Below are 72,089 nucleotides of genomic sequence, written 5' to 3' on the forward strand. Positions count from 1 at the left end.
CCTGTTGCTAATTATTTTGAAAAGTTTTCCCTAAGTATGTAAGACTTATGACAATTTTCATAAGAAAAGTTTGTTAAAGTATATTTCAGTATTTTATTAACAGTATCCAAATATTTTGGCTTTCATATTTTAGGAAAAACAGATAAAAAACTATGAACAAAGTAAGATTGGGGGAAATTACATATCCAACATGGATTTGTTCTCATTTCTCCTGTAGCCAAATTAGAGATGTGTAATGATGCCTTGTAAAGTGATTCACTGGGAGTTATTTATTCTCACTGCTCATTGAGCTACACAATTGCCCTGATTTCTTTGGGAGTTGTCTCTACAAAGGTAGTTGGGTAAGCATAAAGAAACAATGTGTAGGCTAAAAAACTGTAATTTATTTAATGAGGTCTAGGGAAAAAAAAGTTCTGCAAATAGGCACTCGAGCAATTTAGAATATTTCAAAGTGTCTACCTTCTTCACAGTTTTCAAGAGATTGAACTAAATGTTCTTAACACATGTTAATTCTTTTAGCTTGTAGCATTGCTAAACATTATAAGTAAGAGTGAATGAACAAACACAGAGTCCCACACATCCATGTACGCTTTTCTCCCCTCTGAGTAATTGCTTTGGGAGCTCTAAGTATGTTAAGTTGCTCAATGTATTTTTGAAGTGGGTCTTTGGAAATCTTGTTGTTGGCTGTTGTTCCTGCCAGAACATACCAGAATGCCCTTTTTGTTACCAACACCTCTGCATATTTAAAAGATAACTTTTACTTTCTGACACACCTGAGAACTCTTAAAATCTACAACCGTATTCCAAATTAAAAGTGTTTCTAATGTTATGAGACTGATTTAGTTGTGTGGGTCAGAATTTCTCAGTATTGTCAATGATCTCAGAAAATCTCTAGAGGTGTGACATTAGCATTGCAATAAAGGTGATCCAAGACCCAAAAGGCAAAGTTTTATTTAGTGGTATAGATTTTTCAATTTGTATAGAAGACCCATGCAGATTATTTTTAGGAGAGTCTCATTAAATTTATATAGGTAAACTCACATATAATCACATATGATAAAATACTCAAGGATAGTAGAATGATGGATCTGGAAATAAACTCAGAAATTCTATCAAATTATAACTTTGAAACAGCATGTACAAGTTTTCCTATTTAGAAAAGAAGAAATGAGAATTTATAGTTATCATAGCTCTATTAATAATATTGAAAAGTGAAAATAATCTAAATGTCTAGAAACAGGGTGAATAATTATGCAGCATTAAAATGATTATGAAACATATACATGATGTAAGAAATTGTTATAGTAATTGAAAAAATCATATATGAACTGAATGTACAATATAAGTGCACCAATTATTCATGCTAGAATGGAGAGACAACAGCTCTCTCTGTGACGGCCAAGGGAGGAGATTGTCTGTGACTTTAGTTTTATTATTTACACACTTGTTATGATATATCAGTAACAATGAGTGAGTCTTCCTTGTTTAGCTAGGGGAAAGGGACTACAGCTGTGATTTTCTAAATGTTTAGGAGATAAATAATAGGGTCAGGACACAGATAATGATTCCATGAATTCAAAACCTTGTTCTGGTAAACAAGTTGTGTATAGTGCTGTGGACTATTTGAGAAATGTAACTCAGTAGCTAAATTCTTACTGTCAAAGAACCTTGAAAAATTGCGTGGTTTAAAATAGACTTTAACTCTTTTATTGTATTTCTATCCAGCTTCTCTAATTCTTACCTCTATGTTCAGTTGCTTCCAAAGACAGCCCGCCCTTCACTGCTTCTCTCCTTGACAAAACTTACTTCATTTAGTACTTCATTAAATTAGTTTGTGGAAAAGTCAATATTTTTGTGAAGTAAATAATGTCCTCTCATTGGCAATGCATGATAGGTTTGAATATCTGAGATGTGTTTGCTTACTCAATGAAAAACTTACTATTTCTAGCCCAAATAATCTTTTATTGAATCTTGTAATTTCTGTGTGTCTCTGAGGTTGTTCCCTATCTAATTTTTTTGTGATATTAAAATTTATTTGTAAAATTAAAGACAACTGAGTCAAAACATAAAGACCATGTGGGTATTTTCGCATAGGTCTCTCCTTAATAAAACATATATATTTTCTTATTCCAAAGAGGTTTCACACAGATGTTTAAGAAATTCTTCTTTATGGCAACAGCAAAAGCAACTCGTCTCTTGTCTTTTCCTTCTTGCCTCCTCTTTAAAAGCTGATTCACTAATTTACTTTTCAACATTAGGTCTACTAGGTATGATTTACCTACAGTAAAATTCACCATTTTTTTACTTCTTCTTGCCAAGAGAGTGTAACAGGGACCAAATTCACTTTGCCTGAAACAACTTAGAATCTGGAAAAAAAAAATTATAGGAAACAATAGTATTTAGACGTTGGTTATCAGGCAGTGCAGGACTTTAATCTATAAGAGAGGATAAACAATTAACTGAGTGTTCTTATTGGCCCAGGATACTGAGTGGAGAGAATTCCCAGGTTGCAGTGCTTGGGGAGAAAGCCAGGAGGAATCTGTCAGTATTTATATATATGTTGAGAGGATGGAACTGAAAATTCCAGGGAGGACACATAGATAGTTTTCAAGGCAGAGAGCTAAAGAGAGGAGAGCTCTAGAAAGAGTTCTGTAGATCAGCAAAGATTCTCTTTGAGTGTTCAGCTAAATAGTATTATTAATCACATGCAGGTCAGGACACACCTAAAAGAAACAGGTGGAACAATTACCTGACTCACATAGGACCATGAATATTTCATGCACTCTCCATTCTTATAATTCACAGGACACTGGATAGAGTACTTAGAGGTACTGCCTGAGTTGTGGAGCAAAATGAACTCTAGACTAATCTGATCCAGTCTATCCTAATATAAAAGGGAGTTTCAAAAATACCAGACCTAATTGTATTCTAGAACAAAGCTTGAAGGGATTTATGGGAATAAAAAAATACTTATTTTTGTATTTATATCTATGCATATGTATATCTGTATGTCATGTATTTATAGGACTATAATAATTGATCTGAGAGTCGATTGACAATTATTCTGTCTAAAAAGGAGCAGTGGGATACAACCCATAATGAGGACAAAAGCATTCAATGAAAATAAAGCCAGAAGGATACATATGATAGAATCAGTAGACAAAAAGATTAAAGGAGTTAATGCAGTTATATTCCATATAAGAAGATGAGAAAAGTTTGAGCTGATTAAGTAGAGACACAGAAGACATTATATATATTTTATATCATCTCTATATATAACATAATATGTGTAATAAAATAGACATATAAAGTACATTCAATTTAATAAAGATTAAAAATATAATCATCAAATATACTATACACTGAATATAATTTACAGCAGATTAGACAATGATGAAAACAGGTCAGTAAAGTCAAAGACTCAAGTACAAGCTATTCTAAATAAAATACAGAAAAAAAGACAGAAAAAATAGAGCATCAATGTGTTATGAAATAAAGCTGCTGATTATAATGTGTAAAGTAAATGTGATTATGAAAGGATAAGGCAGAAATGATTGCAGAAAATTATCCAAATTTGATTAAAACTATACACCCTCAGTGTCAACTAGCTCAATGAACTCCAGACACACAAAACATAAAGAAACACACATATCACAATGAAATTGCTTAAAACTGCAATTAATAGAAAATATTAAAAACAGTCATAGGGAAAATATAAATTATACACAGAACTGTTACTAGTGGGTGGATGGTGGAATTCCTGTTTTTGTCCTCTCAAAGGAAAAAGTTCAGCTGAGAGACTTGATAGAAAGTTAAAGTTGCAAAAAAAAAAATGAAAGAAAGTTAAAGCTGCAAAGGGATTTTTATTTAGCAAAGTGGAAGTACATTCCAGAGACAGAGGAGAGGGCTGACCCTGAGGGTTGGTAGCAGCCCACAAAGTTTGCGATGTTTTCCTTTAAGGGGGTTTATTTGGTCTCCTGCCCCCCATTTGGTCCTTATCACACCACCCTCTGGATCTGACTTGGTTCCTCCCCTCCAACCTCTTTGCACATGTTTCTTTCTGTCATCTTCCCTTTAGCACCTAAGCAAGCCCATGATGGGGGAAGGGCAGAACTTCAGTGTAAATGATATTATAATGGCCTTGGGGTTAACTAGCAGACAAGGTTTTCCTTAAGTGTGCATGCTCCAAAACTTGGAAAGGCCATACAACCCGTATCTTTGCTTATCAGTCTGTGCTGAACTGCATAAAGGGGTTGGCCTAAGGGAGACAGGGCAGTCTCTGGGTGGAGATTGGCTGGTCTTCTGTCCTCCTTTCTCCCTTCCTGCTCATGTCTATTTAACTGCTTACCCTAACAAAACAAAGATAAGAATGACAGTAACTTTTATCATTGAAAACAATGTAATCCAAAAGACACTGGAATAATATCTTTAAAGAACTGGAAGATAAAATAATAACAGAATTCTATGTATACAGTGTGTGTGTGTATATACATATCCTATCAAAAACACAGATGGAATAAATAAATTCCAGACTTATAAAAGCTGTAAGATTTGATCACTAGTTGACCTGCCATGCAAAAAATATAAAAGGTAAATCATTAGGCAGAAGGAGCATTAGGCAGAAGGACAGATACAATAGAAATCTGTATCTACACAAAGAATGAATAGCAAAAGAAATGCTAATTGAGTGGTTGATACAAAATATATCCTTAAAAAGGATAATTGATCATTTAAATAAAAATGGTAGCAAAGTAGTTTTGATTACTTAGCATATATAGCAGTGAAATATGTAACAATTACAGAAAGGCCAGAATAAGAAAAACATAAAACAGCTTTTTAAAAACTGTATCTATAATGGCATAAAATTAGATAAGGATGGATGTGATATGTTAAAGATGTACATCTTAAGATCTAAAGCAACATTAAAATTTATAACAGAAATGTGTAGTTAATAAACCAATAAGGGCTATCAAATAGAATAATAAAAATAAAAATAATAACCCAAGTAATATAAAAAGGTAGGAAAAGTAGAAAAATGGAACAACATATACATGGCACAAACAGAAAACAATTAGCAAATGATACTTTAGTTCAACTACATCAGTAATCACACTAATTATAAATGATCTAAACAACCCAATTTTAAAGCTCTATCAGAAAGAATAAAAAAGTAATACTTAACTATATACTAGTAATAAGAAACATGCTCTAAGTACAAAGCACAAATAAAAGCAAAAGGATATAAAACAATATACAATGCTAATACTAATCAGAACTGCCATATTGAAGTCAGACAAAATAGATTTCAGAGAAATCATATTAATAATAAAAAGGCTAAGTTCATAATGATAAGTAATATATCAGGAGGACATAGCAATTCTTAAAAAGTTTGTTACCTAATAACAGATATTCAAAATATAATCAAGAAGAAATAGACATATCTATAATTATAGTTAGAGAGTTCGATATTCTTCTCTGAATAACTGATAGAAAAAAAGAGAAAATCAGTAAGAATATAGAAGACTTAACACCAACCAATTTATTCTAATTGAAATTTTTTTAATATCAACTCAACAAAAGGAGAATATAGTTTAAATTGCACATAGGACATTTACAAAATTAGACCATATTCTGGAACATAAAATTGTCTAAATGGATTTAATATTATTCATATACAAGGTATGCTCTCTAACCTTATTGAAATTAAACTAGAATTTCAAAATATAATTATGTGTGGAAAATTTTAAAATATTTGGAAACAAATAGTATACTCCTAAATAAGTAAGATGAAATTAAAATGTAAATTAGAAAGTATTTTGTACTGAATAGAAACAACTCATCATATCAAAATACAAGGAAAGTTGCTAAGGCAGTACTTTAAAGGAATTAAAGAACTAAAGGTGTCTATATTATAGAAGGACTCAGTTCAAGACTGCAGGGATTAACAGGTATGATGTTGTGATTTAAATTAGAAATATATATTTGGTCTTCTTTCTGATTCCTGGCACAGATTTCTTAAAACACTTGGAATTTCCTTAGTGATAAAAGCCATAAAGGTGTATTTGGAACAAACCTCTTTCAACATACCTGATTTTTATATTAGTGAGGTGACTTTTAGACCCTAAGGATGGGGGCTGGTTGCCAGGGGAACTAACAATGTAATTGGAGGGTTGGGACTTTCAGTTCCACCCCCTTGATGCCCAGGGGCTAGAGTTTGAATCAATTACCAATGGCCAATGATTTAATTAGCCATGCCTATGAATGAGGCCTCCACAAAAACCCAAAGAGACTGGGTTCAAAGAACTTCCGGGCTGGTGAACACGTGGAGTGCTGAGGAGTGTTGCATGCAGAGAAAAGGCATGGAAGCTCCTCTCCCTTTTCCCATACCATGCTCTATGCATCTCTTCATTCTGGCTGTTCTTGAGTTATATCCTTTTATAGTAACCTGGCAGTCTATTAAGTAAAATGTTTTTCTGAGTTTTTGAGCCACTTTAGAAAATTAATCAAACCTACAGAAGGAGTCCTTGGATCTTCCAATATATAGATGTACAGGTGACAACCTAGACTTTGAACTAGGCTGTGTGGTAGTGGGAAAGGGGACAGTCTTGTGACATAGTCCTTAATCTGTGAAATTTGATTTTATCTCCAGGTAGTGTCAGAATTGAATTGAATTGTAGGGCATCCAGCTCATGTTAGATAATTGCTTAGTGTAGGGAAAGAACCACATACTAGAATTGGTACCAGGATATAAACCATTTTTTTTGTTTCCTTTCTGTACTTTATAAATGTCATTCCATTATTTTTGACTTCATGAGATATTTACTAGAATTTATATCTCTATTATCTCTGCAAGAATTATCTTTTTTTCTCTAGGAGCCATCATTTTGTGTTTGTTTTCCATTTGAATATAATGCCTTTGAATGTGTATTTATTTGTTTTAACACATACTTATCATGGTTCTCTGATGTCTCATTAATGTTAGCAATTTTTGGATGTTATCTCTTCAAGTATTTCTTCTAGGGTTCCATTTACATGTATGTTACATTATTTGATGTTTTCCCACTGCTATTTTTTTTTTAACTTTGATGATTTCTATTGAACTAACTTTAAGTTCACTGATTGACTCCTCACTTGTGTTGGTAGTACCACTCAACACTTTAAAATAATTCTTCATCTCCTTACTGTTTGTTTCCGGCAACTCCTTGGCTCTTAGTTGCCATCTCTATGCTGAAATTACTCATTTGATCATGCACATTGCTACCATTTCCACTAGAACTTTTGACCTATTAATCATAATTATGATGATGATATTGAAATATTCTCTCTGATAATTCTGTTATTTGAATAATCTGGGTCAGGATCTGTTTTTTGCTTTACATATTGGCAGTGGGTTGTATTTTGCTGCTTTTTGTGTATTTCAGAGGCTTGATTTCTTACTGAATGCCTGACAACATGTGTTGAAAAGTAGAGTCTGAGATAAAGAGTACTTATACCTAGAAATGGACATATGTCTTCTGCTAGGACTTGATTGTGGGGAATTGTGTCAATCTATTCAGGAGTTAAACTTGGTTTGAGTTTTTGTGTTGCTATGTTTAATTTCAGTGCCCAACAGCTTCAAATGTCTTTTGCTTTGGATCATCTAGGATAACTGTTATTTTGCCTGAGAATTTTAGCCAGGGTTCCTTTTCAGCCCTCAACTTTCAGTCTTTCTCATGCACCTGGGCCACACACTCGATCCTTTCTCACTGGCACATTTTTGTTGCTGCTCACCCCATGCTTACTAGCTTACTAGTAGTCAGGCAGGGTGGTTATCTGATGCCATGGTTCTCTCAGCCTTAGGGAAGTCGTGTTTGCTTGCACTGCAGGGTAGGGTTTTCTCAGTGATTCTGTTCCTCCTCCCTATTGCAGTCAAAATATGACTTGTAAATTTGGGGGATTTGCAGTATGTTCAAGCCTTAATCCCCTAAGTAACTGTATTTGGAGATAGGATATTTGAGAGGTAATTAAGCTTAAGTGAGGTCCTATGGGCAGACCCTAATCTGGTAATACTGTGCCCTTATTTGAAGAGGAAAAGAGAGAGAGAGAGAGAATCTTTTTTTACTACTTGAAGATACAGCAAAAACATGTCCCTCTGTTAGTCAGGAAGAGACTCTCACCAGAACTTGACCATGCTGGCAACCTGACATCAAGCCTCAAGAACTGTGAGAACATAAATTTCTGCTGTTCAGGCCACCCAGTCTATGGCATTTTGTTGTGGCAGCCTGAGCTGATAAAACAATGCTCATGTCTTAATCCCTAGAACTATGAATATGCTGCCTTAAATATTAAGGGCTTCATAGATATGATGGGAAGACTATCCTGGATTATCCAGATCAGCCCAACATACTCACCTGAGTCTTTACTTAAAGTGAAGAGCTTTTGCTCTGTGATCAGAGAACTGACAATAGAAAAAGTATCAAGAGAGATTTGACTTGCTGTCTCTACAAATGGAGGAAAAGGGCAAGAGCTAAAGAATGCAGGAGGCTTCTAGAAGCTGGAAAAAACAACGAAATAGGTTTTCTCCTGTGTCCTCCAAAAGAAACACAGCCCTGCTGACCCAGTGACCTCTGTTCAGTGAGACACATGTAAAACTTCTGAACTATAGACCTGGAAGAAAATAAACTTATATTGCTTAAGACACAAAGTTTATGGTCATCTCCTACAGCAGCAATAGGAAAGTATTCCAGTATAGAATTTTGGACCCATGAATATTTCCTGACCTGCTCTTCTCACAAATATAAACCCTTTTTGTTTTGTTTTTACTCTTCCCCCTGCAGCAATAAAACTTCAACTGTGCCCTGACGGTGAAGAGGTTTGCTGTCCCTCATCCTTAAGGGTCTAGGTTGGGTATTGAAACTTTCCTCCATCAGCAGTTGATGTCCCTTCATGGGCCAGAACCAAAAAGAGTGGCTGTCCAATTTCCTTCCCTTCCTTGATTCTTTTCATGAGTTTTTAGTGGAGGAGAAAAGCCTGCAAATGAGTGCAAACTCCCTTTCTATCTGTGGCTTCAGGTCTTCTATGCACTCTTGCTTAGCACATTCTTGACATTTAACTATGTGTCAAAATTTTTAGCCAAATTAGTCTGACTTAACTATATGGCAGCTACAGTCTGTTCCTCCCATACTTCTCCACAGGTAGGCCAGTGTTTATACCGTTTGTTCAAGGAAGGGCTGGTCTTCCTTGAGTTAATGCCACTTGATTGAAAAAAGATTATGATTTTGCAACTTGTCTGACTTTTCCTTGTAATAAGGATGGAAACAATGCTTTTTCCAGCTTTCTATATCCCAAGCAGAAGCAAACCCCAATTCTACTTCTAATTCAAGCCTTCTGCCTGTTTTGTTCCTTCATGAATGTAAAGGGATATGAATAAATGCATATTAAATATTCCAACATGCTTATAAAATCTATTAATAGAAATTAACCACCTGTGTTACTCTTTTCTGGACTTTCTCATTTTCTATATCTATTTGAAATATGGTCAATATTAAAAATAATGTTCTAGTAAGAATATGCTGCCAAAATAGGATAAATTAAGTGCTATTATATAATCTTTATTTTCTGAAAATTCATTTATATATAAATTATATATATGTTATAATTACGTATATATTATATATATATGTTAAAATGAATATAGAGAAAAGGAATCTCTCAAATGCCTATGCATTTAATACAGATAATAATTTTGTAGAGACCCAGAGAATTTTTTGTAGGCATATTTTCTAGAGGAATCATGCACATATGCATATGAAAATAAGAGTGCTTCTTGCAATATTTTTGTAATAAAGAAAATAGAAAAAATCTTCAGCAATAGAAAGCATTAAGAAAAATGTGGCTTATTCATAAATACTGCTTTTATAATGAATTGTATTTATGAATAGTATGGGTGAATCTCAAAATCATAATATGAGTGAAAAGCAATTTTCAGAAAGATATGTAAAGTATGATAAAATGTATGGAAAATTTATACAAAACAAATAGTGTTATAAATTCTTTTAAGACTTATGCATACGTGTGGGTATTATACAAAGCATAGACTTCACAAACCAAAATCATAGAAGTAGGCTATAGTGATGAAAGTGGAGAGGAAAAGGAATTCTGGGAGTTAAAAACTGGATTTCAACCTAACCACTAATGCCTTGTTTTCCATTATTAAAATGATGTAAAGAAATCTGGCAAAGTTTTATTGTTTATTAATCTTTAGTCAAACTACACTACTTATTTTACTCTCCATGTTTTTCTGAATCTTCCTTTTATTTCCAAGTTATAAAAATACTACATTGGTTACAATTTGTAATCAGTTTGGAAACTTTCCTGCTTTATTCTGTACTTGTGCTCTTCTAGTTCTTTTCTGGAAAATATTATATGTTGTTTTAAATGTGTGTCCTTGAATTTCTCTTCTTTGGATTTTATTTTTTTCTTTTGGGCAGTGAACTAAATCTTAAAGGCAATACAGTCTTTATTTTTACCTTCAGCAATTTAGCTACATATTATTATTACCTGTGAATTGAACGAGCATACTGGAGATTCCTTTCTTCAAATTATCTAGATGTTTTTAATGAATGAACAGAAATAAAGAATATCTCTTATTGGTTACTACACAATATCCGAACCTGGGGTAAAATCTATTGAAAAGCAACCACCCTTGCAGTTCAGCACTAAGGCTCATGACTAATTTAACCACTCAGAACCGGTAAGAAGAAAAAATCTGGACGAAGGACCTTGCCCAGGTTCCAAATCAGCAGTCATTAACAATGTCACTGTGATAGGACAAGGCTTTACATATTGATCTCTGTTTTGCAGTATAGAAGTTCTAGTCGCCTTCCCAGTAAGGAACTAAAATGATATGGGAGCAGGGATAATTCAAACAGCTTGAAATTTTAACTACTGGATTAGATGTGGTAGATGTGCCATCCTCTGTTTATGAAGGAAGCTTAAGACTATATTTCAGACAAAGGAAAAATGCATCATAATTCATCATCAAATGTCCCTTATTGTTGGTGAACAGTTTAGGAGCTAGAACAAAGCCTGTTAACAAAATAAACACACTTGGAAACAAAAATCAACATGAAAGTTTCTAAGAACTATCAAAGTAAGCCCCTATTCAAACATTTAGCTTTGCATTAAACTGATTACTTTGCCATTGTCCATTTACCTGACGGTTATAACGGAAAATGAACAATAATGAAAATCACAGTTTGAGTAGGTATTATGTACAATAAAATCTTTATGGCTTTTACATATATTTTTCATTTAATGATGAAAATCATGATTAAAATAGTAATTATTTTTAACTTTGAAAGTTAAGCTATCTTTGTAGTTCCTTTAACTGGATCCATCAGTATCATCTGAATTTAACTTTGTCCTCCAGATTCTTTTTGATTTTTATGTCTACTTTAAAGAGAGGTTAATTTTATATGATACGCATTTCCCAAGGTCATTTATTTTTGCCACAGTTTCTAATACACCTGAAGATATTACACATTTATATCACTGTCTTCTGTATGTATATCTACACTCATGTACTTAGATAATGTAGGGATTAAGAAATAATATTTCACTTTAATTGCTCTTATATAATGCATTTAGTTATATCTAGCAGCTTATAAATTTAATTTTCACAGAAATCAGGTTCAGACATGCTGCTCAGTTTATTTGTATTTTCCTATTATTTATAATTGGTTTTTAGTTAATATAATTTATGACTAAAGTGTCTAATACTTGTGTTTTTAAGATGTTTTCCATGATGTAACAATTGTCTGCTTATTAACCTATAAAACCTTTTGATGCATTTTATATATGTTATATTATAGTTCATATTATTTGGAAGTCAGGATTGTGGAAAAGGAAAATTTTTCCCTTCTTCCTTTCAAGACTCATTGGCTAGCCTAATAATTAAATTGACATAAGACAGATTAACAGGAGAAAAACTAACTTTATTTTGTATGTACGGGCACCCAAAGAAATATGAGAATCAAAGAAGTGACCAAAGCAGGCAGCTCTTATACCTTTTAGTTAAATAAACAATAAATTGTAAAGAATTGACAAGACAAAGGGGTTTGGAGTTGGGAAGTAAATTACTGAAGATGTAACAAAGTTTGTTTATATGGCCTTCTCAATCCTAAATTCCCTATGTCTAATGATAAGAATGTATCTTTCTCACCTTGTCCAGGAAAGGTAGCTTTCACATGAGAGATTTATTTCCTGCTTTCAGGAGACAAAGGAGGAAAGTATCCTTCCTGCACGGGCTGTTTCTTAAGAAGCTTTAATTCAAAATAACCAATATGCCAAAGTGACATATTTTGGGGTAGCATATTTTGTTCCCCTTCAGAATACTTACTGCGGATATAAGTGTCTCTCAATAAATTTTCAAACATTACTTTACAAAACATATGTTTTGCAAACCGTGCTCTTACACAGAATATCAAATAATACAATTTTTTTTTTGTTTAGAAATTATTGTAAGTCAGATATATTATATGTAGTTTTCCAGGAAGATTTAACTGTGACTCTTCAGGATTAATGATTTATTCTAAAACAGATTTTCAACTGACCAATATATAACAAGGTCTTTAACAAAAAATAAGGATGGCTACGTTTTCCTTTCTCCCATCCTGAGGGTCTCCTGTCCTGCATGATTTCCTCAAGATAATGGCAAATGGTCCATTGATGACATCTGACATTTCCTTAATTACCCTCAGGACACATGACAGGAGGATGTTCTGATTTGAATTCTTCCAATTTTTCCAGAATGCATTTTCTCATTTCTGCCTGATTCTCATTCCATGCTCCAGGTAACAAGTTTCTTCCAACATTAAAAACTTTATTGCTGGTTATTATCAGTGTTTCTCCTTAGCTGTCAAAGTAAGATAATTTCCTTTGATTCTCCTTTTTTTGCCTAACATGCTCATTTATTTTTTGGAAGGGTGGGTAGTTATGGATTGTGTTAGGGGTATTTTCTTTCAATTGCTGGTCTTCCTACATTAAACCTATGTAAGTCTACTAATTAGACATTTCAGCCTTTTCACCTGACCTTGAATTTTCTATGTTTTATACATAGTTTTTTAAATCAATGATCAATTGTTGAGTTTCTGGGCATATTTTCACATTCAATTTAGTGATACAATGAGATTTCTCATCAAGATTTCTCATCATTCCTAGAAGTGAAATTTAAAATACTTTTTATTATATTCAAGCTAGAATTTTGCCTGGGCAAGAGTTGGGACAGAGTTTCTACAGAAACATTCTCTTCATGGGAATGAAAGTACTGGATTTGGAAACCAGAGGACTCGGGTTAAATTATGACTCTTTGTGACCCTGGGACAAACATAATCACCCCCTTATTCTATGTCTATATATAAAAAACATGACTAAGAATCCCTGCCCTACCTTCCCCACAGAGGAGAGTGCAAATGAAGCACTTTATAGACCATGAAGCTATAGGCAGTTGCATTACACTGTCACCAAAAATGCATTCTGTTAACATTCAAATAAGCAGCTGAGAAAAATCACTGAGTTCTTGTCTTCCAAACTTAAGCATTCCCAAAGCACTAACAGTTATCCTCCAGAAACTTTATCATATACTTCATTTAGATGTTACAGGGCATAGGAAATCTCCCAGCTTCACAGCTTTATGCGGTAAAAATGGGTAAGCCCTATGTCACTCCCTAAGGGAGTAGGAGGCTATCAAAACTCTTCCCACACAACTTTCTCCAGCTAAGTTGACTCACGTACCTTTTGAGTTCAATGTCAAGCTCCCATTGAACTCTGTGTCAGCGGCGCAGCTCCTCAAATTTCCTTACACTTTCATAGCTAGTTTGCTCGCTGGTACTGAGATGTTGATTGTCTCTTGGTGTATTCTCACTTCCTATGCCCAAGGCTAAAATTCTGCCACAAATATCAGACAACTGGAAAACATGAAATGTTCGAGTCTTACTGGGAGGTTTTATTCCTTTAATATTTCACATTTGTCATTTCATTTTATTAGCCATTGTAGAAAAGAAGGAGAAAATGGGTTTCAGAGATTGTATTAGGGTAAGGGATAAAAAGGAAAAGGGATAATATACTTTTGATTTGATACATTTGAATTTTTAAGAAATTAATATGAATAAATAAGTGACTAAAATGATATCTTTAGTAAAATAGCCATGGTTATTTTTTTGTTGTTCCAACGGCACAATTGCCCTACATGTTCCAAGATAATTACTTGGGACTTTTTGGCTAAATACTAACCCTAAATACTAACCTTTACTAAAAGTAAAAGTATAATGAATTTAATGGGATTTAGACAACTCATCCAACTTCTTTTAGACTCCATATTCTTAGTTGTAAAATAGGACCAGTAATACTTACTTATCTAAATTATATGAACAGTAATTGAGATACAGGAAAGCATTTTTTAAAGGACAAGGATATATCATAATTGATACATGTTTCACCTTCAGCAAGACTTACAGAATATATACAGACAAATCTACAGACAAATAGACATTGAAATATCATGTGAAAGAACATAAAACATAAATGTGGATCCAAGAAGCACTTACAGCATACAAGAATAGAATGCTTAGAAATAAATTTGCTAAATTTTTGGCTCAAGTATTATAACTAGGTATTCAGGAAGGTTAAGATCAATAAAAACTGAAATAGCATGAAGGGTTACATGGAGATGTCCTGGGAGACTTTGGAGTATATAGAATTTGAGTAGGCAGAGAGATAGAAAAATTCACAAGTAATGGAGTAGCATTCATGAATTCATAAATGCAAAGTGAGGAAGTTTATGTCTATAGCATTTAAACTGATATGAACAAAAAAATAAATGTTCAAAATAATTTTTAGATACTTAAAGTGACATCAGTTTAGAAAATACTTTAAAAGTAAAGGCATACTGAATTTATTGTGGAGGGAAATACAAATTAAATTAAAGCTTTTGAGCAATTAAATTATGTAAGAATTTTTCTAAGTTGTTCTGCTTTTTTTTTTGAAAGAGTCTTTCAAGAAAAAGAAGAGAAAGTAGAGTTGGGAAAACTGGTTGTGAGTTTGTGGTACTTATTTATGTTAAAGGTGATTTACACTCAAATTCTAACAGTGGGAATAGAGAAAATGAAAATACTTAACTCTTAGGAAAATAATCTAGGCCAGACTAAGTGTCAGCTCTAAGATTGACAGAAACTGAAGCAAATAACACTGTGATTCTTCCTGAGAATTCCTCTCACTCTCCCACTTTCATATGAGTAAAAACTAGCTAAAATTAACATTAGTAACAGCTATAAAAAAGAAAATAATTCATCAAAGAAGGAAATCTAATCTGAACTTATTAAAAAGGAATAACTCCTTTGTTCTGGGAATAAGGGCAGAGTTTCTGGACTAATTTTTAAAAGGTTCACATGTCTTATACCTGTTATTTGGCTTCATTTTACAAAGCTCTTATTGTTTTGACTCCTTCAATGACTAAATAGGATACAGCAACATGAAGCCCTGAAGACTATGAAGTCTGGGCTGATTTTGCAAAATTGCTCTGTACTAGATATACTTCTGAAAGCAGTTGTCAAATCAAACAAGGCTGCATTGGCTGCAAGCTATTGAAAGCAAAAAGATAAACATAAAACAAATGGTTGACCTGGCTCAGTATTGCCAGTGAAGAAAAGCTAAGTGTGTCAATCAGATCACTTTACAATTCTTCCTGGAACAGATAAAACATGTAGGAGGAGAAGGAGAAAATAAAAACTGAAGCCTGGAAAGGATGTGAAGACCAAGGAAAGAAATAAAACCCAGTGGAAAACAAAAGACAGGCACTGCAGAGTAGAAACGCCAGATTCATTTTTATTTAGAAGAAATTCAGGCATTCATTTCCCTTTCCTTTCAAGTTGATCACCTTAAGGCCATAATGGTTCACAGAAACAACCTAAAAAGCACAGGAGAGCAGCAAAAGCATCTGACGGGGGAAAGAATCAATGAAGACAAGCTGGTTTAACTTTGAAGAATTATTAACCACCAGAAAAGTCAAAATGCTTAAGAAATAAGGAGATGTAAGTCAAAGAGGAGAATGTGAAAGATTTATTTTTAAATCCAGTTGACATGCCAGTTTACCCAGTCAAGAACTAAGGTAATAGCTTAAAACATCTTGGGAACTTTTTATGAAGTATGGTAAAACAAGAATAGAAAGGGCTTGCCAGCTCTGTAGGTATTCACATACTTATTGAATTTCTAATTACCCAGAGGCATCTTTTTTATTTTTTTAATCTGATGACTTTTATTCACTGCTGCTAAAAAATTTAATATCACTTTAAAAGTCACATTGAATCTATTATAGGTATGATTGGAAAAGCAATCCTTTCTGATAAAGGGTCTCTGAGTTTTCTTTAAATGTTATCCTTTATGCAACATGGACAATTGGCCCTTCTTACAAACAAAGTTTATGGATATTTGAAACTTTTATTTAAAGAGAGTTTAAAAAATCATTTAAGCACAATATAAATCCACCAACATTATAACTTTATGCTAACTTATGTAAGCATGGCAGAGCAGCTTATATATGTATATATATTTGGCTCCAAAAAGGAAAGCCATGTGCTAAATAAATAGATAATATAATCTTTCCCCGGGTTTTCTATTACCTTTCAGGAACATTAAATACCAAGAATATTGAAAGTACATTACATTACAATGTTTAAAGTATATTACCTGCAATAAAATTTAATGTCTTTGGTAAACATAAATAAGTAAAAAGGTAGATAGATAGCCCCCTCCCTCCCCCATACAAACCCAAACACACAGACAACACATTGTAGCTCCTCTATAACTACAAAGTATTTTTTCCATCTTCTTGGTTTCCCCTGGGATCTGTCACCTCCTCAAGTGACTGGGTGTGTATGTTTTCCTAAATGAATGTATTTTATGTTGGTCGAACATTTGAGTATTCCTCCAGTTTTCTTTTGCCCTTCCATTGCTCCACCGTCTTATATAAAGTCTGATTCCGAGTCCATGTCCACATCTACTGCCCAGGACCCTCCTTCCACTGGGTGTGATCTACTAACCTCCCAGCCACTCCCTTTCAGTTTTAGAGATGCATTGTCTGCCTTCCTATTAATCTCAACACCTGTATCATCCTGGTGACATTATTTTTCACATGAACAATTCACACACCATGGTCATCCACTTGAGCAGAAAGTGTCCCCTCCACTTATTTCAGCCACATTCTTCTATGCCCATCAACTAGAATTTTGTCATCTTCAAACAATTAAACCTCTGAAATGATGAACATATCTGTGGTAGTGTGGCTTACAGTAAGTCACATTATATTTGGTCTTCCTCCTGTTTCTGGCACAGAGCTCCTAAAATCTTTCCTGTGTTAGTGTTAATGATGTAACCCTGGGCCCCACCCTCAGTGTGGGGTCTGGTTGCCAGTGGAGCCAATCATGAGGGTAAATGACTAGGACTTTCAGTCTCACTCCTTCTCCCACCTCAGCAGACAGGGGCTGAAGGTTGAGTTTAATTACCAATGGCCAATTAAATCAATTTAATCAATCAAGCCTATGCCATGAAGTCTCCATAAAACCCCAAAGTACTAGGCTCAGAGAGCTTCTGGGCTGGTGAACACATGGAGATTTAGGGAGAGTGGGGTTCTCAGAGTAAGCATTCATGCTCTGAGCTCTTTCCCAGGCCTTGCCTTGTGCTTCTTTTCTATCTGGCTGTTCCTGAGTTACTTACTTGTGTAATGAACTAATAATCTAATAAGTAAAAATGTTTCTCTGGTTCTGTGAGCCACTCTAGCAAGTTAATTGGACTCAAAAAGGGAGGGGGCTTTGAAACCTCTAATCTAAGGCCAGTTGGTGAAAGCATGTGACAACCTGGACTTGCCACTGGCATCTAAGGAAGGAGTGAAGAATTCTGTCTTGCAGAGACCTTAACCTGTGGGATCTGCCACTCTCTCCAGGTAGGTAGTGTCAGAAATAAGCTGACTTATAGGACACACGGCTGGTGTTAGAAAATTGCTTGATACGGGGGAAAAATCCTCACATGCAAGATTTAGTGTCTGAATCATATTATCCATCCCACTCTAACTAAAATTCCACATTATTTTGGCTTCCTTAACTCAGTAACTTTCTTTGCCTTTCCTTCTACCGAATAATAAATATTCTCCAGTCCCTTGATAGCACTACTATCTTATTAAATCATTTTTCAGTTTTAAACTTATGACACTGTGATATCCTTATTGATCCTCAGCTGGTGATTTGTATTCTTAATCCAAAGACAGTTAGGAAATAATCAAACAAAAAGCCTTGAACATATTCTATCCAACTAAAACTCTTATATTTTCCCCATCTTCTTATGTTTCTATCTTTCTGTCCTGTTTCCATGTTCTTCTGTCTCATGAACTTCTACTCAGATTATGGTCAGGTCTTAACTTGGACATCCTGACCACTGAACTCCCATCCTGTGGGAGTCAAGTGTCCCTTCCATTTCTTCCCAAAGAATCTTATGATTCCTCTTTCTTTCAATATATCTACTGAAATATTACAATAGCATATTAAGTTAGATGAACCCTTCACCATAACAAGCAGATCCTAGAATATTCATTCACACACACACATATATACATGGATACATATGTATATAAATATGCACACATATGAATTTATAAGTATACAATTTTTCCCTTAGATAGCACTCAATTAACCATATTCAGTTCATTCTCCATGTGAATTCAGTCTTTCTACTACTCTATGAATTCCTTAGCCAAAAGAACATTTTCAGATTTTCAGTAGATTTTTTTTAGTACAATTTTAGTTTATAGGAAAACAGAGAAAATTAGTAGAGTTTGCACAAATAGAGCAGCAATTTTGCCTTATTATTGACATCTTATTTTAATATGGTACATTTTTTTGTTATAATTAATTAACCAATTTTAGTTTATTATTATTCACATTCATACTTTCCATTTCCTTAGTTTTTGTCTAATGCTCTTTTTCTGTTTTAGAATCCCATCTAGCTTACCACATTACCTTTAGTTTAGTTTAGTCATGTCTTCTTAGGCAGCTCATGACTGGAACAGTTTCTCAAACTTTCCTTGTGTTTTGACCTTCACACACAGTTTTGAGAAATACCAGTCAGTATTTTCTAGGATGCTCTAGCATTTGAATTTGTCAGACTTTTTTATTGGGAGGGAGAGCAGAGTGGTAAAGTGTGATTTCCTCAAATGGTATCAAGGAAAGTAATATCAACATGCTTTATGATTATTGATGTTGACCTTGATCACCTAACTGAAGCAGTGCTTGCCAGGTTGCCGGACTGTAAACTTACTCCACCCCTTTCTACACCGTGCTCTTAGCAAAAACAAATTGTGTCAGCCTTCACCTAAGAAATGGAGAGTTATGCTCCTTCCTTTCAGACAGATTATCTATATTAATTATTTGGAATTCTTCTATATGAGAGATTTGTCTCCCCCCTATTTATTAATTTGTTTAATCACATATTTATATCAAAATGGGCTCATAAGTATTTATGTTATTCTATCGGTTATAATCCATTACTTCTTTATTTTGTTGTTTTAATTGTTTCAGCTTTGGCCACTGGGAAATCTTTCAGTTGGATCCTGTCCTCCTTTAACAAACACCCATTATGTGTGTGCTGCGTGGTTGCTGTTATTGCTGGTTTTGAGTGCTTCCTTATTTTCTGGCACTACAGGATACTCCAGGCTCATTTGTATATTTCTTGCATCAGCCCTAAAATGAGCCATTTCTCCAAGAAGCTTGCTTCCTTTTATTGAAAAAAATGGTATTTAAACATAAGATTTGAGTATTAGGTATGATCGTTGCTATCGCATACCTTTTTTTTTTTCTTTTAGGCCCTCTACATTGACACAGTAAAGAAATATATGTATGTATACTAACCTGTATATGTTTCCATATCTACACATATTTCTATACATAAACATCTATCTGTATGTAATCATCTATATTAAGCTAAACATAAATTCTTACTGATGCCTTCAACACTAAATCATTACCGCATGAATCATTCTAGCCTACTTCTTTACTTATCTGTAAATTCCCATTCCAACATGAAGAAACCTGGCTCCTGTAACCTATCATCTGCCATTTTGAGTCTATACTTCTAGTATACATATATTTCAGTATCAGAATTGTCAACTATTACCTCTGTGGAAAACAACTTTATCTACTAGAGCACAATTTTATGTACTGTTCCTCGTGCCTTTATTTTAGTAAGTCTGCTCATTTCCAGATGAATGACTCTGATAAAATCTTTTCCTCTGCAAAGTAAGGTTTTATTATAGAGTGTACGTAACTGTTAGAAACATGAGGGTATTTTTCTTTATTATGTACCATAAGAATCTGGTTGGACTCACAAATACATGGAGATCCCCCTAAGACTGAGCCCCCATGATTTCCTCGTTCTCATATTGTTCCACACTCAGTCTCTAGGAAATGGTCAAAACTAGCATTTAAGTATCCCTACCATTTATGCTGTTTAAACAGCTTGCCCTACAAGTGAGTAGATATCAGCTGTGATGGTCTGTATTCACCTGCTACTCCAGGTTTTGGGGTAGCAGTTTGGCAGTCTGATGAAACCAAGAAAAGCAGTTAAATTGTAACTTGTCAGCTTTTTTCTTGTTGTAAGGGCAGGAGTGATGACTTCTAAGCTCTGACTCTACATGTTGCAGCTGAAACCAGATGTTCTTCTTATAATTTTAAGGAAGCATCTATACTAAGTAGACTTTACCAGTTAACCCAGATAAATTTTTTTCCATACCTAAAAAAAAGCCATCTGATATTTCTATTATTTCAACTATTTACATAGTTACTTGCCAGCCATATCCTCAGGCCAAAAATTAGGTTCATAGTTTACTCACTTAAACTAAATGTTTTACTCACATTAGTAAAACAAAAAATGTGATGGTAATAATTTCAAAGGTAGACATACTAACAAAATGGGTAAAAGCTGAAAGAAATAGAGAAGACTTAGAGAAGACTGGGGAAAAATAAAAAGCTGTTGCAAATAGCAAAAAGTTATACCTGCCTTTTAGTGAAGGGACTCACAGTTTTACACATCTGTTATGTAAACCCTGCAGTGATTTTTGTATTTCCATAGGATAAAAAAAAAACTGAGGTGTATAATTATAAGCTCGAGTCATGAAAATACAAAAACATAGAACTGTGTCTAGTATAGTGAATGTAATTAAACAGAAAGTGTTTTATGTATTTTAGAACAATCCCCACACTTAACATACCTAACACTTAAAAACAAATTGGCGTTTAAGTCAGTCACCTTCTATTACCTGGAAAACCACTTATATAGAACACCTCAGTCCTTCAGAACTTCAGAATTCCTAGTAGGTGAACTGTTTCTGCATATTTTATCGATGAACTATCTGGTACAATATGTAATCATAGCAAGCAGCAGCCATAATAAAAGAAATGCTTTTCTTACCCAGGCAATGCTATTATGGATAAATTTCCATTAAATATTTTGACTATATATCAAATCGAAATTGGTTAATAGTTGCCTAGTTCTTCTCAGTGAGAATGAAAATAGAGTGTTGGAATATTTCCTGATGGTAGATTTTCTTTTAGGTACATGACAAACTGTTTTATTGTTAGTGACAGAATCATCTTTTACCCTTCTTGAGCATGGCAGAACAACAAATGCTTACATTGTCACCATATCACATATGTATTTGTTTAATACCTATTTGGAAGGCATAACTCATTCTTTCCTTGTAAAGATGCTCCTGGTAGGTACACAGAGTACCTGATGAAGCTGATTATGGATTCTCACTGGAAGATCTTACGACTGACTAATGGCTCTCAGTGACCAGTAATTGATCAAAAGATCCTTCCAATTGCACATGAACAAGGCATTTTAGTACAGCAGCCACAATTTATAGAGCTTATCATAGTTCAGAGTTATACACCTTTGACTCAAAGTGTGGTCTGATGTACTTCAGATCTGAAAAAGAGAGTGACATTATCAAAATGACACTTTCTGGGGAAGATTCTTGGTGCTGTTGGGTGTGATAGATTTAAGGAGCAGAAGCTGGTGCTGGAGAGGTTAGAAAGGAAGTACTTTACAGACATTTAGATTCAGGCTGAGTTCTCACCAGCTCTCTGGCTTATGGCTAAAACAATGAAGACAAATGGTAGTTATGTGAAAAATTTAGGAGGAAGTTTTTTGCAAGACTTAAAGATCTGTGAAAACCAAAGGAAAGAGAATAGTATTTCTTGCCTTCTTATGCAGGAGAAATAACACTGATTATAAGTTTGGTAAAAGTTTTACACAGCAAATGAATGAACTGTTCTCTGTCTGAATTAGGGACTACGAATATTTTCTAAAATAGTGAATGATTCAGTGTGGGGAGATACTGTATGTAGAACAGGAAATCTATGAATGTGTGTGCGTGTGTGTGTTATCCAGTAATTACAATTAAAGCAGAAGGCTGAGGCAAAATGTCTTGAATTTTCACTTTTCTAAAAATCTACCAGCAGTTGAGTCAGCCACCCTCTTAAAGGCCTTATTGAGAGTTGACAGAATGGCTGTATTGTTACCCAGATCTGTAAGTTTTTCCCCAGGAATAGGGAGTGGAGATAAAGAGTGGGGTTGTTTTTTAGAGAATGCTGATTTCGCACAAAGTATATTATTCCCTTCTCTTATGTGGATTTTTCTAAACAAGTTAAGGAGGATCCAGTAACATAATTTGCAGAAATTAGAAAGGCCTGGAGAAAAGATGATATAGGTTTGTCAGATAAAATACAGAAAGACTAAATATGGATTTCCCAAAAACAACAAAATTTTCTTATTACAAAGATGCCCTATGTAATATTTGAGACATGCTTATAATAAACATATTATTCACCTAAAATTCAAGTTTGTGCACCCTACATTTTTTATTAGCTAAATATTATAACCTGAATATAGCAACTGGGTGATAGGCATCTTCTCTTCTGGCTAGATACTTGCTGAGTGATAGTGCATTCAGTTTTATTCTAATACAACTGCCTGGCTCAAGCATGATGAAAGAATTTTTTTAATGCATATGAGAGATTGAGTGTTGAGATATCTTAATGAACCAATTCCATGCTTTTGAGATTCTTGTGATAAGCTAGATTGTCTTTGCACAAGAAGCCAGATGCCTGCCAAGAGATTTCAGAGTAGCAGTATCTCAGAACAGGGCTGCTACAATGTAATGTACAAAAGAAGTCCCCAGGGATCTTGATAAAAAGAAGAATTTGATTCAGAAGGTATGGAGTGGCACCTGAAATTCTACATTTCTAATAAGCTCCAAGTTATTGCCAAGGCTGAATTTGCACTTACCACACTTTAAGTGGCAATGCAGTTAGCACTGTCTGGAGTCTAGAATCTGACTCAAAATTTCAAGTCCAAAATCTCAGTGTTGTCAGAGATCCCTGAGATTATGGTGATCCAGATACAGTAACCTAAATTTAATCAAACGTACAAAATTGGTATGAAACTCCAGAATGTTATGCTGTAGGCCACCCTCTTTCTCAATAATAAATTAAAATATAGCACAGAATATATCTTCCTCTACATAAAGCCCCCCATAGCTTTCCATTCCTCTCAAAGTAAAAGCCAGTGAACCTCCTGATGGCGTCTGAGGCTCTTCAGGACCTGCTTCTCATTTGCTATCCTGACCTCTTCTGCTACAAGACTCTCCTGCTTACCCTCACCCACTCCTCCCCTTCTGCTTGTTTCCCTATTGTTCATAGAACACACAAGACACTATCCTGATCCCCAACTTTGTTTTGCCCAAACTCCCTTCCAACATCCCCATAGTTTCTCTCCCCACCTTTTTTAGGACTTTACTTAAAATGTACTTTCTGAACAAGACTATCCCACCCAGCCCATTTAGAATTGCAGCACCTTACCCCACACTCCAGATGTTTCCTTACTCTGATCTAATTTTCTACAATACTTATTTTCTAGCATAGGATATACTTAAATAATATGTTTTATTAATTGTTTATTACCTGTTACCTATATTCTCATGCTAATATGTAAACTGCCTGAGGGTAAGGATGGAGCACCACCACCTTGAACATCATCTGGCTTAGAGTAAGTTCTTAGTACATTTTTTTGCTTTTGTTTTGTTTTTAATTTGAATTCAACTAATTTATTTGAGATGAAGTTGAATGCCAAGTTACTTTGAATTGAATGCAAACTTTGAAAGGAGAAGGGAGGTATAAAGTCATAAAACACATTTATCCATAGGACAGTGTCTGATAAAGTAATCCTGTACCTTATCATGTCTCTATGAATTTGATTGTTTATTCTGTTGGGAGTCAATGTGCTTTTTTTAATTAATGAGTTCTAGAAGCCCCTTCCAAATACTTGTTTTCTTGCTTATCCTCTTTTGTCCTTGATATTTGTATCCATTTCACTGAATCAATATTTTTAATGTTAGCACCACAGATTTGGCTATTTTGTGGAGGAATTCCATCCTTTTCAGATGGGTTGGCAATTTTTGATATGAGCCAGTGTAAGAAGATTTTATTATCCAAATTCTCAGATACTTGTAGACCTCAAATAAAATACTTTGTTTTGTTCTAAGTGTCTGAAGATATGCAATGTTTAAAGTAATTAATAGCAAAAACTGAAGACATAGAACTGTTATTTGGGTAATACTCTCAATTATGACAAAGAAGGGAAAAAATCCATACTGAAAGAGTCCCTGGTACACAGGGAGAATCCATGTAGCAAATTCAGTATCAATTTCGGTTGGCCCATATTTACTATTATATTAATTTATTCATTTGAATTTTTTGAAATATCTGACATGTACAGCAAAAGAAAGGGAACTAGTTGAAACGAATAAAAATGATTAAGAAAATTAGGAAATAGGATAGGGATATAGATTTTCATAAGATAGGGAGGGTGAAGATTAGATAAAGGATCACATTCATTGTTTCATCATGAATTTATTAAGCACATGGTATGGCCAGAAACATGACTTAGAGTGTACTAACATAAAATAAAGTAGAAATTTAAAATTATATCAAAAGTATAAAAATACCACAATATGGGAAAAACCTATAAACCTAAGTTTACAGCAAGTAAATCATACATAACATTTCATATTTTCCTCAAATTAATTTCTACATTTTTGGAATTAAATCTCCTTTACAGTATCTTTTCTTGAATCTCCATCAGCATACTATATTGCAACAATCAAAATTGCATTGTAAACAAAGTTTTAGTGATAATACTAACTAAAATGTTTAAAATACTTCATTTTACAGTTTCAATGCTTAAGATACATTTTAACATTACTTTTGTACCCATAAAAGTAAGCTCAAACTCTTAAAAATGTTTGTTGAATAGTTTCCTAATGGTCTATAATACTGGCATTTTATCTTACATTTAAAGACTTGAAACTTAAATAGTATCATGTGCTAGAAATTCCATTTTTTTCTTTCCTCTATCAAATTTTGCAAAGGGAAAAGTTACTATCATGTTGGAAAATATATTTTCTATCATGCCAAAATGAATTAATATGTACATATAATTACAAAGAAATTTAAGGATCCATGAAATGTCCAAAGAACTAACTACCCTTTTTACTACAGATGTCAAAGCATGTTACCTTCCCTGGAAATATTATAATTCCTAATCTACAGTTTTGCTACTGCAATAGAACATTTTTGTACCATAAAATCATCTACTTCCACTTCTTCACTCCGAGTCACAACTAACTGGAGCAAAGGAGAAAACCTGCCCTACAGGCCAGCCACCTTCTCATCACATGACAAGTAAAGCTGAGCCAATCAGATTCTGTAATTCAGGAGTTTACACTCAAAATCTAGGAAACAATTATCTAATTTGAAGAGGAAAAATAATGTTGAAAGACACATGATTGGGGAGACTCTATGTCATGTAGAAAAGCTGAACTGAAGGGAAAGCAGAGCCTGGGAACAAGCAGAATAAGACAGTTCACAGTGTGATAAATGAAGCAGACATGCAGTGTCAGTGAAATCAAGTTACCAATAGAGGACTAGAACAAAGGTTGGTGAACTTCTCCCTCTAGGATACCTTGAGCCAGTGTGAATCTCGCATGCCCCTCTTGTTATAGAATCTCTTTGGCTTGTCCTGTTATGTCTATAGTATCCTTCTACTTGATTTAGTTTAACTGTGCCTCTGATCTTTGTCATAAAAAAGGGCTTTGTCTATCCTAAACCTTTAAATATGTAGTGGCTTGAATGGTGGTCCCCCAAAAATTGTTCACAGAAACCATGCATGTGACTTTATTTGGAAAACAGCTTTGCAGATGAATGAAGTTAACAGTCTCAAGATGGATTAATCTGCATTTCCTGGTGGGCCCCAAATCCAATGACAAGTGTTTTTGTAAGGGACAGAAGAGAAGAGACAGACACAGCAGAAAGGCCATGTGAAGGCAGAGACTGTAGTGACACAGCCTCAAGGAATGCTTGGAGTCACCAGAAGCTGGAAGAGGCAATAAAGGATTGTCCCCTAGAGCCTTGGGAGGGAGTACAGCCCTCTGGACAACTTGATTTTGAACGCTGTACTCTAGAACTGTGAGACAATACATTTCTCTTATTTTAAGCTACCAAAATTGTGACATTTGGTTATAGCAGCCCTAGGACACTAACGCAGATACTAAGGTTTTTCCCCCATAGGAAGTGAGGGGCAGGGGTTTTCATTAAATATGTTTTGAATACAAAAACCTTGCCTCTCTTTTCTCAGATAGAATATAGTAGATATAATTTAGACTATATTCATAACCCTGGGTAACCTTTATAACATTAATTTTATATTTTGCAAAGATACCCTTGGTAACCTTTATAACACTAATTTTATATTTTGCAAATATAATGATCTTGTCAGTGACTATAGATGTTTATAGAGCTGTTAGTCCCTATGACAACTGGTCGTAGGTTGCTAGATCTTTTTGAATGATTATTTCTTCCCTATGGCAATAGTTTTTTTAAATCTATTTGTCTACTCTCTGATTGAAATCATTTTATTTTCACTTGTTAAGCAATATTCTAACATAAAGTAACCTGAATTTTGGAATTAATTTATTATGCCTATTAATACTTATATTTTATAGGAATGCAGTAGTTTCAAAAGCTTTTTAGGTAGCATAGCAATTTTTTTTATTTCAGTTATTTTTGGGTTTGTTTTGTGTTTAAAAAGAAGCATTAAACATTTTGTCTTACTATAAGATTTTGACCATGATTTAGCATATCTACCTCAGTTTCCCTATTTTTAAAGTAGAAAGATGGTGAACTTCTTCATAGAATTATGAGGATTAAATGAATTCATATATGCAAGCACTTAGAGGTATAGTTTTCTAGCAAACAGAAAATGTTTATTATTAACCAAACTCACTGTTATTTATAACTTAATAACTTACTCATTTTGGTTGTTATGTATTTAGTCATATCCATCTCCTAACAGAAGTACTTGCTTCTGATCTATGCACTGGAAACAAAATAATTGTGTTTATTATAAACACATTTTTGGTATGAGAATATATTCTCACATTAATGACCAAATGAGAGCAGAATTTCTTCTAGTTGCCTAAATAATTTTATTTCTGAGTCTTTTTTTTTTTTAGGGAGCTGTAAATATCAACTCTTTTGCAATCCCTCTCCAGGGTGCATTCTTGCACTGAGAGGTCATGGCTATTACAACATTAATTATGTATTATATATTATATATTACAATAATATAATGTTACAACATGGTATTAGTTTCTAGTGTATATTTTGCAAAGATAATGATCTTTGCAATCTGCATGATGATTCAATATTTATGTATATTACAAATAGTCACAATAAGTCTAATTAATATCCATTATCATATGTAATGATAGATTTTATTTTCTTGTGATAAGAACTTTCAAGATCTACTCTTTTAGCAACTTTCAAATATTCAATGCAGTATTATTGACTATAGTCACCATGTTGTACATTATATCCCCATGACTTATTCATTTATTTTTTTAGTCTTTTTTTTATACTCAAAACTAAGCTCATTAATTATCTCAACATACTGTTGATATACAATACTGGATAAAGGCATTACTAGATTGCTTCTTCCCCAAATTCAAAACACAGAATTCATCTTCAATTATTATTTTCCCCTCAAAATGATGTCTTATCTGTTAACAACCTTTTCAATTCCAACTCTAAACCTCATACTTCTAGCATTTCTACCTCAGTCAGGCCTTACTTTCTGTAGTTTGAGATATGGAAATAGCCACCTAATTTCCCTTCTCCAAAGTGTGTGTGTGAGACTTAAGAGAAATAAATATATATATTCCCAACCTTATGCATGATACATTTATAAAGACAGAAGCTCTTGCTGCCTCTCACCTCTAATGTTCCATGAGAGCTGTCTTCCTTGATTCTCTAAAACTAAGAGTGACTAACACTTATGAATTATAATAAAGGTTATAATATCATGTCCACCCTTTTCAGTTCTTACCTCACATAGCATTCCACCTGCTAGCATCAGTGAACTTCCTGCTATCAGCCCCAGGTCAAGTGCTAGAGAACAGATCCTTCTTTTTAGATGTTAAGGTTTTAGAACATTTTCTGACATTCAAATTACACTAAAAGTAGTAAAATAAAGGTTTAGAACTTCTATATTTCAGTAATAATCTGGGTATATTAGGATGTTATGGCAATAAAAATCATTTAAGAAGAATTTTAAATATTATTTCTGAGTTGAAAATAGATGATGCAGAGATGGAAAATTCTAAGTGATAAAGAGAACACATTTCAGAAGGCTGTCTCTGTACAATTTATACATGAATTAACTACATATATATATGTGTGATACATATATACAAATATACACAAAAACATATATTGCACACAATAGTATGTGATGTTTGGCCCTGTTAGAGCTTTTGTGTCTTTCCAACATCCTCTGGCAGAGGGTAGATTTTAGCAAGATCATCACCAACATTTTATCTTGAAAGACTACTAATATTAGCAAGATGGAATTCACTATCTTGGTGTGGCCACACTAAAGAATCTAATGATCCCACCTGCCTGTAACAGGATGGAAATGGGGTTGAAAGGGTGGAGGGTTAGTAAAGGCAGCAGGAAAGGAAGCCCATTGAAAAGGAACTTCAGAGGCTCTCTCTATGTGAACTAACAGATGCATTTCATTATTTTCTGAACAGACAGTTCTTTTTCTTGCTCTGACCAGGTAGAGTGAATATCCTTGGCAATCACACCCAAATGTCTTTAGCCAGAAGACAAAAAAGGGGTGTGTTTTGTCATTAGAAACTCCTCCGTAATATTGAGAGAAACAGTCCCAGAGTGATCAGTAAATGGGCTTGGGCTCCAGGATCAAGGCAGTCGGGCCATCATACACAACTGATAGCATATTATCTAAAACTGTGCCAATGAAGCACGGCCTGGCAATTAAGCCTTTCTCTTGGAGTCTTGGGCATGATAAAGGTAGACAATGAAAAAAGACGAATGCTCTTGTTAGTATGAAAGACTGAGCTAAAGTGGAAAGGTCATCCTCCCATTTTAACTACATGGAATTGGTAGGAAAAAATGTTGCTAACAGGAAAACACTACACGTATAAAAACATTTAGTCAGTCTCCATAGCAAGAAATTAAATCCCAGTTGAAAGAAAGAAAAAGTTAACTCCAAGTGAGAGCAGTGGGGGAGAGATGAAGCCATCAACCACACAGAACTGATGACCATCTGACTGTGAGCCACACAGAATTGATGATCATCTGACTGTGATGTCAGTGTTTATAGGTGGTTGGGAGTTCAGAAATCAGCCCCATACCCTCAGGGAACTAGAACAAAGTTCCCTTCATGAATCTGGCAACTGTGAAAGGTTGTATAGTCCAACAGTGTATCTAGAAAACTCTATGATTGTATCTGAGAGCATATTATAGAAGAATGCCACCTGGTTGGGCCATGAGAGATAACATCCTCTTCCTAGAAATCTGACCCACATAACTATGCTGCTTGCAATTAAGGGTTTAAATTGTAAATACTTGTAGAGACTTGTGCCCAGTCTCACACACTTTTGGCCCCCATTGTTATAACTGCAGTGGTTGTATCAGTTTTGTTATAAGCTATGCTTATATATAACCTCAGCTATGTTATAAGCCCCTTGCTTTCTGCTCCAGGACTTGTCTATATGGAACATCTCTGAGAACCTACTCAAGCACTCCGACTTATTCATAAGCCTGAAATTTCAAGGGGATTAACTGTAAGGGGCAACCAGTGACCAAGTGAGAGGAAGAGCTGATATATAAATATTCTTTTGTGTTTCTTGCAAGCAAGTGTGCCAGACAGGCAAATAAAAATACAAGATACCAGTTAAATTTGAATTTCAAATAAAAATGAAACTTTCGTATATATAAATTCCATGAAATATTTGGGACATATTAAATTTGTTGTTTATCTGAATTCAAATTAACTCTGTGTTCTGTATTTTATCTCCCAATCCTACTTGAGATGGCCCAAGTGGGATAGAGTATCATCTGAACACAGCAGTGATACCACACATTTTAGTGAACTTCTTTTCAGTATTTGTTTTATGCTAGCTAGTTCTTTATTCTTATTCCTAAGGATCAGTTCTTAAAGTAAAACAAAGGCACGCAGACCTTATTTGCTTTAAGAAAAGAATAAAAAGTCACTATGGAAAGGGCACCCTCAGGATAGGTCCTAGAACTAGACGACTCACTGGAAAGTAGCAGTTGGGGCCCTGCTGCCGGCGGGAGGTAGATTGGTGACTGCTATAAACTAAATGTTTGTGTACCCCCCCAAAATTTAAATGTTCAAAACCTAATCTCCAAGGTGACGGTATTGCACAAGGGACGCCTTTGGCAGATTTTTAAATCATAAGGCTGGAACCCTCTTGAATGGCATTAATGCCCTCGCAAAAGAAGCCCCATAGAGCTGCTTCCCCCCATCTGTCCAGTGCAGACAGAAGTGTGTGACGTAGAAGAGGGCCTAATACCACCCTGCTGGCACTCTGATCTGGACTTCCAGCCTCTAGAACTCTAAGAAATAATTTTCTGTTATTTGTAAGCCACCTAGTCTGTGGTATTTTGTAATAGCAGCTCAAATTAACTAATGATAATCCTTCCAGTCCAACAGTAGTATTTAAGATTTTCACATGTGATTGATCGGGAAGAGGTACCAGAGGAAAGTGAGATAATAAGTCATTCTATGTCTCTCCAAGGACCTGTTTCTCATTTGCTATCCTGCTACGAGACTCTCCTGCTTACCCTCACCCACTCCTCCCCTTCTGCTGTGTAGTTAGCCAACTTTTCATTAATGGATTGAAAAGCCAATGTTTGTTATTAAACTTGAAAATGAAAAACAAAAACAAAAGCAAACCCAAGCCCAGCTCTAACTCAAGGAATGCTATAAGCAATACCTGTGTCTATAATAGTTTTTGTTGCTCTTTCTATTAATGCTGTAGGTAGTAGCCAAGTTTCATGTCATCCCAGGAGAACCAATTTCCATCATTAAAAAATCTATTATTTCTTCACTGGCTTGAAGTGTCCCCTCTGTCATATATTGTTTCCACACATGTGTGGGTCTGCATCTGAGCTGTTTATCTGTTTGATTTTTTCTCCCTAAATCAACACCTTACTATTTTAATTATTATAGCTTACTTCTAAATCTTTTATCTGGTAAAGAAAGTGAATGTTTCCATGTTCTTCAACAGAGAGTACTGGGTATTCTTAAGGGGGGAAAAGAAAATCTTTAGATTTTGATTGTAGTCACATTGAATCTATAATTCTGGAAAGAATTTTATCTTCCTGATATTATATGCTCAAATCCATAAGCATGTTGTGTTTGCCTATTTAATTAGACTTTTAAAATATTTCTCAGTAAAGTCTTATGACTTTTGCTGTAAAGGGCTCCTACATACATTGTAAGATTTCTTTCCAGAACAATTCATGTTTTTTATAATATTATAAACATATCTTTCTGAATTTCATTTGTTCACTGCTTATTGCTAGCAGGTAGAAAATAAATAGATCTCTGTATTTATTTTGTATCTAGCATCCTTAATAAACTTTCTTATTATTCTAATAATTTATCTGTAGATCCCAAGATTTTCTCTGTACCCAATCATATCATCTGAAAATAATGGCAGTTTTATTTATTCCCTTCAACATATTTTTATACTTTTAATTTCATTTTCTTGCCTTATTTTACTGACTAGGAACTCCAGTAAACTGCTGAACAAAAGTAGAAGCTGGCATTCTTGTCATGTTCCTGAAGCTTTCAATGGTCCATCACACATCTGATGTATGCTGTAAGGTTTCCACAGACTCTATTTTTTTTTCCTCTTGTTCCATTTTTATTTATTCATTTGTTGCCTTTTATTCCTATACCCATCTCCCATTCCCTGACCCCTATAGGCAAACATTCTGAGGTGTTTTTTTCCCGCAAAATTATCATTGTTTTGCCTACCACTATTTTTTTTATTTTGGTATCATTAATCTCTAATTACAGAAAGAACATTATATTTACCAGGTTCCCCCCTTCACCAAGTCCCCCCCACATACCCCTTCAGAGTCACTGTACATCTGCATAGTAAGATGCTGTAAAATCACTGCTTGTCTTCTCTGTGTTGCACAGCCCTCCCCTTGCCCCTCCCCCACTATACATGCTAATCGTAATGTCCCCTTTCTTTTTCCCCACCCTTGTCCCTCCCTTCCCACCCATCCTCCCCAGTCCCTTTCCCTTTGGTAACTATTAGTCCATTCTTGGGTTCTGTGCTTCTGCTGCTGTTTTGGTCCTTCAGTTTTCCTTTGTTCTTATACTCCACATATGAGGGAAATCATTTGGAACTTGTCCTTCTCCGCTTGGCTTATTTCACTGAGCATAATACCCTCTAGCTCCATCCATATTGTTGAGAATGGTAGGATTTGTTTCTTTCTTATGGCTGCGTAATATTCCATTGTGTATATGTACCACTTCTTCTTTATCCATTCATCTACTGATTGACATTTAGGTTGCTTCCATATATTGGCTACTGTAAACAGTGAAGCGATAAACATAGGGGTGCATCTGTCTTTTTCAAACTGGAGTGCTGCATTCTTATGGTAAATTCCTAGAAGTGGAATTCCTGGGTCAAATGGTATTTCTATTTTGAGCATTTTGAGGAACCTCCATACTGCTTTCCACAATGGTTGAACTAATTTACATTCCCACCAGCAGTGTAGGAGGGTTCCCCTTTCTCCACAACCTCGCCAACATTTGTTGTTGTTTGTCTTTTCAATGATGGCGATCCTTACTGGTATGAGGTGATATCTCATTGTGGTTTTAATTTGCATTTCTCTGATGATTAGCGATGTGGAGCATCTTTTCATGTGCCTGTTGGCCATCTGGATTTCTTCTGTAGAGAACTGTCTATTCAGCTCCTCTGCCCATTTTTTTAATTGGATTATTTGCTTTATGTTTGTGGAGGCATGTGAGCTCTTTATATATTTTGGATGTCAATCCTTTATTGGATCTGTCATTTATGAATATGTTCTACCATACTGTAGGATACCTTTTTGTTCTATTGATGGTGTCCTTTGCTGTACAGAAGCTTTTTAGCTTGATATAGTCCCCCTTGTTCATTTTTGCCTTTGTTTCCCTTGCCCGGGGAGATATGTTTATGAAGAAGTCACTCATGTTTATGTCCATGAGATTTTTGCCTATGTTTTTTTCTAAGAGTTTGATGGTTTCATGACTTACATTCAGGTCTTTGATCCATTTGGAGTTTACTTTTGTGTATGGGGTTAGACAGTGATCCAGTTTCATTCTCTTACATGTAGCTGTCCAGTTTTGCCAGCACCATCTGTTGAAGAGACTATCATTTCCCCACTGTATGTGCATGGCTCCTTTATCAAATATTAATTGACCATATATGTTTGGGTTAATGTCTGGAGTCTCTATTCTGTTCCACTGGTCTGTGGCTGTGTTCTTGTGCCAGTCCCAAATTCTCTTGATTACTGTGGCTTTGTAGTAGAGCTTGAAGTTGGGGAGCGAGATGCCCCCCACTTTATTCTTCCTTCTCAGGATTGTGTTGGCTCTTTGACAGTTCCATATGAATTTTTGAACTAGTTGTTCCAGTTCGTTGAAGAATGTTGCTGGTAATTTGATAGGGATTGCATCGAATCTGTATATTGCTTTGGGCAGGATGACCATTTTGACGATATTAATTCTTCCTAGGCATGAGCATGGGATGAGTTTCCATTTCTTAGTGTCCTCTTTAATTTCTCTTAAGAGTGTCCTGTAGTTTTCAGGGTATAGGTCTTTCACTTCCTTGGTTAGGTTTATTCCTAGGTATTTTATTCTTTTTGATGCTATTGTGAATGGAAGTGTTTTCCTGATTTCTCTTTCTCTTAGTTCATTGTTAGTGTATAGGAAAGCAACAGATTTCTGTGTGTTCATTTTGTATCCTGCAACTTTGCTGAATTCCAATATTACTTCTAGTAGTTTTACAGTGGAGTCTTTAGGGTTTTTTATTTACAGTATCATGTCAGCTGCAAATAGTGACAGTTTGATTTCTTCTTTACCAATCTGGATTCCTTGTATTTCTTTGTTTTGTCTAATTGCCGTGGCTAGGACCTCCAGAACCACGTTGAATAACAGTGGGGAGAGTTGGCATCCCTGTCTTGTTCCCGATCTCAGAGGAAAAGCTTTCAGCCTCTCGCAGTTCAGTATGATGTTAGCTGTGGGTTTATCATATATGGCCTTTATTATGTTGAGGCACTTGCCCTCTATGCCCATTTTGTTGAGAGTTTTTATCATGAATGGATGTTGAATTTTGTCGAATGCTTTCTCAGCACCTATGGAGATGATCATGTGGTTTTTGTGCTTCTTTTTGTTGATGTGGTGGATGATGTTGATGGATTTTCGAATGTTGTACCATCCTTGCATCCCTGGGATGAATCCCACTTGGTCATGGTGTATGATCCTTTTGATGTATTTTTGAATTTGGTTTGCTAATATTTTGTTGAGTATTTTTGCATCTACGTTCATCAGGGATATTGGTCTGTAGTTTTCTTTTTTGGTGGGGTCTTTGCCTGGTTTTGGTATTAGGGTGATGTTGGCTTCATAGAGTGAGTTTGGGAGTATTCCCTCCTCTTCTATTTTTTGGAAATCTTTAAGGAAAATGGGTGTTATGTCTTCTCTGTATGTTTGATAAAATTCCGAGGTAAATCCAGCTGGCCCCGGGGGTTTTGTTCTTGGGTAGTTTTTTGATTACCGCTTCAATTTCATTGCTGTTAATTGGTCTGTTTAGATTTTCTGTTTCTTTCTGGGTCAGTCTTGGAAGGTTGTATTTTTCTAAGAAGTTGTCCATTTCTCCTATGTTTTCCAGCTTGTGAGCATATAGGTATTCATAGTATTCTCTAATAATTCTTTGTATTTCTGTGGGGTCCATCATGATTTTTCCTTTCTCATTTCTAATTCTGTTGATGTGTGTTGACTCTCTTTTTCTCTTAATAAGTCTGGCTAGAGGCTTATCTATTTTGTTTATTTTCTTGAAGAACCAACTCTTGGTTTCATTGATTTTTTTCTATTGTTTTATTCTTCTCAATTTTATTTATTTCTTCTCTGATCTTTTTTATGTCCCACCATCTGCTGACCTTAGGCCTCATTTGTTCTTCTTTTTCCAATTTCGATAATTGTGATGTTAGACTATTCATTTGGGATTGTTCTTCCTTCTTTAAATATGCTTGGATTGCTATATACTTTCCTCTTAAGACTGCTTTTGCTGCATCCCACAGATGTTGGGGCTTTGTGTTATTGTTGTCATTTGTTTCCATATATTGCTGGATCTCCATTTTAATTTGGTCATTGATCCATTGATTATTTAGGAGCATGTTGTTAAGCCTTCATGTGTTTGTGAGCCTTTTTGCTTTCTTTGTACAATTTATTTCTAGTTTTATACCTTTGTGGTCTGAAATGTTGGCTGATAGGATTTCAATCTTTTGGAATTTACTGAGGTTCTTTTTGTGGCCTAGTATTTTGTCTATTCTGGAGAATGTTCCATGTGCACTTGAGAAGAATGTGTATCCTGTTGTTTTTGGATGTAGAGTTCTATAGATGTGTATTAGGCCCATCTGTTCTAGTGTGTTGTTTAGTGCCTCTGTGTCCTTACTTATTTTCTGTCTGGTGGTCTGTCCTTTGGGGTGAGTGGTGTGTTAAAGTCTTCCAAAATGAATGCATTTCATTCTATTTCCTCCTTTAATTCTGTTAGTATTTGTTTCACATATATTGGTGCTCCTGTATTGGGTGCATATATGTTTATAATGGTTATATCTTCTTGTTGGACTGAGCCCTTTATCATTATGTACTGTCCTTCTTTATCTCTTGTTACTTTCTTTATTTTGAAGTCTGTTTTGTCTGATACAATATTGCAACACCTGCTTTTTTCTCTCTGTTGTTTGCCTGAAATATCTTTCTCCAACCCTTAACTTTTAATCTGTGCATGTCTTTGGGTTTGAGGTGAGTCTCTTGTAAGCAGCATATAGATGGGTCTTACTTTTTTATCCATTCTATTAGTCTGTGTGTTTTGATTGGTGCATTCAGTCCATTTACATTTAGGGTGATTTTTGAAAGATATTTACTTATTGCCATTGCAGGCTTTAGATTTGTGGTTACCAAAGTTTCAAGGTTAGCTTGTTTACTACATTACTGTCTGACCTCATTCGCTTATTGAACTGTTATAAACACAGTCTGATGATTATTTCTTTCCCTTCTTTTTCCTCCTCCTCCATTCTTCATATGTTGGGTGTTTTGTTCTTTGCTCTTTTTAGGAGTGCTCCCATCTAGAGCAGTTCCTTTAAGATATCCTGTAGAGGTGGTTTGTGGGAGGCAAATTTCCTCAACTTTTGCTTGTGTGGGAATTATTTAATCCCTCCTTCATATTTAAATGATAATCGTGCTGGATACAGTATCCTTGGTTTGAAGTCCTTCTGTTTCATTGCATCCATTTCAATGGCATATCATGCCATTCTCTTCTGGCCTGTAAAGTTCCTGTTGAGAAGTCTGATGATAGCCTGATGGGTTTTCCTTTGTAGGTGATATTTTACTCTCTCTGGCTGCCTTTAATACTCTGTCCCTGTCCTTGATCTTTGCCATTGTTATTATTATTTGTCTTGCTGTTGACCTGTTTGGATCCCGTCTCTCGGGAGTTCTGTGTGCCTCCATAGTCTGAGCAACTATTTTCTCCCCCAGTTTGGGGAAGTTCTCAGCAATTATTTCTTCAAAGACACTTTCTATCCCTTTTTCTCTCTCTTCTTCCTCTGGTACCCTTATAATGTGGATATTGTTCCTTTTGGATTGGTCACACAGTTCTCTTAATATTGTTTCATTCCTGGAGATCCTTTTATCTCTCTGTGAATCAGCTTCTATGTGTTCCTGTTCTCTGGTTTCTATTCCATCAATGGCCTCTTGCATCTTATCCATTCTTCTTATAAATCCTTCTAGAGTTTGCTTCACTTCTGTAATCTCCCTCCGGACATCTGTGATCTCCCTCAGGACGTCTGTAATCTCCCTCTGGACTTCATCCCTTAGCTCTTGCATATTTCACTGCAGCTCTGTCAGCATGTTTATGATTTTTATTTTGAATTCTTTTTCAGGGAGTCTGGTTAGGTCTGCATCTGCAGATCCTTTCTCAGGTGTAACTATCTTGGTCTGGACCAGAATTTTGCCTTTTCATTGTTATTGCAGTGGCTGTAGGCAGGTTGTGGGTGTGTCAGCTGGGAGAAGAAAGTCCTTTCCTGCTTGCTGGATGCCTTGCCCTTCTCTGATGTCAGAGCAGCGCAGAGCCCTGCGGGGAGTGGCAGACATGCCAGGTGTGCTCCTCCGTGCTAGCAGCAACCCTGCCGGGCAGCTGTGTAGGAGCAGCGGCCTTTGGGTCAGGCCTGGGTGGCTGTGCATTGGGTTGGGATTCCAGTCGGCTCCTGGGAGCATGCCTGCTCCCTCTGGCTCCACTGCCGGTGCACACGGGGCTTTTCCACACAGGCTTCGACTGGGCTCTGGCTTCACTGCTGCCGGTGAGCGCCAGCTGCACCCAGGCTGTTTGGTCGCACCACTGTGTGCTAGCCCTGCGGCGCACAGTTCTGCTCTCGGTTCCTTCTAGCGCTTCCGCCCTTGGCGCGCGCTCCCACTCTCCTGCTACTGGGCCCGTGTGTCAGTGTCCGCGCCAGTTGGAGGAATGACTGGCAGGCTGCGTAGTCCTGTGGGGGGCTTCAGAGCTGCACTGCCTCTGTTTAGGGCACCTAAGTTTCCCTGGTACTCCCAGCTGCCAGGACAACTTCGTCCAGCTATGGGTTCCCTGTATCTTTAAGACTTGCAGAAAGCACTCGCTTTTCTTTTGTCTCAGGGGCGCCAGTTGCGGGGACCTGCCCCCAGGTTTTGCTTTTCCATTTCTCTAATGTCCAGCACCCCATGCACCTTGTGTCTGTGTTCCTGGTGCAGATTTCTAGAGCTGGTTGTTTAGCAGTCCTGGGCTTTCACTCTCTCCCCATTCTGACTCCTTTCTTCCCTCCGGGTTTTGGGGTGGGGGAGCGTTTGTGTCCCACCTGGCCGCAGCTTGTATCTTACCCCCTTCATGTGATGCTGAGTTCTCGCAGATATAGATGTATCCTGGCTGTTGTACTGCATCCACAGGTGTCTCTTTTAGGAATAGTTGTATTTTTTGTATTTTCATCAATATATGTTTTGGGGAGGAGATTTCCTCTGAACTACTCATGCCGCCATCTTCCTGTGATCCCCCCACAGACTCTATTTTGCAGATAATTTTCTCTTATAAATTCTGTATGGATTTTAATCTTAAATGTGTTGAATTTGTCTAACTCTTTTCTGATGCTATCAGTATAATAATTTGAGTCTTTTAAGCTGCTAACTTATTGAATTAGAGTAATTATTTTTCAAATTTAAATAATCTGGTAGTCTGTATTGTTAAAATAACAAATCTCTCCAAATACAACTGTAGGTAAAATGCAATTCTCATCAAAATCCCTGCAGGAATTTTTGAGAGATTGGGAAGATGTTTATAAAGTCCACATAAGGATGGACATGACCTGGAATATCCAAAACAATTTTTAAAAATTGGAAATAAAATTATTTTAAAATAGTTTATGCTCATATTATCTAGAACTGTCTGTAAAGTCACATGAAAGCTTCCTTTTCATCTCTGTCTGAGGGTGTTTCTGCACCTGGGCAGTCACTCTTCCTTCTCTTGGTGAGACAGGCCAGGAAATTGACATCCTGGTGTCAACCCTCAACCTACACTTCCCTTTCCCTACAGATTTCCTCCACTCTAGTCCTCAGTGAATGACGTCTGTCCAAATCTTCTCATTATCTGTTTTGAGGGAACACAGACTAAGATTTGCTTTCTTTGGATTATTTTTTCACCATCTGTTTCATTGCCACCCTCTTACGTTTTTGAAGTTTTATACACTGTCTGTATTTCTTAAGGGTTTCCTATGAATCATGTTGGTGCTTGCTTAATTCCTAAATAATGAATCTTTACTTTTTCCTGAAAATATGTATAAACAAGAGCAAGGTAACTTGTAATCTGGTGCTGATTTAGCTGTTACTATTGTACTGCACTTTAGTTCTGCCATTTTTTTCAACATTATTTCTAACGTTCATTCAGCACTGTTTTTAAGATCCAGCCACTTTACTTTCCATTGCTATATGATACTCCTGGTATGCTTTCACCACACTTTTCACAGGTTCATTGAAGTGTAATTGACAGAAAATAAGCCATGCATGTTTAAGAATTAAGTTTTGATATTTCATGCATCTGTGACATCACCACAGATAAAATAGTGTACATATCCATCACCCCAAGTATTTTCTCTTACCTGCCACATAATTCTTCCTGATCTTCTTGCCTCCCTCATTTCTACACAAATGCATATGTATTTCTCCTTATAGATTAACTTTTCTAGAGTTTTATATAAGTGAGATCATATGGTTTTACTCCTTTTTGTCTCTATTCTGCCACTCAGCATAAGTATTTTGAGATTCATCCATGTTGCATGTATAAGCAGATAATTTTAAAAGAAAATTAATAAACTTTTTTGGAGCAGTTTCAGATTCACAGCAAAACTGAGCCAAAAGCACAGAGAACTCCAGAGTTTCCTGCCATCCACATCCTGCCCCACACATGCACAACCTCCCAGAGTATCACTGCTCTACTCCACAGCATGCATTTGCTACAATCCACAAACCTCTACTTACACATCATTACCACTCAATTCCATAGTTTATATTATAGTTCTCTCTTGGTGGTGAATATTCTATAGGTTTGGACAAATGTATAATGCCATGCATCCACTATCACACAGAATAGTTTCACTGCCTTAAAAATCCTCTGTGCTCTGCCAGTTAATCTCTTTCCCCAACCTCTGGCAACCACTGAAGCTTTTACTGTTTCTATAGCTTTGCCTTTTGCAGAATGTCATATAGGTGGAGTCATACAGTATGTAACCTTTCCAGATAGGCTTCTTTCACTTAATAATATACATTTGAATTTCCTCTATGTCTTTTCATGCCTTGATGGGTCATTTCTTTTTACCACTGAATAATTCTCCTGTGTCTGCATATAACAGCTTATTTATTCATTCACCTCCTGAAGGGCATCTTGGTTTGACAATTTTGAATAAAGTTGCCATAAACATCTGGGTGTAGATTTTTGTGTGAAAATAGTTTTCAGTTCATTTGGGTAAATGCCTAGGAGTGCCACTGTATGGTAGGACTATGTCTAGTTTTATAAGAAACTGACAACATGTGTTCACAACTGGCTGTTCAGTCAGTACCTTCATTGCGGTGGAAAGGAGATCTTTTTCTTTTTTAATAATGTGAGGATTGGAGATCAGCATTAGCAAGTGAAAAGTTGGCTATTCTTATGGAGGCTCTAATCTGCAACAATGTAACAGCCAACCCCTGTCCTCTAAAATTGGAAAAGGGGATGCGTCTACTCTTCCCAAGGTCTGAAAGGAAAGTGACAGAATAAAAAGCCAGTAATTTAAGCAGAGCCTGGGAAAGTAGAAAAAGAAATGGGAGGCAAGCCAGGGAAAAAGGGACTTCCATGGTTTCATGGCTGGCTTTCTGTACAGCTGGTTTATTTCTGGTCATAGATTATACCTGTGACAACACACCTTTCAGTGATCTCAGGGTATAATGGCATGCCTATATTTATGCAAAACACTAATATATACAATTGTTTTGAATTTTTTTTTTCATAAGACATGCTGTAAAGATGAAATACCTTTTCTCTTATTCATTGTACTTGATTAATATGATAGCTTATTCATATTTGATGATTACATCAAATTATAGCATTTTTCAAAAAAGTGAGACAGTTCTAGGACATTAAATATATTTTTAAAAGAAAATCTAAACAAATTTATTTATGAACTATAACTATATATATATGATAATATATACTTGATATAAATGTCAGAGATAAATTAGTTACTAGCAAGTTCAGTGGGGTTCACATAAGGAAAACATTCCAGTACTAAGAAAACTAGTTCCTCAAACCTAAATTACTTCTAATTTCTAAAGAAATTAAGTAACTCATTTCATCTTGTTTAGTTATTTCATTACCTGATAAAAATGAAAAGTCAGGGAGCAAGGCTAAATCAAAGCAAAGAAAGATTTAATTTTCTCTTACAGTGAGGCATACCACTTAGTTGGTAACAATAAAACATTTTAAGCCATATGCTTCTTGTGGTTTTCTTCTAAGCCAGAAATTAGAATGTGCTAATTAGAGTGTGGGATGCATATAAAAATATGCTGCTCTATTACAAACATGCTTAAATAGGGACGTACATTGAATGCAAGTAGAAAAAGTTGTGTTATAATTATCATATAACCCAATAAAGTAATTCCCTTAGTAATTTTTTAATACATCAAATGCCTGGTTCACAGATCACTTAATCACATTTTATGTACCCTTCTTTGTGATATAATTATTGTACATGACAAAAGTGACTTGTGTACCAATGTTATATAATTATTTCATATTTACCAACCCTTACATTTTCAGCACAAATCTATTTTGGGCTATTCACTATCATCTTCACATTAGAATTGATTTCAGGAAAGCAAAGCCCAGAAACCTAATTCTATCTTCAGGAAGGTATTGTGATATTTGACTCACTAACCACTTATTAAGCCAGCCTTCACCATTCATTATTCCTTTTGCTGAAATTATATAACATGCTTTATCTTTGTATGAGAGAACACCATGTTTTAGAAATACCTTGTTAATATACAGGCACACCTCATTTTATTGTGCTTTGATTTATTTTGCCTCACAGATATTTATTTTTTACAAATTCAGTGTTTACAGAAACCCTGCATCAACCAAGTCTATTGGCACCATTTTTCCAAACAGCATTTCTTCATTTCATGTCTTTTTGTCACATATTGGGAATTATCACGATATTTCTAACATTTTCATTATGCTGTAACACTCATTATGGTGATCTGTGATCAGAGATTGCAACTTTCTGAAAGCTCAGAGGATGGTTAGCATTTTTTTATCAATTCAGTACTTTTTAATTAAGATTATATATATAAATTTTATATATAAATTATATATAAATCAATTTCATATATAAATGATATATATATATATTAGACATAATTCTATAGTGTGCTTAATAGACTACAATATAGTATAAACATAACTTTTATATGCACTGGGAAACTAAAAAATACTTTGACTCATTTTATTGTGATATTTGCTTTATTGTTGTTGCAGTATTCCTGAGATATGCCTATAGTAAACTACATTTTAAATAGGAGGTGTCATGTAATAATAACCCTCTATTTTACTTCTGGAAAATTAAGTAGTATTAGAAACAAATAATTTTGTTTCCTTAATACATTAACTAACATATTAAAGTCTACTAATACCACTGTTTTAAACATAGTATAATAGTTCCAGAACTGTGGAAAAAATAAATTAAATATAAAAGGTGAAATTAAACATTCATTGCACAATTAAAGCGAACAAATCTGAGAGGATCCTTTAGAGAAAAGTGCATTTTAATGGAAAACTTTTTCTTAGTGTTAAGGGAAAAAAATTTAAATTAGTATGAAAACTTTAGGACTTCTAATAGGAAAGGCAAAAAGTAAAAATAGAGAGTCCAGAAAGGCAATTTTATCAGGCTTTAAAAATGGAATAAGCCTTAAAATGATTTAATTTCTTTACCCTTTTGCACTCCTTATTTCTATATGCATTTCATACATCTCATTTCTTTTTACTGCTCCAATTCTTGGAACCTTAGAAGTGGGTTATAAAAGGAGTGAGGGTACAGTGATGTTATATGAATATTAGATTGAATGAGGTAAGGAATTCCTAGTGAAGTGAACTTGGTTTCCTTGCCTTATTTTCAGAAAAATGTTTTTCCTCTCTCTTTAATAACTATCTTCAATCACTATTGCTGTAAAATATCCATGCATTTTCCTCCTCAGTAAAGCTACCTTTAATCTCAGCGTGTTTTGATGTCATTGTTGTTTTCACATAATTGTGTTCATAAATAGTGGATTCGTTCAAAGAGCATAATTGCTTTTAACATACAACATTATATTTCCTTATGACTTCAAATCAATTTAGAATATAGAAATTAGGTTAGTTTCTCATCAAATCAGGGAATACCATGTTCTCTTTAACTATCTCTTTCATTGACTAGAAATTAACTAAAACAAGACCTAGAGGACACCCAAAACAGCTTGCAAGGAAATACCTGTCTTTTCAGTGATGAATGGGAAGCATTACTGATTATTCTGTCAAGGACTTACCATGTCATTTGTGGGAAGCCATGTGTTGACATTGATCTTAATTGGTTCCCATCAAATGCCATATCTTCTTGACATAAGATTGAGTATGGCCATCACCAATCATCAGCACTCTAAATATTGATGTAACATAGCTTTGCATTGGAGTTTAAAACGAAAGTAAATATGCAAGATGTGAAGCAGAAGCAGTGAGAGCCAGATACACTACTAAAGAATTCTGTGCCTGAGAAGAAATGTGACATACAGAGTTGGGTGACAGTTTTCTTTAAAATTCTAAGAAAAGTCATTATATTTCCAAGGCTAAAAAGCAGTTCCCTATGGTTCCAAATTAGTAAATTTCCCTTGTGAGCACTGAGGAATTATAAAAGCAGATACTATTAAGTTAACGATGACAAATGCATTACAATTTTTAGCACTTATCTTTAAGTAAGTCAATGACCTATTGATTGTGTCTTATTATTTCTAACAGCATTTACTTGTAAGGAGAAGTTGAGTTTTTCCAGAATGTCTTAGGGAAAAGAAAAAATGGGGGAAGAGAAAAATCTATGTAGAATTTCTTTACTAAACAATGTGATTATATTCCAAGTTATTTTTACTTCCAAAGAGATACTGACTTTGGGAGCCTATAAATATAGTCTGAGGTATCTTAGCAGTTTTGTTTTTTCTACCAGGAAAATATCCCACACAAAATCTTCTAAGTAAGAAAAATGAGATAGGAAATTCTGTGGAAAAAAAAAAATGACCTTTTCATTCTCCAACTCTTTGTGTTATTCTATAATTGATATTGCCAAAATCAAAGAAAAAATCTGTATTTTTCTTTATTAAGCATATTTTACAGAGTATGGGATATAATGATAACAAGACCTATTGCCTTTTAACTGAACTGAATCCTCATTTTTAAGCTTCCTTAATCCTTACAACACCTGTTATTATGCCTGTATTTCATATAAAACATATTCTCCATTGAGGTTAATTAACTTTTCCAGAATCACAGATTTAGTAAATATTAAAACTAAATTTCAAACCTAAGGCAACTTAACATAAGAGCTTGTGCTCATTGCCATGCTATCTAGTCCCTCAAGAGTTTATACAATAATACAACTCCATGGTTCCACATGAATAGCATTTATACTTAAGCACTACATTGCATCTCATTGAAGAATAAAAATAAACATAAAAAATAAAGGTGCTCAAACACATTGATAGCATATAGAATTTTTTTTCTTATTTAAATTTTTTTTTCATATTTCTTATTTCTCATTTAAAATGAGGTTTGGAATGGTTAGGTACCTTGCCTAAGGTCACACAGCAAGTAGCTAGCAAAACTTAAATGAAAATATAAAAGTAATTTAAATATATCTATCAGTGAATATTATAATTTATAATGTACACACTATTTGAATGTATATTCCTGCTGGGGGCATTTGATTAAAAACAGACAAGGGGAAGTATAATCAAATTAACTATTTAAACTACCTTGCTCTCGAGAGTGCATAGATTTAATAACCTAATAGCAGGTCCAGTGGAAAAATATGATTCAAGAGTTTTATAATGGAGAACATTGCTGTTTAATTTTATGCTTCTCAGTGAAAAAGGCAGATGTTGAAGCAGAAATAAAAAATACTAACAATACAGTTGCCTACTGATATTTCTGTAGAAGGCATTCACTAGTCTTTTTAAGAAATCATACATGAATCTTTTAGAGTAGAATTATATCCTAATGTTCCTGTGAAAGGAAAAGTTTAACCCTTGCTTTGTAGGATTTTACTGCAGGCAAACCACAACTAACAGAAATTCTCTATGAAAGTAAGTAACAAAATCTTTATAAATAGAATTTTACTTTATTTCATGTCTTCAGGTTAATTTGTTCATTTGATTCTCAAGTGATATATGAATGGTTTATTGCTTAACAGTGTGAGTTTTGTGTGTTATTAAAAAATGAATAAAGCATCCTTTTATCCATTCCTTTTTTCTACTCCCCTGGAACATAGAAAAACTATAGACCCTATTTTTCCTCTTTAGAATTCTTCAAACTCTTTATTTTGCATTCATGAAACTCTTCCATATGTTTTGGGTAATTTTTCTACCTCTCTTGGAGACAGAAGAATTTCCTCCCATTTCTTTCCATTCTCTAATTATTTTATGTTTTGGTTTTTGTCCAATAGCTCTCAACAATTTTAAGTGTTATAGACTTTCATTTAAGTGGTTTTCTCCATATTAAAAGTGGATATATCACACTAAAATTTCTAAATATTTAATAAAGTTTCATTTCCCCTGGAGCAGTAGGACACATTAGGTTAGTTAAAAATAAATCAAGTTAAATGATGTTCCACCACCAGAGTAAAATTGAAAATTATTTACTTTATTTATACTAATAATATTCTCCAAATGAATTCACTTAAATGGCAGTAAATCAAAGATGTCACATAAATAAGTTCCTCATTTATATCCATACCAAATGCAACTGGAATACTGGTAGTTTAAACATGTCACAGATTTGCATTCCTTCTTCCTATCTTTATAAATTTCTACGTGATCTCCAGCAATACTGGAAATCACTATGTCAGCTGCCTCCACATGGTCAGCATTTGGGGAAAATACATAGCATTGGAAAATGAGTCCTCAGACAAAAATGACAACAGCAGTTATTCCTGACCATGTGGCAGGTACACATGGAGTTAACGGAGTTCAAGCTTCAGTTGTTTTTTCATGATCATAGTTTGTTAATAAATAACTAGCAAAAATATATTTACAAAGTTTGCAATCAATGCTGCTTTTGGATTGTTTTCTTAAAGAGCACTCTCATGTTGTACAAAATGCAGCCCCCACAAATTCTGATCCTGTTACTGGAGATGGCTCCTTGGTCTTGTTGCAAGAAAGAATTCAAGAGTGGATACAAAAAGTGGTTCACTCTAAGAGTTTATTTGGAGAATAAAAGTTCAGAGAAAGACAAAAGTACGTGCCTGAGAGTCGGGCCCTGTCAGACCCAGAAGGAGTCACAATAAGGAAACAATAGGGAGATTTTTTTATGTAAAAGAAGATGAATATTCACTAAATAGGGTTAGGTTTCAAAGGAAACAGGTGGAGGTTTTGGAGTTTGGGCTTGCTCCACCCTCTCGGGGTGGTGAATTTTGGCTATCTTTGGTACCCATCAGAGCTGTCATGGAGCAGAGAGGTGTGATTTTTAACAGTTAATGAAGAAGGGGCATGATTTTTACTATGTTAATGAATGTATAATGTGTCTTGGGGTGAAGTTTGGGTCAGTTTGTCCTGTGTGTGGGAACTAACCAGTCTGTTATCTATAGTTTCATTCCCTCATCCAGAGAGAAACACCTTAACAGCAAATGTGTAGACTGCAAGCAAGCATCTAGCACAGTGTAAACACTGGTCAAAGTCCAGTTCTCTGTCCCTATTCATGTCTGGCTACCTAGTATAACAATTCCACACTTGATTCCTTGACATGTAATCTGGAATATGAAAATACCATGTTCCAGTAAAAGAGCAGTAATCTCATCGTAACTCCAGGGAGAAGAAATCCCGGGGAAAAATACCTAGCTGAAACTGAAATCAGTCAAAGGGAGAAATAAAATTTAAAACCTGTTTATTTCCTACAAACAGTGGTTCCGGGGGCCATCCGGTGTCTCTCTCTCTCTCTCTCCTGCTGTAGCAGAAGCCAGTGAAAAACCTCACCCCCAACCTGTCAGATAAGCCCTTGGTCACCCAGGTAATGACCCATTCATACGGAGATGGAGATGGACTACTTCTTTCCACCCCTTGCAAAATTTTTTACTTTATATATACTAATAATATTCTTCAAATGAACTCACTTAAATGGCAATAAATCAAAGATGTCACATAAATAAGTTCCTCATTTATATCCATACCAAATGCAACTGGAATAGTGGTAGATTAAACATGTCACAGATTGGCATTCCTTCTTCCTATCGTTATAAATTTCTATGTGATCTCCAGCAATACTGGAAATCACTATGTCAGCTGCCTCCACATGGCCTGTTCACATGGAGATGCACTAAAGCCAGGAGAGAGATTCTGGAAATATTGCAGTTTACCCCCACTCATACACTCTTGGAAATGTAAAAAACATTAAAGTTCATCCCTTTACCTTCACAATAAAATGATTTTAAATACTTAAATTATTTTAGTATTTAAACTACTAACAGCACTACTTTGGTGCTTTTTAAATAATGTCCTTTCCTTTTCCTCTTAAACTGACAATTAAAAAATTAAACTTTGTTAAAGTATAATTTAAATAAAATAAACTGCACCCATATTTATGAGTATATTTCCATGATTTTTGACTAATTTATACACTTGCATAACCACATTTACATTCAAGAATAGAGGACAACCCCCAATTCCATGAGAGCATGAGGAATTTTGCAAACCTGCTCTGCAGAAAAAGTAATAAAAATTGTTTTAAAAACAAGTATTTGAAGTCTCTAGAATTGGCCCTAAAAGTATGCAGCAAATAGAAATACAATTCAAGAAAATCTATTAAAAATCATTAAGAGCTGTGAGAATCTATTGTATCTAAACCAAGATTGCACTCTCCCTTGCCACTCCTAGAGCCGCTATGTTACAGGCAGAGTTTGTTCTCCTGCGTGCTTGTCCCCGCCAACACAATGAATCGAAAGGCAGAAACAGTGGTGCAGCAGAGCATGAGAATTATATCCCTACCGCCCCAGAATTTGGGGGAGCTGTGGAACACTGGATGGAGTGCGTTTATGTTCTAAGAACTTCTGCTTCTTTATTGGCCTGAAATAAAACAGGGAGAGAGAAAAGGATTGTGTTAAGACCAGAAAACTGAATGAAACAGCAAAGTGACAAAGACATTGTCCACCGGAGGTGGAGATTGGAGAGGTCTTGTCTTCATCATGGAAAAGAGTTCAGAGACAAGTGCAATCAGCTTATGCAACAAGAAAGTTTATTTGATATAAGAGAGTACAAACTCAGTCAGCAGTGCAGGCGACCTCAGAGTGGAGGCGGGCTTAAGGGTTTAGGGTTTGGATTTTATAAGGACTTTTGGGTAGGGGTTGGCATGAGGCATGATGTATACAGGTGATTAACAATTCCTTTGAAGCTTTGTCTTAAGAATAGGGTTACTTAGTTAACTATGTTGATACAGATCTCACAGTTCTTTTTACCCCTGAAGGTTCATTTACACTCTGGAGGTCTATCTCTTGTCCTGGTTACAAAGTTACTTAATTGATTAAGGTTCTAGAAAAAGAGGAAGAACAGCATATAGCTCAAGTTAAAAAATAAGCTGGGTTTTTTTCACAGGCTAAATAGATTTTACGATGGCATGACTTTTGTACCATTTCCCAGCTCCATCTCTAAACCACAGATATGGACATTCCATTTTCCAGGTTGTTGTGAACCAACCATCATAGGACTACATGATACATCCCTACTCCCATCACCTCTGAAACTACCTTTTTATGCCCTATGCACAGCCTCTTCAAGGAGTGCAACATTCCTTTCTTGTCAGCTCTCCCTTGCGTACTAACTATCTCTACTAACTCTGACTGCTTTATTAAGTTCAGCATTCATTCCTATAACACTGAAACTCAAGAACCTAGTCTTTGGGGACACAAGAACAGATTCAACTTAATTCCTATGAGAACCCTAGCTGGCTTCTTTGTAGAAATTGACAAACTGTTCCTAAAATTCACATGAAAATGCAAGGTACCCAGAATACCCAAAACAATCTTGAAAAAGGACAAATGTGGAAGACTGATACTTCCTGATTTCAAAACTTACTACAGAGCAACATCAATCAAGACTGTGGTATTATTATGAGAATAGATCAAGAAAATAGAATTGAGACCTCAGAAATAAACCATGGGCTTTATGATCAACTAATTTTTAATAAGGATTCCCAAGATCATTCAATGTGAAAGGAATAACGCTTTCAACAAATGGTAATGGGACAACTGAATACCCGTAAAAAAAAAAACAAGTTGGACCTTTATTTATACCAGATACAAAAATCACTTCAAGATTTATCATGAGTACATGTAAAAGCTAAAAATATAAAACTCTTAGACAAATACATAGATGTAGATCTACAAGATCTCCACATTTGTGAATGTATTCTTGAACATGACACCAAAAGCATGAGAGAAATACAGAAAAATTGAATTTCATGAAAATTAAAACTGTGCTTCAAAGGATACAATCAGGATGTGAAAGGGCAACACACAGAATGGAAAGAAACAATTGCAAAGTATATTTCTAATAAGGGGGGGGGCTTATATCCAGAAAATATATAGACCTTTACAACTCAACAATAAAAAGATAAATAATCCAATTTAAAAATGGGAAAATAATTTCAGTAGACATTCATCCAAAAAGGATGTGTAAATGAGTGTAAGCACATGTAAAGATGTTCAGTATCATTAGTCATCAGGGAAATAAAAATCAAAGCCATGGTGAGATACCACTTCACACCTACTAGGATGACTATAATAACAAAAAGTGAGATAATAATAGTTGGTGAGGATATAGAGAAATTGGAATTCTCATAGACTGCTGGTGGCAAGGTAAAATTGTGTAACAACATTGGAAAACAGTCTGGCAAATACTCAAGCAATGAAACACAGAGTTATCGTAAGACTCAACAATTCCACTCTGAGATACATACCTAAGAAATATGAAAATGTATGACCATGCTAAACTTTTACATGAGTATTTATAGCAGCACTATACATAATAGCTAAATGTAGAAGCAACCCAATTTTCAACAAGTGATATATAAAACAAAAAAGGTTATCAGAGCTTGCTAAGGCAGCCATAAAAAAATGTCACAGATTGGGTGGCTAAACAACAGAAATGTATTTTCTTGCAGTTTTGGGGGCTGGAATTCCAAGATGGAGCACCAGCATGATGAGGTGCTGATACGAATTATCTTCATAACCTGCAGACAGCTCCCTTCTCACTGTGCCCAAAAGGGCCTTTCCTTTCTTCCTGCCCCTAGAGAGAGTGATCTGTCTCTCTTCCTCTTCTTGAAGAACTGCCGATTCTATCAGATTAGGACACCACTCTTATGACTTCATTAAACCCTATTTACTTCCTAATAGTTCTATCTCCAAATACAGTCACATTGGGGGTTAGAGTCAACATATGAATTTTAGGGGGATATAATTCACTCTGTAGCAGTGGTATATCTATACTGTGGGATTTTATTTGGCCATAAAAAGAAATAAAAACCTGATAAATGTTCCAGCATGAGTGAAACTGGAAAGCCTTATGCTGTGTGAAGGAAGCCAGTCACAAAAGATCATATATGATTTCATTTATGTGAAATGTCCAGAATGAGCATTCTAAAGGGACTGATAGTAGATCAACAGTTGCTTAGGGCTGAGGGAATTAAGTGGGACGGAGGAGGAGGAAGGAGGAGCTGAGAGGCAGGCAATAGCTGAACTATACATGGTTGTTTTTTGAAGTTATGAAATGTTCTAAAGCTGACTATGATAATGATGATTATATCTGTGAATATACTAAAAAATTGGATCATACACTTTAAATACCATCCATATTGTGTACATTGCTAGTCTGTTGTATATTGATGGTTATACCACATTCATTTATTCATTCTCTTATTGATGAACTTGTAGGTTGATTTTAGTTTGGGGATTTTTATGAATAAATGTGCCCTGAAAAATTGTGTGTAAGACTTTCTGTGAATATATACTTACATTTCTCTTAGTAAACTACTTAGAGACTAAGTTTACTTAGTAAACTACTACTTTGTAATTGTCAAATTCTGTAAGTATACTTGTTAAAACAATATAATAAAAAATAACTATTTGCTATTTACTATGTGCTAGGCATTGTTTTAATCTGTTTATTTGTATTAATTCATTTAACCCTCATACAACCCAAGCCACAAGGCTTCGTTATTTATTATTTAATATGCAAGTATATGGTCAAGTTATATTTTAATAATTTATCTGCTCTTAAATTCTTATCCCTATTTTGTACCTGAGGAGCCTGAAACATAGTTTCTTCATAGCAATGCTTGGATTTATATATAGATTCACTAATGTATAAATATACATAGTGACATTTCAAGATGTTTTAAATGATCTAATATTGTTTTTTTTATCAAGAGCAGAAGCCCAAATCTTTTCTTTACAAGGCATGATCATTGGGAAAGAAATGTTTAAAATGCGAGGACAATTTCATTTATATTTGTGAAGCTAGAAAATAAATTTTTATCCCTTCCATTTTGTCTCCCCTGGGGCTTAATTTACTAGTTCTATCACTCCCTTTTGTATCTATAGTACATTCTTCTCCACTAATTCTTCTTTAGCATGTTACTTATGTACTCAGAAAGGTTTCACTCTTGGCGACAACAGTAGCATTAATAATAATAATAATAAAGTTTACATTTAACTTTATCTCTACACCAATATACACCAAATTATAATTATCAATTTTTAAAATTCTTATTGTTAAATTTAAAAAGTATCATGTGTTTTGCTCTCTTCATCTTTCATTTCTTGATGTTTAGCATGTACCAGTATGATTCTAATGCTAGTGCTCTAAAACAGCTCACCAATGCTACCTTTAATTCCAATCCCCCTCTTTGTCACTACATACATAGGAATTCTTAAGAGTTCTGTTTTGAACACTCATTTATTTGGTTTAGATTTCACAGATAATTATATCTATTCCCAAAGTGTCATATAATAATTATAATACACAAAATACTGCCAAATATATCATTACATACATACTATAAGGTACAGACTTCATTTTTACTGCCTAATTAGCATCTCCACCTAAATGTCTAGCTGATAATTCAAAACTCAGTGCATCAAAAGGCTAAATTCTTCCATCTTGCCTACTTATCAGTCAAACATTATTGATGAAAATAATGACGTTGAAGATGCTGATGCCAAAAATGACAGACTCAAAACAGATCTTCCATTCCTTCTATATCTCGTTTTAAATTAGCAGTGTTATCATATATTCACCTGCTAAATCCTGTCTATTTCTCTAGTCTTTGCCTACTTTTTCCTTCTCCTCAGACATTTTTTTATTAATGCCCTGTCTTACCTTGTTCCTGGAATAATATATTTTAATTGATTTTCACATAAATACCCTTTTTCTCTCTTTGCCCAAGTGATCATATAACTGCTGATATAATTATTAAACCAAACCTGATTTTGTCACACTTTTCTTAAAACAGTTTACAATTGCCTTCTGGATAAGAATCAAAGTTCTTGGCATAGAATATGAGGTCTCCCATCATCTAGAGACAAACTACATTTATAACTTCTTATCCCATGCTTTATCCAGCCACACTAAGTGATGGACCATACAATACAAGGTCTATGATACAAGTGATGATGTCCATGTTTTCTTTTCATAAACCATAAACACTTTAGTACTCCTTGTAGACCACATGAAGTACTACTTAGAAAGCTATTCCCATTATCTTACACAGGGTAGACATTCAACAAATTTTTACTGATGTGGTAAGATTATATTTAGTGTCAAATTGCCTATGAAGCTCTGACAGCTATGGAGATGTGTGGGATTAATGGGATTAATACAAGAAATCAAGTAATATAGAAATCAAATGTACATATGCATATGACCTGATTGTTTCTCTTACAACTCCTGATGCATGATCAATAACAAAATGAGTAAAGACAAAACAGCTCTTACAACTCATGACCACCCTCACATGGTTTCGCTGTCCTTGAGGAGCATCACACCCTAGGACTGGACTCAAAGTCAGATAATGATTGTGTGTTGATCATGTGTTGAACCCCCCCACTCAAAATTCTTTGGATGTTTGGTTTCATTTCCTCGATAAATATGAGAAGTGCCTTTTCGGCATTACTCTTGCGCTGTTACTCCTTGAGTCCCTTGGCTGGCCCTTACAAATCTTCGATTTCTCATCGCGTCTCCTCCCTTATCTATGGGACAGAGGCAGGGAGGGGACCAACAAGATGCAACACACAAAACTCTCTTCAAGAGATAGCGGGCACATGGAACACAGTTAGTAACAGCCTCAGGTTGCAGCACTTTGGGGATTGTCCACACCATTTGAGATGAGGCCACTCTGTCCCTGAATAGTCTCTACTCAAATGATTGCACATAGCAGTGGTACTAGTGGCTGGCAGTAATTGCCCATCATCACAGAATGCCCATTCATGGATAATCTTTGCCTGGAAAGAAACTGTTAGGGTAGTTGGGCTTCTCTCAGAGCTGCACTGGTATCTTAAGCTCTTCTTACTCAATCTTCTTTTCTCCCCCTTCAATTTCACAGATGCCAGATCTTCATGACAACCTGCAGTTCTCTACAACAATCTACAACAATCTCTACTGTTTCTTTCACAGGTTTTATCCTAAATAAATCTCTTGAATTTCTAACAACTCCATCTTGGTATTTATTTCACTGAGGTCCAAGACAGATACAAAAGACTTTCTTGAGCTCCAAATCAAATAGTCCTCATAGTCATAGAATTTTGTACAAAATATTCTGTTTTCTAAATTATGTTCTAAATATTTACATTGCTCTCTTCACTAGAATGTGAGCTATGTCACTGGTAGGGTAAATAACTGTTTGTTAAATGAATTAATTCATTCACTCATTCATCCATATTTTTAAATTTATCACAAAGATGCATTATATCCACACATAGATTTCTTTGCATACATATATATACAAATCTGGTTAAAATCACATTTAACTTTTCTTTCAGGGAAATTTTCTGAACCATCTGCCATTTTCATATTCCAGAAATAAATATCACATAGATTATATTTTGTGCTTGCCACAATATTCATTGAAATTTATTACTTTGGGATGAAAATAATTCCCCCATCTCTCATTTTCAAGTCAGAGGATAATCATGACTATTCTGTTAAACCACACAGAGAACAAATATACTAAGACTGACATAGTTAAAAATAGTCAAGAAGTGTTAAAAAGTAGTGGATTACTGTAGTTATGGTTTTATACTCTTGACCAACTAACTGATGGTACTAATTAGCCATAAAAAGAACCTTAGCAACTTAATTAATGGAACTTACGAATTACTGGAAGTAATTGGGATGAAGCTAGACTAATAACATGTAAGCTTACAAAGTGATGTGATTTCAATAAATTCATAGTTTTTGTATGACTGCACTTTACCCAACAGACTGCTTTCTAAACACCAAATTCTAAACTTAAAATACATATATATTAAATTAACTTGCTATCTTTTATACTTCCTAAAATAATTTCTTATGGGACTAAATTAATCCCAAATTAAGATAAAATCAAAAGGAATTACAAAATTCACCTAAAAAATTGCCTACTTTTGAAAACATAATTCATTTATGTTTCAATTTCTCTGCTTAAATCTTAAATAAATGTTATTCAAATTTACTCTCACTGTGTCTTATTTACATAATCACCACCGGACACAAAGATATCACACCACATAGTTTCTGTGTGGTTTAGGCAGTAGCTGTGAGATTTGTTACCAGAGTTGAGCTAAGAAATTCTGGGAATCTGTCAATACAATTTTTATGTGAGAATTGTTTATCAAGTAGCAGAAGGAATAAAACCATATTAGAAGATGCATCACATATCCTTAATGAACTTGCAAACTAATTGAAAGGAGAATGTGTATGAAACAAAGGAACATAATAAAAATTGTAGCAACATATTCTCTAATGATCTACATCTCCAAATATTTTATGCAATAAAAATAACACTGTTGTGCAACCTCTGGAAACTATGATAAGTTTGTGGCCTGGATGAAGACTTTATAGATAGAATTAATAGAAATTAGAAGGGAATTATAGAAAAAGACAAGATGAAAATAAGATTCTTGTGATATTAAGTGTGAGAATAAAGGGAAAAGCAATCCAAAATATAATTAAAAACATCAGTCATCAAGAGAAAGAATTAAATCATCAAAATAAAAAAAGGACAAAATTTAAAAGGATACACAAAACTTAGAAAAAAGATAGAGAATGAGGTTACAATACATTTAAAATAAAGACACATTTGGAAATCAACAAGAAAAATATGAACTCCCTAATAAAATAGTAAAAACAATCAACTTAGCATTAAAAGAAAAAAGTAAAAATTGATAGTAAAATATGCTAAATATTCATCTTTACTAGTTTTGCTAAGCAAAATAATGGCCTTCCCCAAAGATATCTACATAATAATCTCTTGTACCTGTATATATGTTATGTCCCGTGGTAATAGGTGACTATGCTACCCCCAAAATGGATGCTCCTTTCACATAAGGATTATCTTGAGCCAATGGCACTTAGAAAACAGCCAGTAGGTATAAGAAGTGCACTCTGAGTTTCCCTTTTCCTTCCTGAAAGCTCCCATGTGAAAGATGTATTCCCTACACCAGGAGGAAAGAGACATTCTTAATCACAGGGAGTCATGGCTGAGAGAATTCTGTACAAACAGACCTTGTTAAAATACATTTTATTTACCTCTAATCTTTCCATATTTTAGATTATTTTTCCACAGTTGTCTCTCTATGTTCAACCTTAGTTTTGCCACTTCTTTGAGTCTTCATTGCCTTATGAACTCTCCCGTGCCATGTCATACTTATATTAAATAAATTTGTATGTTTTTCTCCTATTAAATTGTTTTATCAGTTTAATCCTCAGACTAAGCTCATGATGATAAAAGGATGGATGTCAAGTTTTGCCCCCCTACACTGGGAAGGGCAAATTAAGGTTGCTAATTAGAGATTATCCTTGATCCTGTGGATGGGCCCAATGTAACCATACGGGTCTTTGAAGGATAGAAGAGAAAGGTAGAGGAATCAGTGATGTGCTATGAAAAGGCTGAAAGGATAGTAAAGATGGGAACATTCTATGAGGCTAGCAAAATGGAAAGCCTCTAGAAGCTGCAAAAGGCCAGGGAATGAATCCTTTTCTACCTAGAGGCTGGAGAAGAATGCAGTTCTCTGACACCTTGATTTAAGCCTGCTGAGACCCACTTCAAACTTGTGACTTCCAGAGTTATAAAATAGTAAACTTCTACTGTTTTAAGCTACCAAGTTGTAGTAACAGCAGCAAGAGGAAATACTAGTAATCAAATGAAATCAAATTAATGCATTGATCAGATAGATTTTCTCTTCCTTGTTTGGCAAGGATAAAATAACTAGCCCACTGTGTGTGCTGGAAAGGCTATATTCTTATATCTCACAATTGCATGTGGAGGGACTGTTTGATACAAATATTATGGAAGAATATTTTCAGCACATACCAAAAGATTTAAGAGGTTGTTTCTTTTAATAATTGACTCATTAATGCTGATGTAAGAATTTTTAACCTATAGAGAAAACAAAACATTAACACTTGCACAGATATTTTTGTTGCTTCAGAAACAAAATAAGGACTTGGTTGGATACTCATAGGGCTTAATCAAATAATGAAATACTGTGTGTTCATTAAAACACCTTGTTATTTTATTTGAACAATTTCTAGTAACAGTGTAGCAGACTCTAACGCAGCCCCTCCAGCTTTAGCCCCTACCGGTTATCTGCATTACCGTCTGAACATTCTGTCTGAAGACCAGAGAGGTGGGAACTTAACACCCTCTAGGAGCAGCTTTGACCAACAACGTAGGAAAGGTGGAATATGAACCTGAGTTCTAGGGGGTCTCCCCTGCTTCTTGGCATTTCCTGAAGTAAGTAAGCTTCAATCACCCACAGTCTCTTTGTAAAACATGCTTTGTTTCCTGGCCTCCCTTTGTTTGCCTTCTCCTCCCCAAAACAAAACCATAAAATCGTGAATCTTTACAAAGCATTACTAGAACTATTTCAGTTTATATTAAAAATGTACATATATGAAGAGAAAAAGAAACTAAGTATATACCCAGATCAAGTATAATATGACTGAGGGACTCTACTTATAGCAAAGTTCCTAAAAGAATTAGCAACAAAATTCCTCATTGGGAGTGGATTTAACTACCTAATTTCTGCCTTCTAAATTTGGCTGATGAGCAGAAGCCTTTGTGGCTGTTTCAGTGGCCTTTTGTCCCACATCAGCATCTACTGGGCAAAAACTCAGGGCTACCTGTTCTGTGTAATCATCTTAGTGTACTTACCTTATTCTTAGGTCTGAGAGATTTTTATCTTCTGGTATTTTAAATACATTTTCTTTGTTTGTGTTCAACTGTTAAAAGTCTCTCTTATTCCCCACCTCAGCAAAAAGAAGCCACATTTTTAATGTATTCTGTCATTTGCTTTCCAGATTATTCAAAGATTTAGTAGAGTCTAAGGACAGCAAAGCATGTTTTTCCACTTCTCAGAGTTAGTGAACTTGGTGTCGTACAAATAAAACATTCATTTTTTTTTATTGTTCCACAAGTCGTATTGGCACTTTACAGACATAGTTTATTTATAAGACTTGTATGGGTAAGAATTTCACTTGAAATGCCATTGCTTTAGAGATTTAGGGAAACATTTTAAAGAGAAGATGTGAAAATGCCTCCTGTTTGTCCTCAGGTTCCCCAGATTTAGATGTAGATTCCAGAGTTCTGTGAAAAAGGGTGGGTCAAAATGCTCCTCAAAATCCACAGTTTCTAGAAAAGTTAACAGTCTTCTTAGATATTGAATTTTAATTCACATTGATAATTTCAGGCATCTTTACACTGTAGAAACAAAGGAATTCTTTGTAAGAGGAACAGACTCATAAATCACATTTGCAATTTGTTTCAAGTTTCCCTAAAGTTGTAATTAACTTGTATTAAAAAAAATGTAATGAATGGAGTTGTGAAAAAAGAGGTTTACTTTATTGTTTGTTGACCTTTGTAAGGCTCAGTTTTTCTCCTGGCTAAAAAAGATTCTTCCTATAAAACAGAATACTAAATGTGACAAAATTAGCATTCATTTAATAATTCAACAACCGCTTATCAAGTATCTGTGATATACCAGTTATTGTTCCACTGACTGTGGGTAAAACAGGACAAAAAATAAATAAAAATCCTTACCATAGTAAAAGTTGCTCTCTGGTATGAAATAAATAAACATGAATCATGAGATTCCATTACTTGTTACATGGGATTTATAAAAATTTGTAATTTATTCTTTGTTAAACAGGGAAAATTACTTTGGAATGTTGCAATTATTATATGTGCATTATCCAAATCTATAGGTGTTAATTAGAGTAACAATTATTTTACAATGGCATGGGCAATTATACCAAATTTAGCAAGTCCATGTAATTCTTGTCCTTTCTCACCTTTCTGCTCCTTTATAAGTGACTAGCAAATTTGTACTATGTCTACACAATGGGCAAATCAGAATGAGAAATGTCTGATCTGTCTATTGTGCTTGTCTCTAACAAACTGCCTGTTTTTGTTTTTCTTTCAAAAAAATCAATTGAAAAATAATTTCAGCTGTCCTATTGAGATGTGATTTTAATTGTTTACATGAAAGAAGAGTGAAATATACCTCTTAGTCTGCAACATTTCTCTGTTAGAACAAATATATTTCAAACTAATTAGTGCTAGGTCACCTGGCAAACATAATAAAGGTAACCAAATAATGGTCAGAGTTCCAATGTAGCCAGTGGTTCACATGGGATAAGATGGCAAGCTATAAGCTAACCAGAAGACAAATTCCAAAAATAGAAAGGAAATTCTGCTGGGGAATAAAAATAATTTCCAAAATATCAAGCATAAAGTAGTTAAACTAGAAGAATGTTACATAACTATACCAAGTCAAAGGAATATTCAACGATATTTTTTGAAGTCTCCAAGCTCTTGTCATGGAGTGGGGGATAAAGTAGACTGGGTTTGGTTTCTTTCCTTGTTTATTGTCTGCTGGGGGATAGTCACATTAAAAAAGAAACAAACGCACATAAATACTATTATAAATTATTTTAAGTTCTGTAAAGGAAAAGAATATAATATGAGAACAAAATTAATGGAGTGATTTAATGTATTTTGGGTAAAAAATAAAGCACTTTTTCTTCATTGAAATTTAAAGGGAGACATGAAACACAAGAAGAGAGAATGGCTTTGCAGGGGCTTATAGGTCCTCCTAGTCATTTTGTATTTTATCCTAAGAATAATGAGAACTAGACAAGTGTTTTAAGTAAACAGAAGAGAAAATATCAACTTTAAACTTTATAAAGTTTATATTGGCATTTTATGGCAACAGGAATAGGAGTGCAGAATGGATAGGTAATAGTACAGTTGGAAGACAATGTTGTTTTGAACCTGATTGCTAACAGTGTAAATGGAGAGTAATGGAGAACACACACACACACACACACACAAAGTCATGCACACATAGATTGGATGAATCAATAAGATTGGGTGTGTGGATGAAATGAGAGTTCCTGTGGCCAGGATTCTCACCTGGCCATGTTTGACTATCTCACTGCACACCTGTGGGCATACATGGCTGTTGACTCCATAAAAAGAGCCCCACGCAGTGCTCAGCACGCAACATGGTGGCAGGGCTGCAAGGCTGCAGGAGAGCAGAGCAGAGCAGCAGCTGGAGTGGTGGCAGCACTGAGGACAGAGGCCCCGAGGATGGCTGTATGGGACGGCTGTGCAGAGAGGCCCAGAGGACAGCTGTGTGGACAGAGGGGCCCAGAGGCAGAGAACGGCTTGCTGCCTGCAGACTCGCTCTGAGTGAATGGGATACTAGTGACTGACCTGCCACCTGGAAATAAAGTTGGGTATATCCCTTTCACCCCAAGAAAGTTTTGCTGTCATTTTCTTTGGTCACACTGAATCTGTAGTGAACTTGCCCAGGGCTGAAACCCATTGGCAAGACAGGGTGATGTAGAGGACAAAACAAATAGAGGTGTCAAAAGTTATCCTCAGTTTCCCAATCAACCCTAGAGAATCAGTGCACATCCTGAGAGTTGAAATAATAGAATGTTGTCTTGCCAATGAGTTTCAGCCCTGGACAAGTTCACTACAGTTTCACTGAGACCAAGGAATGACAATGGATTGTTCTTGGGGTAAAAGGGTTAATTACCTGGCTTGTTCTCCCGGGGATAGGTCGAGCAGAGCTCTTTATATAGAGTTAATAACAATGTATCACCCACATGTGTGTAGTGAGCAAGCCAACCAGGGCCAAGTGAGAATCCTTGCCATAGGAACCTTCACTTTCTCCACAAATGCAGTGGGGTAAGTACTTAACAGAAATAGAAGAAAATTTGCCACCTGCTGTTAGCAAACTTGGAGTGACCATACTAAACTACATAAAATGGTTTTTATTACTTGTTATCAAGTGATTGTGCTACTAAATTAAATTTTGCATCAAATGTAAGACATGAGTATATATATATGTAATCACAGGGAAATGGGGAAATGAAAGTTCCTATGGCCAGGATCCTCACCTGACCCTAAACTACTTGATGGTATAATTGGCCTACTGCAATGCTACTGCTTCCACACTGTAGGCAATGATCCATTGTTGCCTGTGTTACTATACAAAAGCTTTGCCCAGTTCTCTGCCTGGAGTCAGAGCTGGAGATGGACTGCGGACTTGCTGGAGACAGATGTGGTTCTAAAACTCAACCTGCCACGTTGAAACTAAAGTGTGGTAAAAACCCTTTTACCCCCAATATTCTGTTGTTGGTATTCAGTCTCACCGAATCCCAAATTAACTTGCCTGGGAGCATCCTCCTCAGGTGAGACAACAACAATGTACACATGTACATATGTGTATAACAAATACAGTTTAAGTGCCTTAAAAATATCATTGCCTACTAATGGTGAAACACAGTCCTTTAAATCAAAGGGCAGCAAACTTTTCTGTAAAGGGTCAATTAATAGATGTTTTCTGCTTTATAGGCAGAGAGTTTTGTTGCAAATACTTAATTCTGGAGCTACAGTGCAAAAGCAGCCATGGCTGATATTTAAACAAATGGTCATTGGCTGAACTGGCCTGGCTGTAGTTTGCCAAACTGTGCAAACTTCAAATAAAAATGGGATGGACTGGAAAGAGGAAACACTGGATTGTGGCTTTGTTCATTAAAAATTTTTAAATAGTAGAAAGTAAAATATGAGTCATTCATCAAACAATGTGATTTTGAAATATCCCTGGATCACTGTTATTTTAAAGTGACTTTTTCTCTGACATGAAGCTTGACAATTTTAATGCTGAAATTTTTTCATATTTTTCTACAGTATTACCTATTGGTATGTGTCATGGTATATGATTGTCAAAATAACAAACAAATGAACAAGTGTGAAAAATTGAAATGACAAGATTGTTGAAGTAGCTTTAACATGGTGATGTACTGAAATCTAGGGACTGAGATATACTGTGAGTGTTGATACAGTGAAATTAAATTAATATCAAACACTGACCAATGTGTCTGACTACCCAATTTGCCTAGCATGCAACACTAAAAGTCTTCCAGCACAAATAAGGAAACTTTCAATGTGGTTGGCAGAGGCAAAAAGAGGTAAAGAGAAAGAGTTACAGACTAGCTGATTCTGAGAACAGTACAGGATAGAAATTCCCTGAAAAAATTGTCTGGTATTTTTATCCCCTAGTACATGTGGATAAAGTGAAGATTCCTATGGACAGTATTTTCACCTGGCCCTAATCATCTTGCTCACTACACATGTGTGGGCAATACATTGTTATTGACTCTATATAAAGAGCTCTGCCCAATGCTCTGCGTGACATGGTTGCACAGCTGCAAGACTGCAGAAAAGCAGAGATGAGACTGGAGTGGTAGCAACACCAAGGACAGAGACTGAGGCGGCTGGGAGGGCAGAGAGGTCTAGAGTCAGAGATTAGCTTGCTCCATGCAGACTCACTCTGAGTGGATGGGATTCTAGTGATTGATCTGCTACAGTGGGAATAAAGTTGGGTATAAACTCTTTCACCCCAAGAACATTCCATTGTCATATCTGTGGTCTCATTAAATTGATAGTGAATTGTCCGGGGCTGAAACCCATTGTCAAGACAGTACTGCATAATGTACCCGAACCAACCGAATACCCAATATTTTCTTGAGCAATTAGATGCATGTACATAAACAAGTGCACATATGCATATGTTTATGTTCATTCAAATTTTATTCATGCATGTGGCAGGCTGAATATTTCCCCCTCTGGAGTCTGTGAATATGTTCCCTTCCATGATAGAAAGGATTTTGCTGGTGTGATTAAGGTAACAATTTGAGGTAAGTAGATTTTCCTGGATTATCCAGGTGGGCCCAATGTATTCACAAGTGACCCTATGAGAGGGAGCAGGGAGGGCCAATCTGTAGTAGCAGGCAGGACGAGAGGAAGGAGCGGGGAAGGAGTCATGAGCCAAGGACCATGTGCAGCCTCAAAGGGCTGACAAGACAAGGAAATGATTCTTCTCCGAAAACTCCAGAAAGAATGCAGCCCTACTGAACCATGATTTTAGACTTCTGACCTTCAGAACTGTAAGACAATTCATTCATGTTGTTTTAAGTCATCAAGTTTTCAATTTGTTACAGCAGCCATAGGAAACTACAGCAACAATAGGTAAAGTCAGCCATGCCCTGAATTACTTTAGGAGTCATTTCCCAAGGAACAGTATAAATATTTTGGCTGCTACTGTTGTCGTAATTCTGTGGATGATTAATTATGGAACTCATTTGTCATATAGTGTTTGATGTTGCTGAACTTTCTATCTGAAAATTTAAGTTTTCACTTCTGAGGGATGTTTTTACCACACTACTTGTGGAGCTATTTTATTTTTTCTCATCCATGTGTAAAACTCAGTGATAGGATGCAACTAAAATTATGCAACATTATTTGAAATGTGAAAGCACACAAATTACATAAAAATGATTCATATTTGTTATTATGAAAGCATGAGATCACCATATAGGACTACTAGCACAATATTTGCTGTTTTTGACTGGCTAAGAATTTAATTTTCAGCAAAAGTACATTCCCAAGTTTCACTTTTGTTTTGTAATAAAATATCAATTTCAGGAGATATTGAAATGCAAACAGAAGATAGGTGTCAGCCTCAGGTCAGACCTACATTGCACAATATACTTACTTACACGAACGACTTCCCAATTGTTATCTTTAAACTAAATAATCATTTCTCTGATTTCTTCTTAGGACTAGACACAGCTTTTGTATGTACAACACTTTTATATTTTCTTTTGAGGATTCTAAATATGAGTGAGGAGACATGTGCCAAAAGTGATGGATGTTAGAAACAATCTGCTAGGAAACAGCATGAGGAAATTGAAATGTTTGAAAGATAGGTTATATTGGATGAAGAGAGAAAACAAGGATATATTGTAGTTTAGTTAGCTATCTCCAGTCTCTGCACATTTTCTTTCCAATCAAATACTCAGGTGTTTTCTGCAGAAAATAAAAACAAGCAGGCAACAAAGGTGGCAACAAAAAGCAAGCAAGGAAAAGCAAAACCCCAGAAAAACTGTTTTGCTATTGAATATTGTCATAAAATAAAATTTATATAACTAAAATAACAGGAATGAAAATCATATTTTACAATTATAACTAATTGTAACCAAGGACACACGCCATAGTAGACTGGGACAAGCAAAAAAAAAAAACAAAAAAAAATACTAGGCAGGCATGAAATTCAACTCTAGAAAAAAAGTAGATCAGAAAAAGGAAAAAAAGCTAGTTAATCAGACTACAGAAGTAAAGTAGGAAACATTAATGAGAACTAGACTGGGCAATTGATAACATGGTAAAATATATTGATGCCTACTTTTATGAATTTCTTTGAATCATTCCTGTATTTAATAATATTTATTATAAAATATGTGCTATAAACTTCTAACTGTTGAAAACACAGCATTGAGTGCAATAAGTAGGGTCCCTACGTTTATGCAGCTTAAGTTTGGTGATAGAAAAGAGTCCAGAAACATGTAAATATATAAATATGTGTGCTATGGAGGAAATGAAGCAAATAATGAAATGTGAAAACCTCAGTTTTTTTCCTTCCTATTTGGGGAAAACCCAGTTCTTCCCTACTGTATGTTTCTTCCCTGTGAGTGTCCTTTCCTGCTCGCACACAGCACTTCACCTCTGCCACCTCTGGTCACCAAATGTGTGGAGTTTTTACTCCACATGAATCAATTCTCTGAGACACCAGCTGGGTGACTACAATTTAACTCAGTTCTGACACTACTCACAGGTTAAGGGATCTGTCCCACAAGATTGCCACCCCCACTCAGAGGCCAGTCAAAGCCCAGGTAGTCACGTATGTTGACTGACCAGACCAGCCATAGATGGGAGGTTCCAGTGACCCCCTTTTTGGTTTCAGTTAATTTGCTAGAGTGGCTCATAGGACTCAGGGAAGCTCTACCATTTTATTAAAGGATGTGATAAAGGATACAAATGAACATCCAGACAGAAGAGGGCAGGCGACGTGGGAAGACGAAGGGAGCTTCCATGCCCTGACTAGGTGGACCATTTTCCAGCACCTCTACAGGATCACCAACCTGGTCACTCTGAACCCTGTGCTTTTGGTTTTCACCACCTGGCACGACTGATCATTAACTCTATTTTCAACCCTTCTCCTTTTTCAAGGGAAAGGGGTGGAGGCAGGGTTGAAAACTCCAAGCTTCTAATCATGGCATGGTCTTTTAGTGACCAGCCCTCACCCAAGACCAATGCACGAGGCCACCCAGAGTCGCCTCATTAAAACAAAGGACGCTCCTGTCACCCAAGAAATTACAAGATTTTTGACAGCTCTGTGTCAGCATCTGACATACATATTCATACAGCAGACATTATATTCATATTCTACACTCTCACAGAAGGTATAGGAAGGGAGTTATTATTTTAAAGTGAGTTACCACAAAAGTTCTCTCTGATAAGTTTATATTAGAAGAGAAATAGAAAGGATGTTTAGGTTACAGGGCATGGAAATCTGGGGGAATAATTGAAATCACACAGAACCATATGGGTAAAGACCCCAGTGCAGGAGAATGCCAAGTGTGCAGAACAGCTGGGAATCCAATGTGGTTAGAGTAGGGGATGAGGGGATTATGAAGGCGCCGAGGTCAGAGTAGTAGCTTTGGGAAAGATCGTACAGCCTGGCATTTAAAGGAATAGACTGTGTGTTTTATTCTGAGTAAGATGGGACATAATTGGACTTTCTTTAGCAGAATAGTCATGTGGTAAAATTTGTTTTGAAAGAATAACATTAGATATGGTGTGGTGAATAGAGAGTCCAGGTAAAAACAGAGGCCCAAGGAAACAGTACAGCAATATGGGTGGGAGATAACGGTGTCTGTCTGAGTTTGCTAGAGCTGCCGTGGCAAAATACCACAGACTTGGTGGCTCAAACAACAAAAACTTATTTTACGACAGTTTTGGAGGCTAGAAGCCCAAGAGGAAGGTTTGGACAGGTTTGGCTTCTCCCGAGGAGGCCTCGCTCCCTGGCCTGCGGTGGCTTCCTTCTCGCTGTTTGCTTGCATGGTCTCTCCACTGTGTGCTGGCACAGCCCTGCTGTCTTTCTGTGTGTCCTGACCTCTTTTATACGAACACCAGTCAGATTGAATTCAGGCCTCCCCTAATGGTCTCATTTTTTTACCACATCTTTAAAGGCCCTATTTCCAAATACAGGCACCTTCTGAGGTACTAGGGGTTGGAGCGTGAAGATATAGATTTGGAGGGGTCATGGCTCAGCCCATAATAATGTCATAGCCTCAGTGGAGGTGGTGGAAATGATAAGTGGTGAGACTCAGGATAAATATTAAAGAGAGCAAATACAAGAATTGCTGACTGAACAAAGTATTCAGTGTCAAACATTTATCTGATGTTTTTGATCTAACAACTGGAAAATGGAATTCCTCACCTCTGAAACACAGCAGAATGAGGAAGGAGTGAGTTTGCAGTCTATGTAAGGTAGCAAACTTTTAATTATTAACAATTGAAACTTGAAATGCCTTTTAGAAATCCAGTGAAGATGCTAACTAGACAATCAAATATCTAAAAGGCCTTAGTAATGTTGCTGCTCTAGAGCCTACCTGTAATGGGAATTCAGCCTGGGAGGCAGGTGTAGGTGTGAGCTGAGTGAGGACTAAGTCTGCAGGTCAAGGAACTCACAGTGCACTCAGCAGTTTTTCCTCCCTGGAGTCTAATAGAACAATTTCTGACTTTATCACCTTGTCTTCCTATTTTTCTAAAAAGATGCTCAGTTGCCCAAATAAATCAAGAAACACTATAGTATTTTCTGCAACCATATCTTTATGTTTTTGTGAAATATTGAGTCTTTTCTGCACTGTTTCTACTTTATTTTGAAATTTAACCTTTCATCATTCATTTATTCATTCAACTTCCTCCTCCCCAGAATAAATAATTTATTAAGCACTTTTCATGTGCTAGACATTCTTCTTTACAGATGTTAACAGGACTAGGAGTGGAGATACCAAGAAGCTACTTTTTTAGAAATTGTGCAACTGACCTCACCAATATTCCAGAGAGGATAAAAAGGCTATAGAATATGAGGGATTATGCTTTCTACCAAGCCAAGCAAAGGACAGGAATAAATACATGCACACGTTTTTAAAAGCTTCATACTCTATTAAAAAATATACAAGATGTTTGAAATTATAAGGGCTAGAGGGGATTAATTATTTTAAATGAAAACTTCAGAAAGGCAGTATTTTAAAGTGGGCCTTAAATAAAGAATGCTTTATTTTTTGGAACTTTGTGAATATTAATATTTATTATTACCACCATTCACTGTGTGGGGCCTTAACAATTCATGGCTTCTATTTGTGATAGCATGTGTCCATTTAAAAAGCTCTGTCCATGTGTCAACATTACTCTAGGCATTTTGTAAAAAATATTTTCAAAAGTAGAAAGAACACATACTATTAAAAGGTAAAGAGACCATCTACAGGTCTGAGGCAGGAAAACCATAGTCATAAATACTGTACCTTCTTGTGACCCATGTCTGTCTGATCACCACAGAATTAATCTTTTGAATTACAACTTCAATGAACTATTTTTCAAGTTAAAGCTTCAGGAAGTTTATTCCAGTAATTTGAAAATATTTCTGGAAAGAAGAGTTGTTTAGAAAGGCTAATTGTTCACGATGGTACCCAAGCAATTAATTTTACAATGTCAGTTTTTAAAAAATAAAGGCTAAATGTTTTAAAAGCTTATCTTTTCACATTTGTGTATAATTTCAAATTTAATTGAAACAACCACATGGAATAAAGCACGTTAAAACTCTGCAGGTCATCCAACTGGCAGATTTGAATGTTTTTGAATTTGGGTTGTAGAATGAAAAATCTATTCTAAATCTTTCATGTGGTAGGGTGAACAAGTACAGCAGATGTCAGCCACAATGAAATGTTACTCTTTGAAGATTAGGTGGGCTTCAAAATACCAGGAATATCAGAACAACTTAAATGCAGATTATATGATTATGGTGAAATTTTCCAAGGTATTTTCTAATCATGTCAATCATTAAAATACTGTTTACTTCAGCAATGATTTGTCTACAGTGGTCTGTCAGAACTATGACATAAATAGCTTTGGTACTAGTAACTAAAGTTAGAGAGAAATAGCTGTCTTCTCTAAATCAAAGTATTGATTTTTAAAATGTCTTTAGCTCTCATGTATACAGAAAAAACAAAGAATGATGTTATACATGGCATACAAAACCCATCAATACTGGGGTAGAGAGGGAGGATATTTAATACGTGGTAAAGAGGAAAAAGAAACTTATGTAAGTGTTTATTTTTTCAGAATAAATCAGTAGTGTTAACCTGGAAAGCTAGTAATGCCATTCAAAAAATGCGTAACAATTTGGTCTGCAAACCAGGTAGCTAAGTATAGGAAAAATGAGCTAAGAATGATTTTTCTATATTGTTGGAATAGACATTTGTTTTCTCTTTTGCTATATAATACCTACATAGTAGCTTTAGTTTTGCATCTTGGCCTCCAAAGCTTAAAGTGTTTATTATCTGTCCTTTCACAGAAAATGTTTACTGACTCCTGGTCTAGGGTTTTTCAATATTTCTATACAGGATATTACAAGAGTTATTCAATTTTCTCCAGACAAAATAAATTGACCTTCCTACTAGCCCAGAAGATATTTAAAGTGTCTAGACGTGCTTACCTTTGATGATTCTGGGTACCATTTTTTAACTTGCAATTTTCAACACACAAAAAGAAATATTGGCTAATTTTACTTTGCAAGCCAAATAGAAGTTGACATTATGAATAGATTTCTCAAATATGATCTAACATTTCCTGAATATTGACTTATGAGATGTAGGATTAAATCATCTAATTAGCTGAGTTACAGCTGTCACACATTACTGGATCTCTTCTTATTAAAGGTTGAAATAAAATCAAGCATGTCCTAGAACTGTCAACATAGAAAGTCCCCCTCCTGCAGAGTTCTTTGATTTTTATTTTGTTCTATGTGGAAAAGCGTTTTTTTCTTCTTAGGCAAGGAATCAATGAATTGAAAATTGTTTTGGCCATTGATAGATGAGACAGTATCAGTGTGACTCCTGGGGTATTTTAATCAGTTAGCGTTGGAAGATGCAGTTCAGTGCAGTTTTATAACTGTTTGTACAGGATATTCTTATACACACACATACATATATTTCCTTTGTGCGTTTATGTTTATCTTAGGGCTCTAATCATCTAAATACAACTGCTATAGCATTTAGCAGATACAAATTGTATTTTCTTCAGATATATCACTCTATAGGAATCCAATTCATAAGCAGTTCTCTTGTTTGTGCTTAAAAATCCTAACTTTGTTTATGTTTCAAGTTTTGGTTCAAACACTTGTTTTTCCTAAAAATAAAGTCTCTTAATATTAATTTCAAATGCCCAGCTTTTATGATTCTTAAAGGTGCATTTAAAAATTAGTACACACTTGCCTTGAAGCAACTGTATGTGGGAATCAATAATAGACCAATGGCTATCGTTGATTACATCTATCCCTATTTATATTGCACCTTCACTTCTTAAGGCATTCAGAATGATGTCAGAGGATCTTAGTGGGTACTGTTTTAAGGAAGGATGGACACTGAACCTATGTTTCCTTTGTGGTACTATATTTTTCCTTTTTCCAATTTATCCTATTGTATTTTCTGTTTAGTTAATTCAGCATCTGTCATACACTCATGCTGTTTTATGTCATCAAGCAGCCTATATCTTTTACCTGGCTCACTCATTACAAACAAATTTGTATTCATAATAGATCATAGCAATTTAGAACATTTAGGAATTGTGTACTACTACTAAAGAAATAGGAGAAAGAGCCAAAACTTTTAGTTTCATTAGACTGTCATTCTTTCCTATTGCATCAGTCAAACATACTGAAGTGTCAGAGGACTGTGATATCAGATAAAGGTGGTCAGTCACTGCATTTAAAATGAGAACTACATACACCTGCATGCCCTAAACATACAAATAAAATTCTGAATTTTGTCCGAGTCCAATGTTTTGAACACATTTTTGTATTTGGAGTGGTATGGAACTGTGACTATTCAAATTTCATCAGGCCTTATCTGGAGCTTTTTTCCTTTTTTCACTGTAATAGACCAAAATTGAGTAAATATCACATAATGTAAATAAAGCTATGTCTGATTTTCTCTTCCATTTATACTTAGTTATTATGATATAATAGACTATATACTAGAGTCCATTTAGATGATGTCAAAACATCTGTCAAATTACCTAAATGATTTTTCAAAATATTCATGTCAGGTAAACTGATCAGTGTTCTGAATTTCCTAAACTTATTTGATTGGAGGAACATAGGAAACTATGCTTTAAATACAAGTACCAAATAGCCAGTGGACTCCCATTCCAATATTCATACTCATGTTATATATAATACATTCTTAACTCCAACTATATACTGAGTAATTGTATGAACTTTCATACAACCAATAAAGCAATTTGTGTATAGTTTTATCCTTTTCTGATTTGACATCATTATTGTTTTAAATATGTGAATTGCCCCAGGATAGATCTAATTAAGAAAAACACGTTTATTTGTAATTAAGAATTGTATAAATATACAAGGAGATTTATTTGACAAAGTTGTCTGAATTAGTGGGAAATTGTTGAGAAAGGGTGCAAGAGGCATGAATCTTGTATGAGGAGAATATATGAAAAAAAGACTAATAACTAAAATTTGTAACATGTCAATTTGGCTTTCAATATAATTAATAAGAAATGGATTTTGTTTTTGCTTACTTGACAAAAGGGATACCACCTTGTGGAGAGGCTTTCTCCATTTCCAGTATCTTGCTTTCCTCAAGCAACAATATAAATAAATCGATGTGGAAAGAAGTGAAGCATGGAAAAAATCCAATATTTTGCACTGGTATATGGGGACTTTCCCTGGCAATTAATAAGGTGGGCAACTGTGCAAAGGACTTGGAAACGTAGGATCACATGGTTAGTAGTAATTAATTGAAGTGGCTAAGGCCAAGTCTTGTCTGTTGAATCAGTTATGTGGCCAGGCATAATTCTGCTGACACTAAGTGGGAACCATAGGATCTAATACTTGGTTGCAGCAACAAAGAAGATAATCAAGGCTGAAACATTAGCAAGATTAAAAATCTGAGGAGGTTATTTGGGGATTATATTTTTAGAACTGACATTCTTCCCACCTTATATTCAAAATCTTTATCTTGAGAGAGATAAGAATTTAGACTAAGGGAGACTGTAAAGATAAAAATCTCTGGAAAGCTTGATTTAGTTGTACACACATACAGAAACACATGCCAGTACCACCAGTACCTCATATGTCACAGGAATGTTATTGGACTTAGTGACCTTTTTTACATAGTGCTTTGAGTTCTTTGAAAGAAAGGTATTGAAAAAAGGCAAATCCAAAATATCAAGAAAAAAATGGGTTTTCACAGAAAGAAAATAAGTGCTCTACAATCATTAAGAGTTAGTTTTCCTAGAATTGCAAAGTTAATGAAATAAATTTCAACACAAAGCAGAAAGTGCTCAAAATCTTACAAGTTTCTTATTACATCACTTCTCTCAGCCACTCATCCTTGGCAAGTCGAGGTAAATAGGTTATAGTATATGAACACATGTAAGAAAGTGGAGGAAAAGTAGAAAGTCTTCCAGGATATTAATGGCAATGATAAATGAAGTACACAGAAAACAGACAACTCAAAACGCCATTTCAGCTGGTAGTTTCTAAATCCACCCCGGAAAATCTTTCACTTTAACATTAGTCTGGGTAAAGCTTCACTGTTTT

Source organism: Manis pentadactyla, chromosome 1, assembly GCF_030020395.1.
Source record: "Manis pentadactyla isolate mManPen7 chromosome 1, mManPen7.hap1, whole genome shotgun sequence".
In the NCBI taxonomy this organism is placed as follows: domain Eukaryota; kingdom Metazoa; phylum Chordata; class Mammalia; order Pholidota; family Manidae; genus Manis; species Manis pentadactyla.